Here is a 72089-nt window from a genome sequence, read left to right as displayed (position 1 = left end):
GAAGAGTCTATAGGATGTGGTCTCTTGGTTCAGTATAGTCGGTTTAATGTAGTCAGAGCAGGAACAGATCGGCAGAAACACAGTCGCCCTCTCAAATTAAAATCACACTAATATATTCTTGGGTTCATCATCTTTGGTTTACATATATAATCTTATATTTAAGCTGCGTAGATAATCGAATGTACTATGGTTTAGGTGAAGCCATGAAGGCATTCTTATGCCTCATTTTACCTTGTTTTTAATATATGTGTGTGTGTGTGTGTATACATTCTTTTGTCTCGTTTTACCTTTTTTTTTTAAATTACATATATGACCTCGAATGGTAATATAATCATTATCACTTTAACATACAATAACTTAAGCGTGTACGATATTTTACTTTACAAAAGATGACAAAAATACGAATTCAATAGAAATGTCATGGTCTCATTTTTCTCAATTTTTATTTTATTTGGAGTGATTTTGTATCTGGAATTTACAATAAATAGAAAAAAATAGAAGTCAAATCTTTGTGGACATAACAAAGAAATAAATTTTGCATATATATAGTTAACAAATCGAAAGATAATATATCAGTGTAATATTTCGATATGAGATGACGTGTATCAGTAGTAACATATCGTCACAAAATATATTGCCAAATGAAAAACAATGACTATTCAAGACTATGAAGTGAATATCTTGTGCTAAACAGTCAATGCAAACTTATATTTTCGGACCGAAGCGTTGTTCAGATGAACCATATTCCAGGATATAAACATGTTGTTCAATCAGTAATAGTCAATCGGTAAGCATGTTATTCGTTAGATAAACCTCGCTTCGTTAGTTTACTTTTTTGTCTCAGTTTCAATCTCAAGCTGAGATAATTTCCTATAAATATAATTTGAGTGATTTCAAATTGGTTAAGATATATAATAGGTGTATGATTTTTTATTTTTTTTTTAAACTAGGTGTATGAATTTTTAAAAATCATTTTTGTGCAAAACTTGTATAGGATAGTTTCTATCAACACTTTAAAAATTCATAACAATTAAAACAAACGCCCAAAAACCATCAAACTTTCCCTAAATGTCTAAAAATAGTTCCAAATCATTCGGAAGTCAAAAAATTCCTAAAACAAGTCGGCGAGTGGCTGAGGTTCTACCGCCGTGCGTGGCATGAAAATTTACAGTGGATATTTCTCAAACCGATCTACGACTTTTGTTCAGAAGATATTTGGAAATTTTTATCCGATTAATAGTAGATATCGAAAAACTATAATAGTGATCAAGCTCGATTCCGACGACCTAAATTGTATTTCCAGTGAATTTAAGGACGGTCGATGTGCACCATTGTAACCTAGAAAATATTTTAAATACTTTTTATTTCAAAACCGAAGTGAAAACCATTCAAGAAATAGAAGTAATATAGGCTGCAAATAGCTGCCTTAGACATACTTCCTAGAAAATTTTCAGAAATAATTTTTCATGGTTTTGAATTTTCCGAGAAGATTTCGCTTGTGATATTATTATATGAAGATTTTTGGGTAAGAAAGGAGTCTTCTATAAATTTTTCGAAATTTTTGGTGATAATTTGATATTTTTCTCTTATTTTTCTTCTATTTTGCCCATTTCATCTCTCTTGTTTCTTCCCCAAATTTTCTCTTCAAGCTCAAGATTTTGTACACTTTGATATGATAAAAATGTCTTTTATTGAGGTCATGGGGCGAGTCATTTATGTGATGACACTTGTTTGTTCAAAGCCTCAAACCCGACCCTACCTAAGTTCATTTATTAACACATGTCAAGCTCATTTAGTCTTGAATCTCATGTTGGTCACTTCCACATACCACACATTTTCCATGCTTTCTCCAACATCTTTTCTCACCATGATTGGGTTACCGCAATATCCTCAGTTCTTACAATAGTTGACGTTTGGGTTTTGTTGAAACTTTTTGCTTGAGGATTTATCATGTTGTTACAGTTGAGCCTCTTTTTCATTACTTCTTTCTGACTTTTGGCTTTGTAAGGATTATTTTGTCGACAGATATAACAAATAATAAAAATATCAGAATAAAATTAAAAATAGTGAATTTGTGTTTTGTCAGAATTAGGTGTTGTGCCAGATGTTACAATATCTCGGACAACATCTACATGCAGCGGAAAAATAACGTTTATAACACAAATTGACTTGAAATAAATAGATGGATGAGATTAAATTTGCACAAGTATAAATACTTGTGCGGTGCCTTATGTCAAAAATTAATCACTAGAAAACGTAACCGTTTACAAAAAAACTATTACTAGTGATTTCCACATAAATCAATTTCCTCAACAAGTTGAGAAAACAAATGCTTTCTAAAACAAATAACCAGAATAAATACTAAAACAAGAAAGCAAAAACGTGTTGCCAAAACAGTAGATCCAAGAGAAGCAATCTTCGGCCAACTTCTTCCCAGATGTTGTCTGAAGATGTTCTCAACATTCACGGCAACACTAGATCACCTCCCTTCAATCAGCGTCGGCTTCGCAAGTTTTATTGCTCTGAAAATCTCGACCTTAAGCATATATGTATGTTCAATATCTTGCCACGCTTTCTCATATGCTTGACCTCTTGTTTATAGATGAAGAATCCTATCTCCATAAGGAAACCTAGTATCATAAGGAAAGCGAGAGTTTTATTATAAGTAAACTCTATTTAAACATTGATATCATATCTCTTTAAATCATTCCAATAAATATCATATCTAGGCTATTTTTGAATGAGTAGTTGCAAGATAAACAAAGATGCAAAATCAACACATAGACAGAACCATTAGTAAAACAAAACTCTTAACCAAAAAACTTAATTCCCCTCATCTCCTTCATCCTTGGTCCCGGAAGGCCCAGCTGCGGTCTCGGTTTCAGTTTGATCATCATCTCCATTGATCATCATCTCCATCTAGCCGATGCTTCATAGTATGCAATATTCGCCGTGGCTTGTTCAACAGTTTGCATAGCATGAACAACAACAGCCCTGGCTTGTTCAATCTTTGCCTCAGCATGAGCAATGTGAGCATGTGCGTCTGGGACAGAGATCATGATATAGTCAGTGGATTGGGATGGAGCAGGAGGACTTGGCGATGGCGCCGCAACAGGTGGTGTTTTGGGAGATGCACACCACGGAAGATCAATTCAGCAATTTCCCTTGAAGAGTGCAGGAGCAATCTTGAATGGTTCACCAAGGTCAGATAAGCGTTCGCGGACATTTCTAACAAAACCTTGGGAGACAAAAAGACCATAGATCAGACTGGGAAATGGGAGTTTCAACGATCGCAGACCACCCTCAGCATATTGAAGTACTGTGTTGAACACCAGTTGTCCAAAATCAAACACTCCATCTTGCCCGATGGAATAAAACACTAGAGTTTGATGCCTGGTGACGGTGGTGGTGTTTGTAGAAGGAGTCCAATTTCGGATGGCCATCTTGTGAAGAACGGAATAAAATGAAGTCAGATTTGCAGCTGAAAGCTTCTGTGGATGGAGCAGAAAGTGAGTAATAACACATCCAGTGAGGGTTGAAGTAGCCAGATCAATGTCAGAGGCAAGACCATCAATGTCCAAAGGTGGGGTCTGGTAGAATTGATTTATGACAGTAGGGGTGAACTCATAGATCCTGTTTCTTACAAATACTTTCCCATACTTGGCAGAGCATTCATCACCAACGCTCAGGGACAAGTTTGCATAGAATTCTAACACAGGCAGTCGGGAAAACGGTGTTACCGTTGATACAGTGGGAAGAAGATGGTTGTGCTTCAGAAAGGCGAGCAGATTTTGTCTTTTGAAGACAGCCTCATCAATATTCTTTTCCTCCAAAAATAAACGGTGCACATACATATTCCACTGATCAGAGGCTTGTGCAATGTAGAATTTGTGTGAAAAATCAGCAGTGAGATCATACCCAGAACCATCTGTGTTGTCCACACTGTTGGCAATATCTTCCGCAACATCTTCATCAGCAGAGAATTTTGCAGAGACATCAGGGGCAGTTGAGGCAGCCTCATCAGGTGAATCATCAGTATGGTGAGAGGGGCCACCACATTCAGTACTAGTAGGGCGGCTTGCCGAGGCGTCTTTGATCTCGTCATTACTGGAAACAGGTGGAGGTGTGCGAGGCCTGAGCCGAGCATATTTCTTGTTTTTCTTCAGTGAGGCCATAAATTGAGCCAGGGAGACCTCATCTTCATCTGCTTTAGGTGCAACATGTGTTTCCTGTGGAGTAATGGGTACATTAGCAGAAGAAGAACCTGTGGTCTTACCAATAGTAGCAGTAACTACAGGGACAGGCCGTTTGCGAGGAACCAGCTCAAAATCAGCATCGTCGGAGTCATCTCCCGAGGTGCTATTCGGATCAATCAGTGACGGTCGAGTGGAGGGCTGGCCCTTGTAACGGAAATTCTCCCCAGGTGTCAGATCAGGATTATATCCTGCTTGTCTTTTGGATTGTCTTCTAGGAAGAGAGGGTGGATCAAAAACCCTGATGATTGGTGGATTATCGATATCCAGTGCATTTCCAAGCTCACCGGGGGCAATTACTTCCAGAGGCTCGGGCATTAGCACAACAGGGATAATTTGCAAATTCTGAACAGGGAGTGTTGTTGCAGATGTTGCGGGAGGCGAGGGAACATCCTCTGTATGGCCCATTTCGCTTCGGATATCATGGGAATCAAAACCCTTTCCTGCCATTTCAGAGAGTGAATTCCGTGAATTTTAGAGAGAGAAGCTCGATTTAGAAAAAAATAAACGGATAAAAGTATCATAGAACAGATAATGCGGTGAACAGTGTTAGGGTTTCGAAGGAGTTTAAATGAAATACCGATGATCGGAATTGTGAGATAAATGAGTATAAATTAAACAGTAATAAAGCACAATCCTCACAACGGTAAAAAACTTGTAACCATCCTAATCTAACGGTTAGAAAAATAAACGCTGAAATTGAACCGTTAACCCATCCAGATAAGTACTGGGATGATATGTGTACGATATATTTTCAAAATTTCCAGAAATAACTCCACATCAAATTTAGTGCCACTCGACATCAACGATCACATGAATTCGAAATACTGCACAAATTGGATTGATATAGAATTTTTCTTTGTTTACATACGAATATCCATATGACCCGACAAAATTCACCCTGTAATGTTTATGCATGACTTATGGATGCCTAATAACAGAGTGTAACATAAATAAAAGCATGTGAGTAAATATGAGATATGAGTACGAATGAAGTGTTGTTACACGTGTTGGCAACATCTTCTGACAACACACACAATTCCAAAAACAATTTTCAATTTTTCTTCACACACAAAGATTCAAAAATTTTCTAAACATAGGAGTGGTAGCTCCCACACTAGAAGAACAGTCTTCATTGGACTCCCGTAGGTAGCTTTTTCCATTTTCTCCTATTTCTGTGTTAATATTTAGAAGGGGTAGCTCCCACACTTAAAGTCCAGCCTTCAATAGGCTACTTTAGGTAGTTTTTTCCATCTTTTCTTCTAAACACAGACCCATTAATGATTTTATTTCAATGTCTCGGTTAACTTGTCACCTTGTTTAAAGTCAAGTGACCATACTTCGAATCTTTTGTGACCAGGTTTACATGAATATGTGTGAAGTTTCATAGAATATAGCAGGGAATTGTAAGTGCATCAGAAAATTATGCTACACAGTTTCAACACATCAAATCACAGCATGAATGCAATGCAGAATATCTAAGTACTAGAAGTGTGTATTCAAATGAGATGTTGTCCGATATGTTGTAACATCTGAGACAACATCCAAGAATGATTAGACAGAACACATGCTAAGAGATTTCCGAAGGTTGGAAAATCTCTCAAAATCTAATGCTTTGGTGAATATGTTGGCCAGTTGGTTATTTGTATCAACAAACTCCATTCGGATCAATCATTTCTCTACAAGATCTCGAATAAAATGATGTCTTATGTCAATGTGCTTTGTTCGAGAGTGTTGTACTGGGTATTTTGAAATGTTAATTGCACTAGAGTTATCACAGTACACGACTAAGGATTCACTTTTAAGCCCATAATCTATTACCATTTGGTTCATCTACAAAAGTTGGGTGCATGTATTTCCAGCTGCCACATATTCTGATTCAGCAGTGGAAAGAGAAACACAATTCTGTTTTCGACAATGCCAAGAAATCAGATTATTCCCAAGGTAAAAACACCCCCCAGAAGTGCTTTTTCTATCATCTAAATCCTCAGCCCAATCAGCATCAGAAAATCCTACTAAATTTGAGTTGGTGTCATGAGTATACCATAATCCTATGTCGATTGTTCCGGCTATGTATCGTAGGATACGTTTTACGGCTTTTAAGTGAGAGATCTTAGGATTTGACTGGTATATAGCACACAAGCAAACACTAAACATTAAGTCTGGGCGACTAGCGGTCAAGTAGAGAAGACTTCCTATAATGCTGCGGTATAGGATGTTGTCAACATCTTCGGCCGCAATATCTTTAGATAATTTTTCATTTGAGCCCATATGTGTCTTCATGTGTTTGGTATTTTCATTAGCAAATTTCTTTATCAAGTTTTTAGCATACTTACTTTGACACAAAAAGATGTCATCATGCATTTGTTTGATTTGCAAACCAAGAAAGAAACTTAGTTCACCAACCATGCTCATTTCGAATGTGGTTGACATGCACTCAACAAAATTATCAGCATGTTTTTGAGATGAGGAGCCAAAGATTATATCATCAACATAAACTTGACAAATGAGAATTTCACCTTTGGATTTCTGAATAAAAAGAGCATTGTCTACCTCACCTCGTTTGAAGCCAATTTCAAGAAGATATTCTGTTAATCTGTCATACCATGCACGTGGTGCTTGCTTCAAACTGTAGAGAGCCTTTTTTCAGTTTGTACACATGATGTAAATTATGCGGATCTTCAAATCCTTTAGGCTGTCTAACATGTACTTCCTCACTCAAGAAACCATTCAAAAATGCACTTTTGACATCCATTTGAAACAATTTGATTTTCATAAAGCATGCAATAGCTAGCAAAAGTCGGATTGACTCAATACGGGCAATAGGTGCAAAGGTCTCATCAAAATCAACCCCTTCAACCTGTGTGTACTCTTGAGCAACCAATCTTGCTTTGTTTCGAATGATGTTCCCTGACTCATCGGTTTTATTTTTAAAAATCCATCTAGTTCCAATTATGTTGATGTGGTCAGGGGGTGGAACAAGATCCCATACATCATTTCGAACGAATTCATCAAGCTCATCATGCATAGCGTTGACCCAAAACTCATCTTTTAAGGTTTCTTCAACATTTTTAGGTTCACACAAAGACACAAAACATGAGAATCTAACCTATGAGTAAGCCGAGCTCATGCATATAAGTCCAGCCATTTTTCGGTAATCGACTTTCTCTTTCTTTCGAGTTTGGACATCACCACGCATTCCTCCAATGATTTGAGATGATGGATGGTTCTTTTGGATTTTGCTTGGAATACACGGTCCATCATCTGCTGCCTCATTATCGCTGTGAGCATCTTCTTGTGGGTCGGTGACTTCAATATAACATGTTGTTCCAGATGTTGTAACATTTGGTACAACATCTGTATTTTACAGTGAGATTTGAGTTTCCAGAAGATCTTCACAGTCATCTTCAGCAGTTTTCTTCTTGAGATCTCCGAGGCTTTCCACTTCCATAGGACCCATAAGGTCCATGTGGAGTAACTCCAGACAGCGTGTTGTCCCAGATGTTGACAACACTGGATGCTACATGCGAGTCTGTTTACCTTTTTGACAATCTCCGCACACATATGGTACACCAGAAGAGAGATTAGGCATACATCTAACTGCATCGTACTTACTCAGATTCTTTAGGGTTTTGAAGTTTGCATGACCGAGTTTTTGATGCCAAAGATCAAGTTCAGTGATTTGTACATGTTTGCAAGAAAGTTCTTCGCCTATTTGATAGCAATTCTCTGAGGACCTTGTACCTGTCATAATGCACATGTTGGCTTCATCAAAAACTTCACAGTTATGTTTATCAAACTTAACAAGTAGATTATCATCACACAATTGGCTTATGCTTATAAGATTGGAATTTAATCATTCAACATGAAGCACATTGTGGAGCTTTGGTAGTCCTTCAACATTCAATGTACCATTTCCCACAATTTTTTCTTTAGCTCCCCCTCCATAGGCCACTCTACCACATTTTTGTTCAACATAATCGATGAAATATTCTCGTGATCCCGTCATGTGGCGTGAGCTCCCACTATCAAAGTACCAATGACCTGCAGTGTTAGTTTTGAAAGAAGTATAGACAACATTACAGTGAGTTTTTACCTTTGGTACCCAAATTTGTTTTACTGTAGGTCGATGGTGAGAGGTGTTGCGGGAAATGTTGGACAACATTTGGGGCAACATCCGACTTGACTTTTGATTCATGCGATCATCCCTGAGTTTAAAGCAGTAGGGCCTGATATGACCAGGCTTAAAGCAGTAATGACAAACATACCTGCGTTTTCGTTTCTTAGAAATTGGTGCAGCAGGTTGTCTTTTTGATGAAATGCTTTTGATCGGTGAATTGGATTGCGGTTGTGGAGATGTATCAGCTTTTCCCTTCACAAAAACAGTAGACTTGGAAGATTCACCTGTTTCGAACACACTGTCTTTGAACCCTAAGTCTTTCTTGTCATCTCTTCCCATCAAAAGTATGGATTCAAGCTTGGATGTGCTTGAATTAAACTTGGACAAAGTTTCAGTTGCCTTTTGAAGTTCTTCTTTGGTTTTACAAAGTTCCAAATCTTTTTTGCTCAAAGTTACTTCAAGTTTGGCAACCACGGCTTTTAAATCATTGTTCTCCTTCATAAGACTTGAGTTCAACTTGTTTCTTTTGGTCCATTCTTCATACAACTCTTCATAAAGTTTTTGCACACTTTCAAGAGTGATTTCTTCATCATCAGCTTCCACATCATCTTCACTCAAGTTTCCAGAGGCTGTAGATTTTAAACAAACTGAATTTTTGCATATGTTGCGGCCAGGTGTGGCAACACCTAGGGCAACACCTAAAGGATTCACCTGCAGCCAGCAATTTTCTGTGAACATTGCAGTCAAGGAGGTTTAACTTTCTTCATCAGTAGATTTCTCCTCAGCGTCGGATTCTTCATCGCTTAGAGACACATTGTAGTCTTTGTTTTTTCGTAATCGGTTAGCACATTCATTGGCATAGTGTCCAAAGCCCTTGCACTCTCTACACTGCACTGAATCAAACTTTTTTGAATTGTATTGTCCCTTGCCTTCATTCCTTGGCTGAAACTGTTGCTTGGCAGGGTACTTTTGTGACTTTTCAGATGCAGGCAGGCTAGTGGGTTTAGACAGTTGTGCATCCTTCTTTTTATCTCGGATTCTTTTCAATTAATCACCGAATTTCTTAGTGATAAAGGAGATAGAATCCTCGCAGAGATCAGAATTATTGACTTCTTGAGATATTTGAAGGAGTTCATTGTTGAAGTCATTTGTAGCTTGTAGTGCAATTGTCTTCCCTTTATCCTTCTTCTGCATGTCCAGGTTCATCTCAAACGTGCGCAATGAGCTGATAAGGTCTTCCAATGACATATTAGAAGTGTCATTAGCCTCATCTATTGCGCAAATTTTTATGTTGAACCTTTCGGGGAGAGAACGGAAGACTTTGCTAACCAGACGCTCATTTGAAGTAGCTTCTCCAACACTGAATGCCTCAATAGCAATCTCTCGTAGGCGACGATCGTACTCGAGTATGTTCTCAGATTCTTCCATCCTCATCATCTCGAATTTGGAAGTAAGCATCCTTAATCTGGTTCGTCGCACACTCTCAGACCCTTCACAGTGACATTGGAGGATATCCCATGCATTTTTAGCCGAAGTGCAGTTTGTGATTAAACTGAACATGTTCATGTCAACCGATGTGAATATAGCATTCAAAGCCTTTGAGTTGTGGTTTGAATTTTGCACTTCATCAGCAGTCCAGTCAGTTTCAGGCTTTGGCCGTTTGTCACCCTCTTGATCTATCATGACTGGTGGAGTCCATCCATTGATGACACGCTGCCATGTCTGTTCATCTAGTGATTTTATGTAGCATCTTATTTTGACCTTCCATAGGCTGTAATTCGTACCGTCTAGGAATGGTGGTCGAAGTGCTGCGCTTGCAAATGTATTGTCCATTTGATTAGTTTCTGTCAAACAAAACAAAACCCAGAATCACCACTTAGTATATCAAGAGCAGGCTCTGATACCACTTGTAAAGATTATTTTTTTCGACAGATATAACAAATAATAAAAATATCAGAATAAAATTAAAAATAGTGAATTTGTGTTTTGTCAGAATTAGGTGTTGTGCCAGATGTTCAACATCTCGGACAACATCTACATGCAACGGAAAAATAACGTTTATAACACAAATTGACTTGAAATAAATAGATGGACGACATTAAATTTGCACAAGTATAAATACTTGTGCGGTGCCTTATGGTAAAAATTAATCACTAAAAAACGTAACCGTTTACAAAAAAACTATCACTAGTGATTTCCACAAATATCAATTTCCTCAACAAGTTGAGAAAACAAATTCTTTCTAAAACAAATAACCAGAATAAATGTTAAAACAAGAAAGCAAAAACGTGTTGCCAAAACAGTAGATCCAAGAGAAGCAATCTTTGGCCAACTTCTTCCCAGATGTTGTCTGAAGATGTTCTCAACATTCACGGCAACACTAGATCACCTCCCTTCAATCAGAGTCGGCTTCACAAGTTTTATTGCTCTGAAAATCTCGACCTTAACCATATGTGTATGTTCAATATCTTCCCACGCTTTCTCATATGCTTGACCTCTTGTTTATAGATGTAGAATCATATCTCCATAAGGAAACCTAGTATCATAAGGAAAGTGAGAGTTTTATTATAAGTAAACTCTATTTAAACATTGATATCATATCTCTTTAAATCATTCCAATAAATATCATATCTAGGCTATTTTTGAATGATTATATCATTATCTAAGAAAGGCAAAATCACATAAGCTATTATACTCAAATAAATCAATATGAAAAAGATATTGTTAGGGAAATAATTTAACATGCAAGGACTTATATCAATTAAATTCCGAAATAATATTTCCCTTCAGGCTTCAATAAAATCTGAGATCCCGTAGTGTTTTTTTTTCTTCTTTTTTTTTTCGTGTAGCACTTTGACGACCTTCTCCTCTACTATCAATGCTTGATTGACAACAGAATTATAGTCCGAGTCTTTGGAAGATAAAGTTGGCCAACGAATGCAAGGTTGAGGCCTTGGAAAAATTTCTTCGTCTTTCTTGCGTCATTTTCCAGGTAACGAGGAGCTCAGTGAATCAAACGGTGAAATCCTGCTTCGTATTGTGTCACGGTTAAAGAACCTTGAAGTAATTCCATAAATTCATGTTCTCATATGTGGAGTATTATCTGGGTGACGTTTTTTGCCTCAAAATCCCTCAGAAATTTAGCCAATATTTTTAGATTGTCGTATTTATTCCACTGGTAATCAACAACTCTCCATCAGTTATGTGTTGCCCTCTCGAACCATGGTTCGCTGTCGCGGTCGCGGAGATCGGAACGGATGCTACCGTTCCAGTTACAATGAAATTTCGTGGAACGGACGCGGAACGGTATTTTAAAAAATATTATAAATATATAAAAATTAAAAATTTTGGAAAAAATTTAGATATATGAAAATTAAAATAAATATTATTTAAATAGATTATTTGATGTAAATAAGAAATTAAAATATTTTTAAAATTTAATTAACAATTTATTGAATACAATTTATATCGTCATTATATTTAAAATATTTCCAATCATATCAAAAATTAAATATACTATTTTTGTTCTTGTTGCAGCTGTAAAAATCCTTTCCGTTCCGTGTGTCCCGTTCTGTTCCGCCGTTAGTCCCCATTTTCGGTATATGAAACGCCGATACAAGCCATCAACTTACACACCCCGGAACCTCGTCAAGGTTGCTTGCGTTCCGGTTCCGGAACGCCCGTTCCGGCCGTTCCGTTCTCGTTTCGTCCAACCATGACTTCAATCATCTTCTTCTCCATCAACAAAAACAAAATTCATGTCCATGTGAAAGTTGAAAATTCGGATTTCACGTTCCGCAAGGCCGTTCCGTTCCGTTCTGCATCGCCGTTAAATCTCCGCTAAAAAGCCGAAGAACAGCGCTACAAAACACTCACCGATTTGCCTCTAGAACTTTGGAACGGCGGTCACCGTTCCAGTTCCGGAACGGCCGTTCCAGCCGCGTCGCGGCCTTTCCGGCGAACCATGACTCGAACTGATATACTGCAAAGCTCACTTTTTGTTCCTCCGAATAGCTGAAACAGAGAAAATCTTTTCAATTTGATTACTCATTCTTTGGATTATTGTGTGTCAGGGGTGTTGTAAAACTTGGGTGGGTGGGAACCTAAAGAATCTTCCAAGAGTTCTATCGTCTGTTTCTTCAAATCTTCGAAGAACTCGATTATCTCCGACAAAGTTTCTCGCTAGTGGTTGCTGACAGAAATGCATGAACTGCTGAAATACGTCCAAATATTTCTTTGATTATGCTTTTGACGTGTAATACATTATTCCTTTGCTTGGTTTCTGCTTGCCTCCCGAGCGATGGTCTTCTTCACGATTGGAATGGTTGATTCGAGATTGACGATGTTTCATATCAGTTCCTACCTCGTGAACTATTTATTGAGTATGTCATACTAAGAAATAAAATTTTAAATCGTTTTTCTTTTATTTTACAACGAAAGTTTGTAAGAGATATAAATCAATATCAATTTAAAAAGAATTTCGTACAATACTATTATTATTATTATTATTATTATTATTATTATTATTATTATTATCATCATCAAAATTTACTGATCACGTAATCCTTAGTTTTTGGGTTAAACAAAGGATGACATTTTATCTTATTTTATTAATCATTATCCAAAAAGTCCGCATATAACGATACATACTAGAGACTTTCACTATATATCATAGTAATAAAAATCCCAAAAATAAAAAATCTTATGGATTTGATTTTATCACCCAAAATTATCAAAATAAACCTGAGGCGCTCTGATACTATCTGTGAGCTCCAAATTGTAATATAATCAGTATCACTTTAATTTAAGATAACATAAGCTCGTACAATCCTTCACTTTAGAAAAGATAAAGAATACGAATTCAACAGAAAGCCGACATTTTCTTTCTCTCAATTTTCATCTTATTTGGGTCCTGCAATCTTGTTTTAAAATCTACAATAAATAAAAAAAAATAGAGATTAAGCCTTTGGGGATTTGATGAGGAAATAAATTAGGTTTATATATAGTTAAAAAATCAAACAATAATATATCAACTGCGGTATTTCAATATAAGATGACATATATCGGTAGTAACATATAGTCACAAAACATATTCTCAAATGAAATGCAGTTATTGTTTAAAATTCTAAAGTGAATATTGTGAGCTAAAAAGATAGGTTCCCACCAATATTCAGTGTAGCATTTTTCCTACGTACTCAAGTAGGATCTATACAATCGATCATTTACGAGTCAAGGTGAACTCACATTTTCAGACTGAAGTCACGTTATTCAAATCGAAAATCATCAATAAGTAGGAGAAATTTAGACATAGAACAGATTTTCTGAAAAAATTTCACACAAGATGATTTCTAGATAAGAAATGAGTCTTGTATAAATTTTTCGGAATTGTTAGTGATAATGTTATTTTTTCGAATTTTTCTTCTATTTTGTCCCCTTTTTCTCCACTAGTTTCTTCCTCAATTTTTTCTCTCTCCAAACTCATGAAACTTATTTGCTTAAAACCTAAAACTTGACACCTATGTTCATTTATTAACAGATTTCAAGCATATTTTAGCATAATTCAACAAGTGTTGGCTTAATTTGATGACACCTATTTATTTCTAAAATTAATTAGTAATAGAAATTAATAATATAATATTTTATCATCTTTTATTTATTATTTTTGTTAAAAAAATTAACCTAAATATGTATTTTGTTTGTATTTCCATACCTTTTTATTGAAATACTATTATTTCAAATAAAATTTTCTTAAATTTCCTTATTTTTATGTAAGTTATATTATTTTAGAAGTCTATTTTATACATACATATATATATACATATGTATATATATACATACACACACATACATACATATATATATATATATATATATATATATATATACATATACATATGTATAACACACACACACATACATATATATATATATATATATATATATATATATATATACATACATATACATATGTATATATATACATATATACACGCACATGATTTTTCATGATTTTTCATGAAAACTCGAAAATGAACAAAATACAAAAGAATGTCACCTACAAATGCCTTACTCCCTTCACCAACGACCTTTCCTCCCAATCAAATATGCAAAACGGAAGAACTACACAGCACACTGCTACAAACACAACACAAGTCAACTAAACTGCTGAATCTTTTCTTATCTTCCTAACAGTAGGAAATGGTGATGGATTGATGTCTTGAGCCACCTTCGGCGAAAAGCAATCATCACCTTTCTTCATGGAAAGCATGTTTGGGGTCTTCCTAAGCATGTTTTCCAGAGGAGTAAATGGTATATGACTTGGGCGTCGAGTTGGTGGTTCCAACGGACGCAAGCAAGCTAGATGTCCTAGTGACTGGTTGTTGCAAATAGGAAGCTTGTTCGTCTGTGTTGTAGCTTCCTCCTCCTTAGGAACCGGAGCTCCAGAAGGATCCTATGTACGTACATACATGTATAAAAATTATGTAAAATAAAATGCTAACAAATCTAGAGATGAAGATGTATGTAGCAAGTAAAATCCTGCATATTGCATAGTTAGTTAGTGGAGACTTACCCCAAGAACAAGAAAAGTAAAAGCTTGTTGTCTGCCTAGATGGCTTTCAATCAGCTTTCTTAAGTCAGCGAGAGTGGAATCTGTGGAAACCTTTAATGTAGTGACAAACTTCCTAGGGTTCTCCTTTAAAGCTTCCCATTTCACATATACTTCAATACCACCATTGTTTTCATTTAACGAATTGTGATTCTCTTTCGAATCCTTTGCGCTTTCTGTAGATAACATAACTAAATTTGGCTCAAGTTTATTTGACACAGAAAACTTTTCGTCATCCAGCTTTGTCGTGGCAGAATCATATGCATTTAACTCTGATAGACTGGCAATGGAATCAATGTCGTCAACCCCTTCTTCTCTGCAAGGCATAAGAGTGCTATTATGTTGAGAAAGCTCTCTATTATTTCCACAGAGGGTGAAGATATTCTGAATCCTTAATTTACGAGAAGTGGATGCATCATATGAATTTTCAGGCTCATTGTGCACTCCAGATCCTCCAAGTGCTATGGAATCATTGAAATAGTTAACCTTCTCAAGACTTTGAGTCGAAACTACTGGTGTGACTATCATCTTTTTCTCCTCAATGACCTCCTTCTGCACTTCTTCATCGAGGATATTTTCTTTATTTTTCTCCTCAGTCTCATCCTCTTCTTCCTCGTATACAGTAGTTAAAGTTGCTTTTTTGGCAAAACTCTGTATCCCATCACCGGAATTATTTGCATAAGAGTAGCCTGAAACTGTCCCTACTCCATGACTGTCTGCCTTATGCACCACTTTAGTTTCAAAATCCATGGACTGGGACAAATCCATGGACTTAACCATGTCCAGATCTTCGGAACAGACCTCCATTAGCCTTTTCATAAAACTGTTATCCTCTATCTCCACCGATTCACTCCCAGCCCTTGACTGGCGAAGTTCAGATTCAATATCCTCCAAGCGCCGTTTAAGCATTTCAACCTCTTGTTGCTGTTGGAACATCCTTTGCTCCATCTTTCTCCTTTCCATTTCAACAAATTCATTGGCCATTTTCTGACAGTCTTGAATCTTTCTATCTAATTCAGTTCTCAGCAGTTGGGTCCGCTCGTTTACTTTGCAGTTAATCACTTCTTCACTTGTCACGTCTACTTTTCCTTCTACTGCAGCAAGTTTTGCCCTTAGTGCAGAAACCTCTTCTTCTTTCCTCAGAAGCTGATTCTTCGCAACATCACATTCTCTTTCCCTGACTTTGTTCTCAATCTGTAACTTAGAGACAAACTGATCCAGAGCAGCGATTCTTGAATTCAAAATGACAGCAGATGAAGAATCATCAGCACCCTTGTCCTGAGAGAGCACATTAGGAACTCGAACTATACACTTAGCTTTCGCCCCATATTCTAAGGTAGCAATTGTTTTATGCAACTCCTTAGCATCCGGGCTAGCACATAATATCATTAATATCTTTGAATTGTTGTCCTCAAACGAATCCTATCCAAAAATATCGAATGAACTTCAGAAACCAAGAAAGAAACCAAGCTTATTTACGGATGTATGAATAGGCAACATCATATATACCTGAAGAAGCATGGTTAACTTGCTATCTCTGAATGGCACATGAGAATCACCATTAGCAATGGACTCAACCACACGTTTCAGGGCTATATTACCCTGGTTAATTTTCGCTGTCTGCCATTATAGCAAAAGAGCAATGAATGAGTATTGGTGATTTCAACAAATAATGCATTGTATCTTTCTAGTAATTTCTACCTGCATTTTTGCTTCCAATCCAATTTGACCAGCTTGTTCTATATTTTCTGAACCTGCCATATCAACGAGCATAAGCCGTCCACCGACAGTGGGAACATCAAGAATTATCTGCACAAATCATACGAAAACAAAAAAAAAAACCACTTAAAAAAAGAAATATAAATAAGGTGATTATCAAAAAAGACTTTCTCAAGATTAGTACCATGCAATGGCTTCGAGAACTTCTTTCATTACACAATGTACTCTTTACTATTCTTCTCTTCTCCACTTTTTGGATCTCTTTAAGTATCTTTCCTGCCTCATTTCCTGATATAAAGGTTGCATTTTTCGCCTTCTTTCCCATCACTTCCAATCTCACCTAAAATTTCATTACCATCTGCTTAATAGTAGGATTCTTGATATAACCAATCATGAAAATAATTTCAGAATATTTTACCATAAATCAACCTACTCTTGCATAGTACCAACAAAAATGAAATATTATAAGTCCCAAAAGTGAAATAAAATGAACAAATAAAAACTTTTTACCTTAGAAGCAGAACCGCCTTTAGGCCATCCAAGACTAAACCCTCCTCCAGTATTTTGTGATGACAGAAGATCATAAATTTCCTCGTTATAAATCTCCAAAACAGTAACTTGCACAAATTTCCCAACCCCTAATTTCTCTCCATTTTCATCCTCTTCTTCACTCAAAATATCTTTCAACGACTTGTACACAATCCCAGGCTGCTTCGGACATCCAAACATGGTATGACTCTTGCCCGAACCAGTCGGCCCGTACATCATAATTGTGCACTTGTTCCCCAACTTCACTCCATCTATCCTGGACTCCACAAATTTTTTGTAAAACCCGTCAAGATCATCTTCTTCCGATAGTGAAACAGAAACTCCATCGAAACTGAAATCCCGGTAGCCGATTTCAGTTTTCACTCTCAAAGATTTTCCATCATTGTTGATTTGTAGCGCTGATGGAATAGTATTGGGCTTCACATCCGGGTGATCCCTGATCCTTCCGATAACCTCCACTGGGTGATCGGAGGCTGCGGGGTTCATGTCTTTGCCGAAGTTTAGGCGGTGCTTCGAGTGTGGCGTCTTCAGTTGTTGGTGGGGTGTGTTGGATTTTGAGGATGGTGTCGCTGACTTCGATGCTGGTGTAGGAGCCATCTAGAAAGGTGCAAGAAATCAAATCCCAGGAAATCTGCGACTATATTTCTTCCCAGTTATTGCAGAAATTTCAAGAATCTGGCTAAGATCAGCGTAATCTGTCTTTGGCTTTAGAAATTCTTTGCGGATACAAGATTTCAATCTTCCTTTTTCTTTATCAGCAGGATATGCGGTAATGAATTTGACAGGGGAAAATCTTCAGAGCATGAAACGCAATTGAGGATAGAGCTGTGGAGAAGGATCCGATTTTTTAATTGAATGAAGGGATTTTGCCTTTTGAGTTTGAAATTGGAAAGTAGCCGTTACAGATTTGTAACGTATACTTTTCGTCCGCCGTAGCTACTAGGTGGAGATGGGCTTCTCTTTTGGGCTTAAGGCCCAATAATTAGTAACCCATTTAGAACCTGACAATGAACTCACGTTACTTTGTTCATAGACACAAGACATTCATCGGTGAACAATCTTGCTTGGAATATAAGAATTTATAATTTACATTTTCAAAATTAAATCAAACAAATCAGTTATAAAAACAAATTAAATAGGGGTAAGATTAATAAAATAAATGAGAAAATAATATTAAATATATATTGGACTATATGTTTCATACGAGTAAAAAAATGCAGTTTTTTTATTTGGAACGAAATAACTAATATTTTTAATATTACATATTGTCAAAAATTTGTGTGAGACGGTCTCACGAGTCGTATTTTGTGAGACGAATCTCTTATTTGGGTCATCCATAAAGAAGTATTACTTTTTATGCTAAGAGTATTACTTTTTATTGTAAATATCGATAGGGTGGACCTGTCTCACAAATAAAGATTCGTGAGACCGTCTCACAAGATATATACTCTTACATATTATTGCATTTTATTTAGAACACACAATTATTTGAAGGCCTAACTGTTTAAGTTCCACTTCTTAAATCTAAATTTTTTTAATGAGCTCTCACTACCTTTTTGTGTAACTTTCTATATTAATCTACTAAAAGAACTTTTACACCCATTATTCCATTACATTATATTATAAACATGCATTAAATGTATGAATTCTTTTTATACATAGATGCAAATAAAAAAATAAAATTTCTTTTATCTAGATGATCTACAAAATGTATTTAGGTCTGATTTAATAGTTTTTTTTTAACCATGCAACAAACAAAAAGACTCTCCCCCAAAACCCCATCGGTTTTGTTCATGCAAGTCACATGTGCAGTGCTCTTATCTACTCAACACATTGAACCATGATGTATGTATGAGTTGTTATGATTAATCATTCAACGCACATGTCATATATTGAATGAAAGAAGACATTACCCATATGAGTAGCATATATCAAACAAAGAAAATCGATGCATTATTAAGTACTTTTCTTAACAAATTCTCCATGCAAGGAAACTTCCATTCAATGGTAGCGATTCTGCCTAAATTATTGGAAATTCTTCATTATCAAAATCAGATATATATATATTATTATTTAAGTACATAGATAAGAAATATTATTCATTAACATATATGATACAAAATATTCAAACATCAACGGAATAATCTAACATCCAGCAATGAAATATATCAGTTTCATTAAATTGCTAAATAAACCAAACTTAAATTTTGTTTGTTTGTTTATATATTTGGATAAGTAGGGATGACAATGGATAGGGTATGAATAGGATTTCATACATCCATCCTCATACTCACATATACACATCCACATACCCATCAAGTATTGAATTTCATCTTCATCCCCATACCCATCGGATTATCGGATACTCATACCCTACCCAAATACCCTATTATCATATACAATTGAATTTTTTCATATTTAAATTGTTTCAATGAATTTATGGATATTTAAAAAATTATTTAAATGAACAATAAGAAAAATTATTAATGATAAAAATTTGCAAAATAAACTTTATAGAAAAAATAATAAAATATTAAAAATAATTTATATTAGTTGAACAAAAGTACGCAATTCAGCAAAAATAAAGTATTTTTCAATTTTTAAAGTCAAACATGGAATAAACTTTTCAATGGAGAAGATGAGAAATTGAATGAAAAATAAAAGAGTGGTAAAACCTTGAAACGTAAAAGTGAAAGTGAAAGGGAAGAGAAAAGAAAATGTATCGATTTACTTGGATTTGAGAATATGAATCTTTAATATAAAAAAATATAATTACTATATATATACATATATACATATATATATTAATTAATTTAAACGGGTATTGGGGTCGGGTGTGGGTCGGATTATATCAAACTCGTCTCCATACCCGAACCCGAAAATCCTCATACCCAATTACTCAATTATTTAATCGGGTCTAAAAATCCCTCCATACCCTCTTCTATTCGGGTCGGATATCGGATCTTCCAACGGGTTCGGAGGAAATTGTCATCCCTATGGATGAGCAATTTTAATTTTTGAGTCCTTTTGTCAAATTAAATATTTTGATTATTGTTATTCATAATTAAGTTATCTAATCTAGCCAATATAAATAAAAAAAATATCGTTAACACAAACAAAAAAAAATTAAATATATAATAATACATGCATAACACTAACTACAATTGTATAATTAAACTTAAAATTCTTCAAAATTAATTATTTTCTCTCCAAGAGGGACTTCACTGTTATCATCTACAGAAAATTCATATAACACCGTCTCACGAGTCAATTTTGTGAGACCGATCTCCTACAAGTGAAAATTTATTATTTTTTATGTTAAAAATATTATTTTTTATTCCAAATATGGATCAAGTCCATCCACATCACAGATATAGGTCGTTATCATTTTAAGGACTATTTTATTAATCAATTTTACGAGATTGATGTCTGAACATCTCGTTACTGCCCTACGTCGTTAATCACACAAGTGTAGAAGTCAACGGTCACTGATATAGTAGTGTAAGCTGAAGGAAAATAAGCTAGTGGGTTGGTGGGAAATTAAATATATGTTTTCGTAAATGCATCGGAAGTTTTGGGAGATCCCTAATTTTCTATATAAAAATCTGAAAACCATTAATAAATCTGAAAAACCAAATTAGTAAGAAAGAAGAAAGCAAAAGTTACAGATTACACCATGTCTGAGTTAGTCAAAGAATCTTGGCAGAAGTATTTGATGCAGCTGCAAATGCACCCTCTCAGAACTAAGGTGGCCTATTTCTAATTTAAATCTCGTAAATATAACGATCCCTTTTGTTTATATTTCGTGTCATACTCTCCATGAGAGACCACGGATCTCGCTCTTCCCGAGTCGGAGGTTTTTTCGATGTTGGCAGAAGAAGGGTTTAGATTTTGTTTGATGATTTTTCGCGTGATGCTTTCAGGCGATCACGGCAGGAGTTTTGATGGGAAGTAGTAATTTGGTAGCGCAGAAAATTTCTGGGGTGCAAAAGATTCAGCTCAGAAAATTCCTTCTTTTCATGGTACTAAAAAATTTTCAATATTCTAAATAAATATATATATATATATATATATATATATATATATATATATATAAATTTGAAATGTTTTTTTTTTAAAAAATAATAAGATTTGAAATGTTGGAATTGGTGTAATATTGTTGCAGTTGTATGGATTTGCGTATTCTGGGCCATTTGGGCATTTTCTACACAAAGTGATGGATGCCATTTTCAGAGGAAAGAAGGCTGACAAACGTACTGTTGCCAAAAAGGTTAGAGCTTCTTTCGTTTTGTTTTCGGAGCAAGTTTCGTTTTGAGGATGGATTTCGATTAGGTATAGAATCGGAGATTTACTGATAACAGCTGTGTTTGGATGGATGAATTTCGATTAAATTGTTAGATAATGAAATCTATCGTAATCACTAATCAAAGTATTTAGACCGATAATTGGAGAGCGAACATGAGATATTCACCGGAATTTTGGGTACACCAAATATTGAATAAAAAATCCAAACACACCCGAAATATATTTATTGATGATCTCAACCGATATATAGTCGAATAATTCATTGAGATCCAATTATATAGGTTTTGTTGGAACAACTAACCACCTCTCCTTGGAACAACTTTTTTTTCATGATGTATTATGGCTTGGTAGTCGAAGGTATGTTACTCATTCTTCATTCATCATCATCATTATTATTATTTTCTCAAAATATTTTGTCGTGGAATATGCTATTATCGTCGTAAATTTTTTAATTTTTAAGGCAGTCCATGGTTATTGGTGAGGAAAAAAGTTCGAAATGACTATCCCAAGGTACAATTGACTGCATGGAAGGTATGTATAATATATAACTCACAGACGTTATAACTTATGTTTGTTATGAAAAAGTAAAAATTTATAGTAAAAAAATAAAAATATCAAACTCTCAAAATTATCAAACTACACACTTTATAATATTTTTCTCTCTACTCAATTGTAAATTTCTTCACAAATGGTGAGACTATTTATAGAATTTTTTTGGTAATAATCCAAAAAATAAATTACATCATTACCTTCATCATCACACCCAAATTTCTAATTTTTACAACTATTATTTTCAACATTCAAATATTCAATACACCTATTTTGAATATTAATTTTCAACACTCCCCATTGTGATGATGATCATAATGATTGTCTTCATTACGTGTTTTTATACCGTCTCTTTAAAACCTTACTAGGAAAAACCTATTGAGATAAAGACCATAGTAAGGGAAAAAGAGTGCAGTAACGTAACCTCCCCCTAATGTTCACACGAACAATTTTTCACAAATTTCGTATATTGCGCATCCCAATATTATATATGTGCTTTCTGAATATTGTCGTAGAAAATGCCTTTGTGAAGAGATCTGATGAGTTTTCACTTGATTGAATGTGACGAACATCAATATATTTATTCTTCTCAAGCTCATTGGTGAATGCGAAGAACTTAGGAGGAATATGTTTAGTTCTATCGCTTTTTATGTATCCTTCTTTCATTTGAGCAATACATGCAGTATTATCTTCATATAGTATCACAGGCTTCTCGTCGAATGATAATCCGCAAGAGATTTGGATATTTTGGGTCATTGATTTTAACAACACACTTTCACGGCTTGCTTCATGTAGTGCAATAATCTCGGCATGATTTGATGAAGTTGTTACTAGTGTTTGTTTCTGTGAACGCCAAGAAATTACAGTGCCTCCACGAGTAAATACATATCCAGTTTGGGAACGTGTCTTGTGTGGATCAGATAAGTATCTAGCATCGGCATAACCAATTAAACTTGAATTAGAATCTTTTGAATACAAAAGTCCTAAGTCCGTCGTTCCTTGTAGATAACAGAATATATGTTTAATTCCGTTCCAGTGTCTCTTTGTTGGATATATGCTAAATCGTGCCAATAAATTTATGGCACAAAATATATCAGGTCTTGTAAAATTTGTAAGATACATAAGGTCACCGATAGCACTTAGATATGGTACTTCTGGACCAAGAATATCTTCATCATCTTCACATATACAGAATAGATCCTTTTATATCTTTAATGATCTAACAACCATTGGAGTACTTAAATGATTTGATTTATCCGTATTAAAACGTTTAAGGATCTTTTCTGTATAATTTTTCTGTGAACAAATATTCCACATTCTTTTTGTTCAATTTATAAACCCAGACAATACTTGATTTTTCCAAGATCCTTCATTTCAAATTCTTCCTTCAAGTATGCCACAACTTCTTGAATTTCCTTATTCGTTCCAATGATATTTAAATCATCAACATATACAACAATAATTATGCATCCGGATGTTGTTTTCTTAATGAAAACACGAGGGCATATTAAATTATTTACATATCCATTTTTCATCAAGTGATCACTTAGCCGATTATATCACATTCGGGCAGATTGCTTTAACTCATATAATGATCTTTGTAATTTCATAGAATAACATTCTCTGGGTTTTGAACTTTCTGCTTCAGCCATCTTAAATCCTTCAGTTATTTTCATATATATTACTATCAAGTGATCCATATAAGTAAGCTGTAACAACATCCATAAGACGCATTTATAAATTTTCAGATACTGCCAAGCTAATCAAATACCGAAATATAATTGCATCCATCATGGAATAATACATTTCTTCATAGTCAATTCCAGACTTTTGAGAAAAACTTTGTACAACAAGTCGAGCTTTATATCTTACAATTTCATTTTTCTAATTTCGCTTTCAAATAAAAACTCATTTGTATTCAACAGGTTTTACACCTTCAGGTGTAAGGACTATAGGTCCAAAAATATTATGTTTATTTAGCGAATCCAATTCAACATGGATGTCATCTTTCCATTTTTTCCAATCCTGCCGATTTTTATATTCACCAAAAGATTTTGGTTCATGATCTTCATTATCATTTATGATGTTGATTGTCACATTATAAGAAAATATATCATCAATTCCTTCTATACCTTTTCGGTTCCATATTTTTTCAATATTAATATAATTAATAAAGATTTCACGATTCTCGTCAGTTTGTGGTTCTGACAGAACATTTTCATCTTCATGTGTTTCTTCAGAAACATTATTCTCTATTTTCTGATCATCATGTGTTTTTTCAGGAACATTATTCTCTATTTTGTGATCATCGTGTTTCTTTATGAATTTTCTTTTTCGAGTTTATTCTTGAAACCGACTGTCCTTCCACGCTTCAGGCGTTTTATGATATCATGAGTTTTTTCAATTTGTTTTTTGGAATTTCAATTCGAGCAGGAGCATTTACAGCATGTATATATGATTTAGTTACCCCTTTTGCATCTGTAAATGCATCTGGTATTGATTTGTTATTCTTTGCAAGTGCACAATTTGTTGTACATCTTTTTCATATTGTTTTGTTCTTTGATCCAGATGTAACAATGATGATACATACCATGTAATTTTCTTTTCAGTATGTTTCTTTTCTCCTCCTAACATTGGGAAGATTTCCTCATTAAAATGACAATCAGTAAAATGTGCTGTGACCACGTCGCCTGTCTGAGGTTCAAGATATCGAATGATTGATGGACTATCATAACTGATATAAATTCCAATCTTTCTTTGAGGTCTCATTTTCTTTCATTGAGGTGGTACAATAGGCACATACACCGTACATCCAAAAATTCTCACATGAGAAATGTCTGGTTCTTTACTATATGCAAGATGCAATGGGGAGTATTTATGATATGCATTTGGTCTGATGCGAATTAATGTAGCGACATGTAAAATTGCATGTCCCCATATAGAATATGTAGATTTGTTTTCATAATCATTGGTCTAGCAATCAGTTGCAGACGTTTAATCAATGATTCAGCAAATCCATTCTGTGTATGCACATGAGCAACATGATGGTCAACATTGATTTTCATAGACATACAATAATCATTGAAAGTCTGATAAGCGAATTCACCGGTATTATCAACTCTAATTTTCTTGATTGAATAATCGAGAAATTGATTCCTCAATTTTATTATTTGAGCAAGCAATCTTGCAATTTCAACATTTCGAGTTGACAATAAACATACATGTGACCATCTGCAAGAGGCATCAATCAATGCCATAAAGTATCTAAATGATCCACATGATGGATGAATTGGTCCACAAATATCACCCTGAATACATTCAAGAAACATTGGTGATTCAGTTTGGATTTTGGGTGGTGATGGTCTTATAATAAGTTTTCTAAGAGAACATGCTTTACATTAAAACTTATTTTTGCGAAAGATCTTCTGGTCTTTCAGCGGATGACCATGTGTATTTTCTATAATTTTTCGTATCATATTGAACCAAAATGTCCTAATCAATCATGCCAATTGGTTAATATTGAAGAATTATCAACTACCATGTTTCATTCAATGAGACTTATATGTGTATAATGCAATCCAGTAGAGAGCATGTGTAGTTTTTCAATCACATATTTCTTTCCTGATTTATATGTGGTAAGACACATATATTTCTCATTCCCTTTATTCATTGTTTGAGTATCATACCCATGTGAATATATATCATTAAAACTCAACAAATTTCTTTTCGATTGTGGTGAATACAAAACATCATTGACAAAAAAATAATTTGTACCATTAGGTAACAAAAATTGTGCTTTACCACATCCTTTAATCGAGTCTACATACCTGATATTGTATTCATCATTATTTTTGTTTGTTTTAATTCCAAGAAATATATTTTATCTCGGAAGATAGTGTGCGTTGTACCATTATCTGGTATGAAAACTTCAGCTTTATTCAAAGCATTTTCCATATTTGAAATTAAAAAAAATATACAATGAAATAAAATTACTGACAATACATTTATAAAAATAAAACACAATATAATACATATGTAAAAATATAACACACGATAAAACATTATCATATATCTATTCCACCAACAAATTGATCATTGTCTGAGAAATCAATCAGAAAATATCCAGCATCAAAATGAGTTGAATCACTCAAAGGTCCACTGTATTCAATGAAGTTGGTCTTATTTTCTTTCTTCTTTATTGATTCTTTATAAAGTTTACAAAGGTGCTCAGAGATCGACAAATACGAGACCAATGTCCTGGAATATCATATCTAAAACAAGAACTTTCAAATCTTTTTGAGTGATTCTCATTAACACTCATATTCTCATGACGCCTTTTCATTGGATGGTTTGGGACGCTCTTTTGAAAGGAGTTATAGAACTAACTATCTCGATTATTTTCAAAATCACGGCACATCCACGACCACTTCCACGTCCACGACCATGACCTCGATTTCGTCCTCAACCAAAATCTTGCGTATAAGTTATAACTTTTATTTTGGTTTCCAGATTTAAATTCATTTTTGCTTACGACATTTCCTTCAGGAAATTCCATTGAACCAGTGGGTCGTTCATGATGATTTCTCATTAACAGCTCGTTGTTTTTTTCCGTCACAAGGAGACAGACGATAAGTTCAGAATATCTCAAAAATTCACACACTCTATATTGTTGTTGTAGAGTTATATTCGATGCGTGAAAAGTGGAAAAAGTTTTTTCAAGCATTTCTAATTCAGTAATCTTGTGCCCACAAAATTTCAATTGTGAGATTATTCGATACATCGCCAAATTGTAATCACGGACTTTCTTAAAATCTTGGAATCTCAACATATTCCATTCATCCCGGGCGGCCAGAAGTATAGCTTCCCTTATATGTTCGAATCTTTCTTTTAATCCTTTTCACAAAGCCATGAGATCTTTTTCAAATAGATATTCACATTTTAATCCCTCGTCGAGATGTCGACGCAAAAATATCATGGCTTTTGCCTTTTCTTGTGATGTAGATATGTCATTTTCTTTTATGGTCTCATTTAGACCCAATGACTCAAGATGTATTTCTACATCGAGAGTTTATGACATATAATTTTTCCCCGTAATATCAAGAGCAATGAATTTGAGTTTTGCCAAGTTTGACATGGTGGTACTAAAAAAAAATAAGATGCATTTTATTAGTTAATGAATATTGCAATACAAAGTAATGGATAAACAACAAGTACAAGCATTCGTAAAAATAAAGAAAACACACGAGGATGATATTCTCCGATAAATACAAGATTCGTCAGTATTATAACCAAAATAATTAAAAATAACCTTGAGAAATCTATCTTCTTTTTTCTTCAAAAATTTGATGAAGAATAATTTTTAGAGAAGAAGAGAAAGTTGGAGTGATTGAATGTGTTTGTGAGATCATATTTATAGGACAAAAACTAGCTGTTTTGTTACCGTTTATGACCGTTGGTGTACAAAAAAATAAATATATGTATTTGTATAATTTTATGGTAATAATATGGTGTATATAATATTAGTCAGGTTTAAATAATTATGTATATCATATCACATTATTATAATGAGGTGTCATAAGGTATTTTGTTTAAAAACTTTATAGGCTTTTATACTCGTCGTATCCCTTACAGAGAGTATCCTTCTTAACATCTTCTCAGGATTTATGACAAGTTTTTTGAAAAATATATTTTATTCTTTCTGATCTTTATATAATAACATTATATTATATATTAAATATATACACAATAAATAAATAAAAAGTAAAATAAATATTATTACTTTTGTTACAATTTTCTTCTGTTTTGGAGATTTGAAAAATATGGAAGACTTTTAGAGCTTCGTGCTGATCACGTGTTATGAAAAGTAAAAATTTCGAACTCTCAAAATTATCAAACTACACGCTTTATAATATTTTTCTCTCAACTCAATTGTAAATTTCTTCACAAATGGTGAGATTATTTATAATCCAAAAAATAAATTACATCATTACCTTCATCATCACACACAAATTTCTAATTTTTACAACTCTTATTTTCAACATTCAAATATTCAATACACCTATTTTGAATATTAATTTTCAACAATGTTAATCATTTTCATGAAATGAGAATATAAATAAAGTAATAGTACGTTTAGCCTATGATGAATATGGATCTGGTGGTCTACTAAGACCCGATATCCGCCGTTAAAATAATTTTCAAATTCGATTTTATGATTTTATTGACCAATTATGTATATATATATATATATATATATATATATATATATATATATATATATATATATATATATATATATATATATATTGTGTTGAGAATTAATATTCAAAATACCTGTATTGAATATTTGAATGTTGAAAATAAGAGTTGTAAAAATTAGAAATTTGTGTGTGATGATGAAGGTAATGATGTAATTTATTTTTTAGATTATTACCAAAGAAATTATATAAATAGCTTCACCATTTGTGAAGAAATTTACAATTGAGTTGAGAGAAAAATATTATAAAGTGCGTGGTTTGATAATTTTGAGAGTTTGATATTTTTACTTTTTTACCATAAATTTTTACTTTTTCATAATACATTATCAGCACGAATATCTAAAAGTCCTCCATATTTTTCCAAGCTCCAAAACAGAAGAAAAATATAACAAAAATAAGAATATTTATTTTATTGTTTATTTATTTATTGTATATATATTTAATATAAAATATAATGTTACTATATAATAAAGATCAGAAATAATAAAAATAAATTTTTCAAAAAACTTGTTATAAATCTTGGGAGGATGTTAAGACGACATCCTACACTCGTGGCAAGGGATACGACAAGTATAAAGGCTGATGCGATCTGGGTAAAATGGATAAGTCGGGTCGGATGTTCTGTCGGATCAGCTATCAATATTATGTAGGAAATAAGAGCGGGCGTCTGGATCAAAAGCTTCTCTCCTCAGACAGCGGGAAAGATCTGCAACCAAGAATGTAATCACATGAATGGGCGCCGGACACCTGGAGAGGTGTCCGGCGTGACCACTCTGATGCTTAAGTCAGTAAAGGATTAAGCAAGAAACCAATGTAATCAGATGATGGTTGTGAAATTGGTGTGAGAGTGTAGGCAATAAATGAGCAATAAATGTGAGTATTCAGTATCTGGATAGAGAATAAATGTAAAGAAAGTACCTGGTATTTATAATGGGGGATGTAATGATGTCCTCGTTCTTTGTGCTACCTACTAATTATAGTAGGGTGACTGATTATACTCTACACTCTAGCATGTCAAATCTCCTATTAGTCACATACAGTCTACCTGATTTTTTCAACCAGTGTCATAGATAGGACGGCCGCCCACACCCTACCTTATTAGGGTACTCGAGTACGACGCTTATATCGAAGTGGCCCGGGTAAAAAATTTCCCAAGAATTTGCACGAAAACCCGGGCACCCAATAGCTCGATGAGAAAACGCCCAGGTGTTCAATGGCCCGGCTTGCTGATGAACCTTTTCCGTAGATTCTCCTTAGCGAGCTATACGTCCTATGTCTCGAGTCGTCTGGGATCCGGGCTTTCGCCCATTGTCTTGGGTCATCCATGATCCGAGAATAAATTCCCTCCCTGATCCGGGAATAATCCATGTCCCTGACCTGGGCAGTACTCATGGCCTGGATCACGGGGCATGTGGCATCATCAAAGCTTATAAGGTTTTTAAACAAAATACATTATGACACCTCATTATAATAATGTGTTATATGATATACATAATTATTTATACCTGACTAATATTATATACACCATATTATTACTATAAAATTATACAAATACATACATTTTTTTTGTACACCAACGGTCATAACAATAAGAAAACGGCTAGTTTTTGCCCTATAAATATGATTTCACAAACACATTCAATCACTCCAACTTTCTCTTCTTCTCTAAAAATTGTTCTTCATCAAATTTTCGAAGAAAAAAGAAGATGTATTTCTCAAGATTATTTTTAATTATTTTGGTTATAATACTCACGAATATTATATTTATCGGATAATATCCTCCTCGTGTTTTTTTTTATTTTACGAATGCTTGTGCTTGTTGTTTATTCATTACTTTGTATTGCAGTATTCATTAACTAATAAAATGCTCATAATTGTTTTTAGTACCACCATGTCAAACTTGGCAAAGCTCGAATTCATTGCTCTTGATATTACGGGGAAAAATTATATGTCATGAACTCTCGATGTAAAAATACATCTTGAGTCATTGGTTCTAAATGAGACCATAAAATAAAATGGCATATCCACATCACAAGAAAAGTGAAAAGCCATGATATTTTTGCGTCGACATCTCGACGAGGGATTAAAATGTGAATATCTAATTGAAAAATATCTCATGGCTTTGTGAAAAGGATTAAAAGAAAGATTCGAACATATAAGGGAAGCTATACTTCCGACCGCCCGGGATGAATGGAATACATTGAGATTCCAAGATTTTAAGAAAGTCAGTGATTACAACTTGGCGATGTATCGAATAATCTCATAATTGAAATTTTGTGAGCACGAGATAACTGAATTGAAAATGCTTAAAAAACATTTTTCACTTTTCACGCATCGAATATAACTCTACAATAACAATATAGAGTGCGTGGATTTTCGAGATACTCTGAAATTTTCGCCTGTTTCCTTGTGGCAGAAAAGAATAACGAGCTGTTAATGAGAAATCATCAGGCATGACCCACTGGTTCAACGAAATTTTCTGAAGGAAATGTCGTAAGCAAAAATGAATTTAAATCTGGAAACCAAAATCAAAGTTATACACAAGATTTTGGTCGAGGACAAAATTGAGGTCATGGTCGTGGACGCGGCCGTTGTTTTGAAAATAATCGAGATAGTTACTTCTATAACTCATTTCAAAAGAGCGTCCCAAACCATCCAATGAAAAGACGTCATGAGAATATGAGTGTTAATGAGAATCATTCAAAAAGATTTGAATGTTCTTGTTTAAAATGTGATATTCCAGGACATTGGTCCCGTATTTGTCGAGTCCCTGAGCACCTTTGTAAACTTTATAAAGAATCAATAAAGCGGAAAGAAAAGAAGATCTGCTTCACTGAATAAAGTGAACCTTTGAGTGATTCAACTCATTTTGATGCTGGTGATTTTCTGATTGATTTCTCGAACAATGATCAATTTGCTGGTGGAATAGATATGTAAAATATTTTATTTTTCCATGTACTCGTATGATAATGTTTTATCGTGTGTTATATTTTTACATACATATGTATTGCATTTTATTTTTATAAATGTATTGTCAGTAATTTTATTTCATTGCATATTTTTTTTAAGTTCAAATATAGAAAATACTATGAATAAAGCTGAAGTTTGCATACCCGATAGTGGTACAACGCACACTATCCTCCGAGATAAAATATATTTCTTGGGATTAAAACCAACAAAAACAATGGTGAATACAATATCAGGTCCTGTAGACTAGATTAAAGGTTGTGGTAAAACACAATTTTTGTTACCTAATGTTACAAATTTTTTGATCAATGCTTTGTATTCACCACAATCGAAAAGAAATTTGTTGAGTTTTAATGATAGATATTCCCATGGATATGATACTCATACAATGAATAAAGGAATGAGAAATATATGTGTCTTACCACATATAATTCAGGAAAGAAATATATGATTGAAAAACTACCAATGCTCCCTACTGGATTGCATTATGCACATATAAGTCTCATTGAATCAAACATGGTAGTTGATAATTCTTCAATATTAACCAATTGTTATGATAGATTAAGAAATCCTGGTTTAATAATGATACAAAGAATAATAGAAAATACACATGGTCATCTGCTGAAAAACCAGAAGATCTTTCAGAATAATAAGTTTTAATGTAAAGCATGTTCTCTTGGAAAACTTATTATAAGACCATCATCAACCAAAATCCAAACTGAATCACCAATGTTTCTTGAACGTATTCATGGTGATATTTGTGGACCAATTCATCCACAATGTGGACCATCTAGATACATTATAGTATTGATTGATGCATCCAGCAGATGGTCACATGAATGTTTATTATCAACTCGAAATGTTGCATTTGCAAGATTACTTGCTCAAATAATAAAATTGAGAAATCAATTTCCCGATTATACAATCAAGAAAATTCGACTTGATAATGCTGGTGAATTCACTTCCTAAACTTTCAATGATTATTGTAAGTCTATGTGAATCAATGTTGAGCATCTTGTTGCTCATGTGCATACACAAAATGGATTGGCAGAATCATTGATTAAACGTCTGCAACTAATTGTTAGACCAATGATTGTGAAAACAAATATGCCTATTTCTATATTGGGACATGCAATTTTACATGCCGTTGCATTAATTCGCATCAGACCAAGTGCATATCATAAATACTCCTCATTGCAGCTTGCATTTGGTAAAGAACCAGACATTTCTCATCTGAGAATTTTTGGATGTATGGTGTATGTGCCTATTGCACCACCTCAACGAAAGAAAATGCGACCTCAAAGAAATATTGGAATTTATATCGGTTATGATAGTTCATCAATAATTCGATATCTTGAACCTCAGATAGGCAACATATTCACAGCACATTTCGCTTATTGTCATTTTAATGAAGAAATCTTCCCAATTTAGGAGGTGAAAAGAAACATACTGAAAAAGAAATTACATGGTATGTATTATCATTGTTACATCTGGATCCAAAAACAAAACAATGTGAAAAAGATGTACAACAAATTGTGCACTTGAAAAAAATAACAAATAAATACCAGATGCATTTATAGATGCAAAAGGGATAATTAAATCATATATACATGCTCTAAATGATCCTTCTCGAATTGAAATTCCAAAGAAACAAATTGAAAAAACTCATGATGTCATAAAACGCCTGAAGCGTGGAAGGCCAGTCGGTTCCAAGGATAAACCCAGAGAATGTTATTCTGTGAAATTACAAAGATCGTTATATAAGTTAAAGCAATCCGCACGAATGTGGTATAATCGGTTAAGTGATCACTTGATGAAAAAGTGATATGTAAATAATTCAATATGCCCAAGTGTTTTCATTAAGAAAACAACATCCGGATGCGTAATTATTGCTGTATATGTTGATGATTTAAACATCATTGGAACAAATAAGGAAATTCAAGAAGTTGTGTCGTACTTGAAGGAAAAATTTGAAATGAAGGATCTTGGAAAAACCAAGTATTGTCTGGGTTTACAAATTGAACAAAAAGAATGTGGAGTATTTGATCACCAGAAAAATTATACAGAAAAGATCCTTCAACATTTTAATATGGATGAATCAAATTTTTTAAGTACTCCAATGGTTGTTAGATCATTAAACATAGAAAATGATCTATTCCGTCCATGTGAAGATGATGAAGACATTCTTGGTCCAGAAGTACCATATTTAAGTTCTATCGGTGCCCTTATGTATCTTACAAATTATACAAGGTCTAATATATCTTTTGCCGTAAATTTATTGGCAAAATTTAGCATATATCCAACAAAGAGACACTTGAACGGAATTAAACATATATTCCGTTATCTACGATGAAGGACAGACTTAGGACTTTTGTATTCAAAAGATGCTAATCCAAGTATAATTGATCATGTCGATGCTGGATACTTATCTAATCCACACAAGGCACGTTTCCAAACTGGATATGTATTTACTCGTGGAGGCACTGCAATTTCTTGGCGTTCACAGAAACAAAAATTCGTAACAACTTCATCAAATCATGGCGAGATTATTGCACTACATGAACCAAGCTGTGAATGTGTGTGGTTAAAATCAATGACTCAACATATCCAAATCTCATGCGGATTATCAATTGACGAGAAGCTTGTGATACAATATGAAGATAATGCTACATGTGTTGCTCAAATGAAAGAAGGATACATAAAAAACGACAGAACTAAACATATTCCGCATAAGTTCTTCGTATTCACCAAGGAGCTTGAGAAGAATAAATATATTGACGTTCATCATATTCAATCAAGTGAAAACTCATCAGATCTCTTCACAAAGACACTTCCTACGACAATATTGAGAAAACACATATATAATATTGGGATGCGCAATCTACGAAATTCGTAAAAAATTGTTCGTGTCAACATGAGGGGGAGTTTACGTGACTGCACTTTTTTCCCTTACTATGGTTTATATCCCAATAGGTTTTTCCTAGTAAGGTTTTTGACGAAACAGTATAAAAACACGTAATGAAGACAATCATTATGATCATCATCACAAGGGAGAGTGTTGAAATTAATATTCAAAATAGGTGTATTGAATATTTGAATGTTGAAAATAAGAGTTGTAAAAATTAGAAATTTGTGTGTGATGATGAAGGTAATGATGTAATTTATTTTTTGGATTATCAACAAAGAAATTCTATAAATAGACTCATCATTTGTGAAGAAATTTACAATTGAGTTGAGAGAAAAATATTATAAAGTGTGTAGTTTGATAATTTTGAGAGTTTGATATTTTTATTTTTTTTACCATAAATTTTTACTTTTTCACAACATATATATAACAAATGAATTTATTGTGTACAGTTTTGGCCATTAATGGGTTGGATCAACTATCAGTACGTGCCTCTACAATTTCGTGTTTTATTTCACAGCCTCGTTGCTTCATTCTGGTAAGTTACTTTCATTTCAATTCTTCCATAAAAATATTTTTTTCACCAATTATGTCTCCATATTTCCGTTTTAAGTTTAAATTTATTACATTTTGAGCTTGATTAGAAGCTCGAAAAATAAATTATTTTTAATTAACTTCGATCTTAGGTCGAATAATATTTTACAGACTCGTAAACTCTTAAATAATAATTTATCTACTATCAAAATTATGAATATATGGAAGCACAACTTAAATTCGATACATCCAAATACGAGTGAATTAAGGAACTGGACATTAAATTCTGTCGTCGCGGTCGTCGCTAATACATGAAAATTTTTTGTGGTGAACTAACAGGGCTATCTTTCTCAATTTAAAAGCAAGATCAATTGCTGCTAAGAAGCCTTGAGGTTTGATAGAATTTGATATCTATACAGTGTAAGAAGAATCGAGCCGGCTCGTGCGTGACGAGCCATTGAATTCGAGCTCGATTAAGGTTCAGTTCGAGCTTTTTTAGGATGTTAAATTCAATATTATTCAGCAAGTTACAATTACATTTTGTGTTTTCATGTGTTGGTTCAAAAGCTAGTGGTCAAACTCGATAACTTTTTTATTACTATTATTATTTGTTTATGTTTTGAATGTATGTATTGATGTTATGTCAAGTCTGATCTTACACAATTACATTATCCAGATTTTACAATATAATCCTCTAGAAATTACAAAACCCATTATTTTTAAAAATAAATAAAATTATAAATATGAAACAACGCATGCTTCAAAGTGTTATGATCGAGCATTTTTCACTTTGGCAAAATTTATATTTGAGATAACAGTACTTAAATATTTTAAATAGTACAGCGATCATAGCACCGTTGATTCGACAATTGTTGTTCAAGCAGGAGTAATTAATCTCTCTTCCCAACTTGCATGCAAATTGAATAAGTGACATTGGATTCGATGACAGTTGTGAGATCAAATTATTATCGTTTTAACAAAAGTTGTAACTAATAATAATGATGATATAACTCAAATATTTTAAATCGTGCTACAACCAAGACATCATTTCTGGATTGTTATTCCAATACAGATAATTGTTGCTCACAAACAACAAAATATTGTGTATGTGTATATATGTGTGAAATTGATTCTGAATCAAGAGTAGGTCTCTTGTGAGACGATCTCACGAATATTTATCTCTGAGACGGGTCAACCCTACCGATATTCACAATAAAAAGTAATATTTTTTCATGGATGACCCAAATAAGATATTTTTCTCACAAAATACGATCCGTGAGATCGTCTCATACAAGTTTTTGCCTTGAATCAAATAAACTTGTTAAATGAGTGACTTGAGCTCGCCCTAAAAATTCATCAGTATAAATTATAAATAAACCTTAGAAATTTAAACCTCAGGAAGAGTTCCATCTTGAATGACAAATGATGTCTCAAAACCAATAATAAATGTCGATCAAGTGGAGCTTTAAAGACAACTTTCAAACTGAGAAGGGGAGCAACAAAAGAGCATTCAAGGACCACTAGAACTTCTAATTAACTGTATACTCGTAAGGGGCAACATCTTGTTCACAAAAAAGTTCTTCGAGCAATTCATTATCCTATAATATACAACCCAGAAATCTGACGTGAAACAACAAGCTATCAGAGACCAAAGAGATTTTTCAGAAATTCTGTAATATGGCTCACAATGGAAGATGTCGATAGTGATCTTCCTTAAATGCTCAAAGTAGAAACAGACAGAATTCGAGAAGGGTTTTTGTCCAAGAATTGACCAATAACATCTTGCAGTAACAAGTCCAAGTGGTGAGAGACCACACAAAAAACATTTTCTTAAGGGATCTCAAAAATAAAAGATTTTCCTTGGGGACCGCCGGTCCAAGAACATGATCACTCACTACAAGATGTTTTCGGCAAAAACTGTCAAGCTATAACACAAAAAGCTATACACAAGTATGAAATCTGAATTTCAAATGCGAAAGAGGCTTCTATAAATACAAAGACAAAAAGAAATTAAGAGCATCGACAATTCTATTTAATTTTTTACAGAATTAAATTTGTTATACTTGAGTTTTTGTGTATTTTGTTTCAAGCTACAATAAGTAGTTAAACAAGTTCTCTCTTTCTCTACATGAGATTTTTAATATAAAAATATTTAGTATGTCTGAATAAAAGGCATTTTGTCCATCTCTTCTTTAAAGTATATACAAAAATTAAATATGTTACTCTGAGTTTTGAAGTAGGAAACGAACAAAGTTGTGCTAGTTGCCGTTGAAGCAATCTACAACAGGAACAATTAGTTGCGACTGCGTGATTAAACAGAATTATGAGTAACAAACTCGACAGATACAACTCGACGTGGTTTTCATCAAAAAGTAAAAGTTTTAGTTTAAAATACCGAAGCATTATGAACTAGGGAAAAATTATTTGAAAAAAGTAAAGGGTAAAACGAGAATTCGGACTAAAATGGGTCAAATGTCAAAACGAAAGGGGACTCTTCCGGCCTCTAGAATTAAAGAAGACTGAATTACAAATTACCTAAGGAATCAAATTGAGTATTACCCGCATAATGTTATTGGAAGTCACATTTGAACTCAATAAACAAGGAAAATGGGAAGTGCATAAAAGACCACATGCAATGTTGTAAACTGCAAGCGCAAATCGAAATGATTAATACCAAATGTTACAATTTTGAATAATTTTAATTGAAGCTTAAATGTAAAAAAATATTTAATTCTTGGTAACAGTTTAATTTAGCTTATTGAAATTATTTAATTATCGAAATTATTGTTTCTATTTCCCTATTTTGACCAAATCGTAGTTCTTTACCTGCGCTATGTGCTTAATCTCTCTTTTAGGACACTCATTGTATCACAAGCTTTTCTTGATTAAGAGGAAAAACATAACAATAGAAGTCATTTCAGAGGAGAAAGAAGCTACACAATATATAAATGATTCAAACCTCATAAAAACTCCTAATAATCGACGATCTCCATTTCCGACCCTGCCCACGACACAACATTCCTGCCGTCCGGCTGACTACAAGGTCAGTCACCGCCTCCAGGAAAATATGCATCACCGTCGACGTTACTTTTTCCTAAGATCAATCCCTGCCTTCTTAGCAACTGCATCGAGTCCATTCTTCTCTATGGTTTTTATAGCTTTGGTTGACAATCGGAATTTCACATAGCGTTTCCCTGCCTCCCACCAGATTCTCTTGTATTGTAGATTGACAAATTGCAGCTTCTTCGTCTTGTGATTCGAATGAGAAACTATGTTCGCCCTGTTTGATTTCTTCCCCGTGAACGGACATATTCTTCCTGAAAGTTGAAAAAAAAAAGCAATAACAGCTACATAAATGCAATCTCAAAACATGTCATTAATATATTAGAATATTATATTAAGTTTATCACGTGAATATTAGACACGAAAAATATACACCCGTGAGAGATGGTACAAGGATAGGGGGGTGGTGAATCAGACACACCACTGTCCCATAAGATGATATGTATTGTGTTTCAAATCACAGAAAGGTGTGAGAACATGATTTTGCTTAATTTCTGATGTATCAGAAATATATCTCGTTCTTGGATCTACCAGGTGATAAGAACGGCTCTGAGTTTCGATCATAAACAACATTTCCCCCCATTTTACAGCATCCTTTGTGGAGATCCGTACGCCTAAACATGGCCAGAAATGTGAGGAAAGCGGCACTGGTGAACTGTTGTGGTTGAGACAAACTCCAATACACTCCTTAATTCGTTTCCAAATAACTTAATGCAACTATTCTTCGGTTCTTTACTGTCATGCTATAATTTGCTTGTCATCTTCAAGGAGCAAATTTGCACTCATTCTGATATCCGACCACACCCGTTAACACCAAAATACTTGAAAGGAGAAACACACTCACTTGTACAATTTCTCAAAGCCCATCAAATAATCATAAATCATCATGATTTATTCCTTGTGCAGTTCAAGTAAAAAATACATCAAACCAGTTTTATCAAATTTTCACCAATAAACTTAATGCGGCAGCAACAAGCAATTGTAAAGTATTCTCGCTGTTAAATTCAATATCAATAATATTTAAAGAAAATACAATGCAACCTATGTTGCATGGATACAGGTACGAGTATCGTATCGAATACAATATAGATACGACGACACATCAAATTTGAAAATATAAGATACCGCTAGAATACGACAGTCATTAAAATATATATAAATATTATTTATATAAATTTAGTATTGAAAAGTAAAATTATATTAATAGATGTCATATTTCATCAATCACAATATCTTAAGTCCAAAATATAAAACACTAAATCCATCTTAAGCAAGTAAAAAGAAATCAAACATCCATATCGGTTTCATCACCAACAATGCCTTCATCAGTAAATAAGATTGATTCCAATTCAGATCCATCAAGAGACAAATTGGCAATTTGAAGGATAGCAACACCCTCTGAGTCCATGGAATCGAATGCATCCACTCCAACGTCCCACATCTTACTTTCTCCTTCACTATAATGTGGACTCCTCCTAGATAAAGACGAATATTTTACTGAACATACACCAATTATTCCGCTCTTTGTGGTGTTATTTTGTTTCTCTTCAATGAGTGTAGAAATTGTTGGTGCTCCAATTTCTCTCACAACAAGAAGAAGAAGACTCCCCAAGTAGCTTTAAAGCTAAACTTTAAAGAGTTGGTGTAGAAGTATCATGGATAACACACCACTTAGTTGGAGACATCAAATCTCGATCACACATTGTATCATTATCAGAAAAATCATCAATAGAGACTCCTCATTGGCACTTCTTCGTTTTGATGAACATGAGTAATGTCTTTCAATGCATTTTTTCTTTTCCTTTGAAACTTCAATTTCCCTACGAGGAGTAATACGATTGGAAGATTCTTGAAGCCACTCATTGCTATAATATCTATATAAAAAGATTGATAATTAAATATGAACTGATATAGTTTTATGGTGCATCGATGGAATAAAAGCCATACAAGGTTGATCTGTGTCGGATTTCCTTAGCATCTCATAAATTGGACTTGTTAAAGAAAGTATACAATCAATGTTTGATCATCTGATATCTTGTACTTTACTGTTCTAGCCTTCACTGCATCATACTCCTTGTACAGATCACATATTTCACTAATCACCATGTTTACCAGACATTTCTTGATTTGCCCGAACCTTTTAAGCATAATGATCGTGGAAGTAAATCCAGTCTCCTCAAGTGATAGCATCTTCAAGTTCGAGTTATGGTTGAACATCGATAATCTCATATTGTGTTTCATTATAAAATTCTTGATCATCAAAACATTATTTGATACTTCTGCTATCCACTTGAACTCTTCAAAGGTTTCTTTGTTTGTACGGAGTCAATCAGAGCACAAGTATTCTTCAAAGCAAGATTCAAAGCGTGCACAACATAAGGTGTCCAAAATATGGTGTGTACTTTGACTCAACAAGTAACCCAGCGGCTTTGCAAACAGGAGCATTATCCGTGACCACTTGGTGAACATTCTGATGTCTCACTTCGTTTATGACATCAATTAGCAACTTAGAGATGAAATTTTTATCATTGTACTCACCTTCACAATTTATTGTCTTTAGAAGCATAGGACCACTTTCAGACACGACCATGATATTAATAAGCGGTCTTCTTTGTAAATAACAGTTTTTATATTTATAAACTTAAAGATGAAACCTTTAAAATAGCCATGAAATAGGATGGGTATAACGTTGTATGAGTGTACTGCATCATCTATACATATGTATGCTGATAGAATGCAAAAGCTCTATTGATAAAGGAGGCGGCTTACAATTTTATTTCAGACAATTGTTATGTAGGCAGCGGCAGCGGCGGATAAAGGTTTCATCTCTAAGTTACTTATTGATGCCATAAACGAAGTGGGACATCAGAATATTGTCCAAGTGGTCACGGATAATACTCTCGTTTGCAAAGCCGTTGGGGCTACTTGTTGAGTCAAAGTACCCACACATATTTTGAACATCTTGTGTTGTGCATACTTTGAATCTTGCTTTGAACAATATTTGTGCTCCGATTGACTCCGTACAAAACAAAGAAGCCTTTGAAGAGTTCAAGTGGATAGCAGAAGTATCAAATAATGCTCCGGTGATAAAGAATTTTATAATGAAACACAATATGAAATTATCGATGTTCAACCATAACTCGAACTTGAAGATGCTATCACTTGAGGAGACTCGATTTACTTCCATGATCATTATGCTTAAAAGGTTAAGGCAAATCAAGAAATGTCTTGAAAACATGGTGATTAGTGAAAGATGAGATCTGTACAAGGAGGATGATGCAGTGAAGGTTAGAACAGTAAAGTACAAGATATCAGATGATCAAACATTGATTATATACTTTATTTCACAAGTCCAATTTATGAGATGCTAAGGAAAGCCGAGACAGATCAACCTTTGTCTTCATTTAGTATATGAGTGGTGGGATGAAATGATAGAGAAGATTAGGTTTGCTATCTCGAAAGGGCCTCACAGTGGACTGGAGATTCAAAGTTATATGGTGCAGCGATGGAATAAAAGCAACACACTTCTAAATTGTTTGGCGCATTCTTCGAATCCGAGGTGAAACTCAAAAACAATTTAGCTAAGTTTTAGCAAATTATACATATCAGTTTATATTTAATTATCAATCTTTTTATATAGATATTATAGCAATGAGTGGCTCCAATAATCTCCTAATCGTCTTCCTCCTCATAGGGACATCGAAGTTTCAAGGGAAAGGAAAAAGTGCATTGAAAGATATTACTCCTGTTCATCAGAACGAAGAAGTGTCCATGAGGAGTTTTTTCAGCAGCCGTTGATGATTTTTCTGATAATGATGTCATGCATGATCGAGGTTTGATATCTCCAATTAAGTGGTGGGTTATCCATGGTGCTTCCACACCAACTCTTCAAAGTTTAGCTTTAAAGCTATTTGGGGAGTCTTCTCCTTTTTGTTGTGAGAGAAATTGGAGCACCTACAATTTCATAAACTCATTGAAGATAAACAAAATAACACCACAAAGAACGGAAGATTTGGTGTATGTTCACTACAATCTTCGTCTTTTATCTAGGAGGAGTCCACATTATAGTGAAGGAGAAAGTAAGATCTGGGACGTTGGAGCGGATGCATTCGATTCCATGGACACGAGGGGTGTTGTTATCCTTGAAATTGCCAATTTGTCTCTTTATGAATCTGAGTTGGAGTCAATCTTATTTACTGATGAAGTCATTGTTTGTAGTAAGACCGATATGGATGTTTGATTTCGTTTTACTTGCTTAAGATGGATTTAGTGTTTTATATTTTGTACTTGTGTATTGTGATTGATGAAATATGACAGATAATTTTTACTTTTCAATACTAAATTTATATAATACATATATATATATAATACATATATATATATATATATATATATATATATATATATATTAATGATGGTTGTATCATAGCCTTATCGTATCTTATATTTTCAAAATCTGACGTGTCGTCGTATCCGTATCGTATTCGATATTATACCCGTATTCATGTAACATAGTTTTCCAATTAGTCCTTAGAAATTTCAACTTTTTCAATTAACCCCTAAAACTTTTAAATATTTGCAATTTTGCCCAAAAGTATCCACGCTGTATCCATGCCATGTCCTCACCGTGTCAAAAATGTAAGTGTGTCGTATCTGTATCCGTGTCGTATCCGATACTTCAAAAACAAAAAAAATTGAATGTCCGTGCTACATAGAATGCAACAAAACACAAGATGTATATGGTCAGGCCATCGAGGACTACATCCATGACACAAGGCCGACATGCTAAAACTCATGCTAAAATCTTTAGTTTAGAGTACAATCAACAACTCTTGTTTGGATGAAAATATAATCATATCTATCAGGTCAGAAATATTTATCAACAAATGAAACATATGCAATATATCATCATCTTAATATCTGAATAACATCAAATCCGATTTTAAAATGCACTTTTGAATTCTAATCTGCTTGAATTCAGCTTTCCAACAAAAAATCGGATGGAATACAAATGACATAATCATACGCAGTTCTGACCATTTAACGACAATAATGATTGAATAGAAACTAATTTCAATACCGAAATTTTAAAGTACCACTTCAAAATGTCTTACCCCCACTCATACAATGTGGTAGAAATGACAATAATAGCCATTCTGTTGAGATTTGATTCCCTCCACAAAAAGATATAACTGGGGGAACCATTGCAACTTAATTTTTCTAAACCTTAAAACTCAAGCGACAAATATCCCCCCTCGCCTAGCACAATTATTTTTGTTGAAAGAAGGATCGATACACCAACGCGGGCTCACAAGGAAATGGCTCATGTTCAACTCAAGTCTTGACAGCACAGCTGCATAACTAACTATTAAGACTACTTATTTGGCTAAGTAGGAGAGTGTAGCAGTTGGTGGGTTAATTAATATCGGGTCATGTATATAAGGCTTGTGTTGTATATTCTTTAGAGTAGCTTCTTTCTCATATTATTTGAGTGAGAAAGAAAACTCGTGGCTGTACATTTTCATCTTGGTGGGATAATAAGAATCACTTGCTCCTGGTTTCGAAAGTGGATGTAGGCATCTTGCTGAACCACTATAAAATATTTGTTCTTGAATAGCTTTCAATAATCAATTTCTGGTGTGTCAATTGTGTCTGAGTTCCATAGAATTCCTATTGATTCTTGATCGAAAAGAACTGCGTTTATAGCATAACAATTATAGCCAACCTACAGCCACTCTCCTAGTTACAATTATTGCTCCCAAACAAAAAGTCAGAAAGAACACCAATGTTTAGATTTGAGAATCATGCCTAACTTGAGAGGCAAAACTAAAATGACAGAATATCGAGTTAATGGTACCAAGGGGTAGACCCATTGCGCGATCACTCATATTTTCTTAAAAAATTCAAACTCGACCCTCCAACTCCAATTCATCACCCCAAAACCCCTCACACCAACCCCATAAATCCCATCTCCGCCCCTCGTACCAAGTCAAATTAAGTGCATAACATTCTCATACCGATACACACAAAGAAAACCCACAAACACAGAAATAAGGGAAGAAATTTACGTGCAATAGGCATAAGAGAAGGCTTGGGTAGAACACCAACGGGAATAGGAGCGGGGAGTTGAAAATGGGTTGCTGAAATCTTGGTACCACTCAGCTGGGATGCAGTGAAATTAAGACCTGAAGTGGTTCTCGAAACATACATCGAAAGACTGTTGAAACTGTGGGACTTCGCTGCTGGAAAACCCATCATCAGTGGTCCGATTGCAGCTGTGATTGTTGCCATTACAGCAATGTTTTTCGTTTTCTGTTACCAGAGAAATTTCAGAAAGATCAGTGAGAGGCTAGCGGAAGGGAATCGTGGGGATAATGATTAAGCAAATTTTATTCAAGACCCTTCATCTTTAACTGTTTCTCACTAATACCCCAAAAAATTATTCACACACATATTATATATACTAGTAGATGTACGAGTCATGTACTTTTATAATATTTTTTATAATTAATTTAATTTATATTTAAATGAAAATCAAAATATAATCATAAAAAATAGTGAGGTGTAATTTTGATAGAAACAATTTTGGTGAATTTATCCATGATGGGACAAAAACAGATATACGTATTTTGGTATATATATATAAATAAATTACCGCTTATTTTATAATTTTCAGGAGTTATTTTTTTAAAAAAATCCTTACTATATAATAATATTATTTGTAATTAATTAAAATGTTTATTGAGTAATTTTATTTTGGTTGTGTTAATATGTAGTTATTTTGCAAATTTCCATAGTTAAAGAGTAATTGTTATATGTAAGGTAAATAAAAAATGGAGAGTGATATTTACACACCAAAAATATTAATTACACTACATTTGACGTTTTTATTCCATTATTATTCAACAAAAATACCCTTACATATAAATTTCTTTATATACAAAATTTTGATTGATCCTTCCAAAAGTCCAAACATATACTTTTCCATATTAACTGTAATTATTAGACTTATTATATTTAAAATTTTAATATGGTAATAGTACATGTAATTAAATATTATAAGTGTAAAATTTTAATTTGCTTATATTTATATCTCGAGCTCTATCGAAAGTGTATATAATTTAATGAAATTAGTCATCAAGTATTAATTAATAGACTTACTATATTAAATTTTTAATATTGTAATAAGTTTAGTTATTTCATATCTTGATTTTCAGTGTGCAAAAATATTTTTTATTTTGTTTCAATCCGTTAATTTTTTAAAAAATAAGAAGAATAAATTAGATAAAGTTCTAGAAGAAAGTACTTTTTATTCCCGTATTGATAAGATATTTTATTTTAAAAAGAAAATCAGAATATTTTGATTTAATGATAATATTAACTTGATGCTATTTATTTCAAATAAATTCAACTGATTTAATTGGCAATCAACTCAAGCAATATATACACAACTATGTAAATTATTTAATATATATATATATATATATATATACTGAATCCAATATCACAAAATCGTAACATATTTAATAAAAAAATAAAATATCATGATTCTAAATAATATAGTATTAAATTTTTTGAATATAATATAATACCATTGAGAAATAATAATAGTAGTTCGTAATTATAATTTATAATATCTATTATCTAGTGACATAACATCTTTAAGATTTGTTAAAATAAAACCTTTCATATTATGTAAATTTGATAATATTCGAAGATGATATATGATTTAAAAAAAATTACTAATTTGAAAATTAGTTATCACTATTTTATGCATTTATTATATATGAAATTCGTATTTTATAGTTTACATGAGATGTAATGTTTTGTCAATAGATGAAATAAAATAGGGAAGATGGTAAAATTTAAAATGATAGATTATCTTCACAAAATTAGGAAAGAACATGCAAGGATAATAAGATCAATCTATATAACAAATATGCCACCTAATCTTAACCAAAAAGGCGAAAACTTGTGTGAGACGATCTCACGGATCGTATATGTGAGACGGATCTCTTATTTGGGTCACCTATGCAAAAGTATTACTTTTTATGCTAAGAGTATTACTTTTTATGTTAAGAGTATTACTTTTTATTGTGGATATGAGTAAGATTGATCCGTCTCACAGATTATGATCCGTGAGACGGTATCATATAAGACCTACTCAACCAAAAGATTGGGACAAGAAGAAAAATGTCGCCCAAAAACCAACACCATAAAAATTAAAATGCACGGACATTAAGAAGGGCCAAAAACATTTAGTTGTTGGAGCAGCAAAACTGTTCGATTAGAAAATTTATACGTACAATTTCGTTACCCAGTGATCTGTCCTAGTCCAGGTCATTTCTTTGATGAATTTAAATGACATGCAAAACATTTACATGTACATCGATAGAATCTGTAAAACAGGAAAATGAAGAAAAACTAGGGGCTTCCTGAACTGACACAAACCAAATGTAGAGAAGCTTCACTCTGATCCAAAAACTAGACACAAACTAAAGATGCAAACCACATTGAAGGGTTTGGCTCTCTGCACAGTCAAAATTCGTGATGCCCACTTTCGAAATAATGCTCTTTTACCTGCCAAACCTCCTTTGGTACAGATCATGATCAACATAGGACACTGCTACGACATGACCATCAAATAATCGGCCATGTAAACAATGTGCGGCAGTACAAGCAGCTTCTGCTCTTTTATATTCAACGAGAACAGAGCCAGGCTCGAACAAGTCCTCAAGATCACATAAAATATCCTTGTTACAGCCATTCTGAGGAGCATTGGCGTCTTTCCTTGCATTACTGTCCAATTCAACAAGATTCACGATTTTTGCATCATCTTCTTCGGAAATCAGCTCATCCTTCACGAATGGCTTTTCCGTGTTTGTCATTGGAATAGTATTGGCACTTTTATCACTATGATCAAACTCAACTTCAGAATCATTTTGTTTGTTGGTCGATTGTACATTGCAACCACCAAAGTTTTCTTGGCAAGGTGGGTCTTTGACAGAAGCATTTCCGTCTGCTGAAGATGGTTCACAAGTTTCATTTTTTACAGATTTTTCAGCAACGATTTCTTCATAAAACCCATCACCAATGACTGTGAACCTATTGATATCCTCAGGTTCAACTGATTCATCAACCCCTTTGCTATCTTCCATAGTTCGATTATTATTCTCAAATTCACTTGGAATTTCTCGAGGTTCTAATCTATCTTCTTCCAACTCATAAGTACTTCCATTTAACTGTTCCGTAGTGTAGTTCATACTGTCAAACTTTAAGCCGCATCCATCAGTTGAAGCATTTTCTTTTTGTACCTCATACGCTTCCATCATGCCAGAAGAATTCGTGGGCTTGACAACATTAATAGATATTACCGCACCAAACCTAATTGATGAAAAGATAAGAAAATTATTTAAGTACAGACCAGCAAGAAATCATAAAGAGATATATCTATTTATGGAAACCTTGAACACTCTAGCTTTATATCTTCCATAATTTCTTCCAGTCCGGTATCAGACAAAGACAAGAGCCCTTCAGGATCCAACTGCAAATTGCCAAGATAGGTTGATTAATCTAAAAAGACCTTATTTCAAATTACAGCAGAATAAGACAGAAATGAAATAAAAAACACATTTATGCGACAAAGCACTCACCACATTTTGCAACTTTAGAACAGATGTGGGCTTCGCAAGAAGGGGAATTGCAAGTTCAGGGATCCCATAAAATGGAAGTTTTCCAACATTTTCCTAAAATGAACTATCTGGTTAGGCAATCGAAAGAACTCCCTCCCTTCATGCAACATAAAAAAATGATTAGCTCAAAGAGTAAACAGATAAAAAGATATCTTACCAACAAAGCTGCATCTGGAGTAGCAACTACAGCAGTCACAACTCGTCCACCCAACCTTATACCATTGAGAGCAGCACAGGCCTTCGAGGTAACTGAATGGTCAACATACTGAGGTGATAAATGGTTAGTGTCTGATGGAGTTAATTAAAGTTAGCGTCAATGCTTTAGAAAGCAAACAATTAGGAAACATACTTCAAGAAATGCACATGTTTCCTCACTATCATCAATAAATTCAAAGTGGTATGCCTTCAGAGGTCCAAAGACTCTAGCAATCTCCAAAAGCTGATGAGCGAGTTCAAAAGTCAATCGAATGGTCATATATCAAAATATGAAAAGATAAAAAAACACCTCATGTAAAGAACATAGTTTCGTGTTAACTCACCATTTCAGAAGAGACAACTTTCGAAATTCCACCAATAAAGATCTGAAAACTCGAGCAAGATTTTGTCAGAACGTAAATGGAGAAAGTTACTATCCGCAGGTAAAGCAGATAGGAAACCAGTTAGTTAACCATGTCACAGTTTCTTATCAAAAGTTTCTTTCTCTTCTCATCAAGGGGATATAGCGTGGAATTAGATTTTAGAAATTAATAGTTTGTTTTTGTTTTCCTGAAACCATTTCTATGAAACAAAATAAAAATTAATGTAGTTCATTTTCATTCTCTCCAAAACATATCAACTATTTTTCAACCTCTCCACATAATTATTACTTTTGATTCAGCTTTTTTACCACTTCCCAAAAATATCCTTTTCCATATTATATCCTTTTTTATATTATATTATATCCTAATTCCAAACGTATATTTTTAACTATCAATTTTTTGTAAAAAAATATATTATGACATGCAATCACCACCAAACAAATTGACTGAGGTCTTATTCTACATTATACAAGTTATATGGCATTCTCTCGTTTTTATAAGGTGTCGAGCAGTAGTGTCGGTTATGATTTAACCTCTGCAGTTGGCCTACTTCATGCAGTCAGGATCCCATCCCCCCCCCCCCCCCCAAGCCATTTAGCATTAATGTAATAAAGTTATGCATCTTTATAATAGGTCCTCAGAAGCTTATTGACAATGCAAGTACTACAACAGGCCCTTCTCAGAAACTACTTATCACGACACTATGAGATCTTGAATGCAATTGCCAAGACTCTTCTTTCCCAGTAAATTATTATTCATGCGAGACCAGGTTCCTTCATCTAACATTGATCACCACTTTTAAAAGCTGACACAGGAACAAAGCAAATCTTTATCCCCTCTTGCAGAATGCAGCTAGGTGACAAACAAGATGGGGATATCATCTAACTGAATTCTACCTTGAAGTTATACAGATGGAAGGATAGCTAATTAAGCCTAAGCCTAGAGTATATTAAATACACTTCAATTGAAAATTGGCTCATGTAATTGAAGTGGAGGGTATATCATACCAGTACAAAAGCATAAGCACACACTAAATTGAGTAACGAATTATGATGCTTCAATCACGCACCTTGTGGGGTGAATCTACTACAACATTCCTAACTGAATCGACAGCAACCAATGATTTGGCAGGACCAGTCTGCATGAAAATAGCAACTGTCTGAAAACCTGCTACATGAATAATAACCACAATATACCACCTCAGAAAACTGAAAATAATGCAGAGAACAAAATCAATGGAACATAGCAATTAGCAAGTAAAATACAATATAACACTAGAAAATTAAGACACAATTTTGATGGTAAGCAAGAAAGAAAAATGGTTTGATAGTTATAAGAGTGATCAGCATTTGTTTATAATGGTTAAACTCATAAATTTCACCTCAACATTTACCAAAAATGGAATCTAATTCGAAATAATAGGCTAAAAGGCTCCAAACTCCAAATTTCAAGGATATACCGGTATTCGGTAAAATTACCCCCCTGTAGCACCTCAAACACTCAGAAAAGAGCAATTATATATGCCTTCTTCGATTTACAAAATTCAGCAAAAGTATAAAATCTTGTTTTTGACTGATGAATCATAAATTCATACACGGTGTTCTAAATGACGGTCGAGACGACCGCCTAGGCGACGGCCCTTGACTGCACCGCCTACGCTTGAGGCGGGTGTTTTAGGCGGCCAAAGCTATACGGCGTTGGGGAGGGGGGTCGAGGCGGTGAGCAGGCGGGCGAGGCGGGCGAGGCAGGCAGTCAAGATTTTTAAGTTGTAGTCAACAATTTCAAAAACCTAGTCAAAGCCAACTAAGTTTAAATCTCAAAACCCTAGCACACCCAACTTTTTTTTTAACTTTTGGTTTTCACTCTCAAGTCTCAATCACTAAGCCCACCCACACACTGTCTGTCGCCCGCCGCCCGCATATTTAGATATAGTAGATGATGCATATGTAGATGATTTGGAAGATTAGTTATGTCATATGTAGATGTAGTAGATGGTGCATATCTAGATGATTTGGAAGATTAGTTATGTTTATTCTAGTACTTGTTATAATGATGGATAATAGATTGAATCTTTGAAATTTAAACTTAGTTATTTGGTAAAAATAATTATATTACTTTGTTAGTATAATATCATTAATATGAGATGAATCTTTATTAATTATCTTGTTACTTTGCATTTATATATTTATTTGCACATTATATAGATAATATTATATTGTATGAAACTTTTTGTGCTTAAAAATTATTTAATTATACATCTTACATAAAAAAAATGATGGCTATTTTTGATTATATTGCATGATTATATATGATTAACTATAAAAAAAATTATTTAAAAAAATTCAACCGCCTAAGCACCACCTGGGCAGCCGAGGCGGTAGGTAGTCACCGACCGCCCCGCCCCGCCCCGCCCCCTGCCATTTACAACCTTGTTCATACATCACAAAATTATTTTCCAATAAAGGATCTCGTACATGGATTAAAAGCTCAGAAAACTAGTCAAGTTTCCGAGTACCTGAAAATAGGTAAAATAAAAAGGCGAATGTGAAGCATTGACCCACACACAGTCAGTCTAGTTCTATCCCACCAAGATCTTGATAGTAATTATGGCATGATTCTCAACAAGCTTGAAATCACCAGAAATTATAGTTAGTCATCTACTTTAGACCTCGTGCAGACTGCACAGAAAGTCTATAGGCTATAAAAGAAAAACCGAAAATGACAAAGTTAGCCACAGAATAATATTAATACCTAAATAGAATTAATAAACAGCTACCAAAATTCCAATTGCAAGTTTCATGACAGCTATATCAAGCTAATAATACAAAAAAGAAAATCAATAAATCTAATTTTCAGTAATATTAACAATTTTTTCCAGAGTCCTCCGCGGTGAAATATCTGCAGCAACTAAAGATTATTGGCGCGAATTAACCCGAGGAATTGTTACAAACTTTATGAAAAGTCAAAAGCAGCTAAAAACCCAGCCAGCCAGAGGCCCAGAAAAAAGCTACCTTTGGAATGCAAATGGAATTAACTATAATGCACCAAAGTCATGAATATCTATCGTCTCATAAAAATTTCACATCCACCAGTTCTCGAACCTATAAAATGAATCAATATCATGAATGTTCACCACCTTTTTGTCAAAATAAAAATCAAATAAGAGGATGTCTGATCCATCCTAACGGAATAAATGATAATTGAAAAATAAAGAGTTTATGTCGATGGTTCGACCTCGAGAGAAGAGTAAACTTAAACTACATCTTTTCCTTTGACAGTTTTTTCTTTTAGGACAATTTCCTTTCACATTTTTTTATGGTGATAGTCAATGTCTTTCCCCAATTTAGTAAAAAAAAATTTCCACAAATGGTTCACCCTAAGTAGACCGGCATTCAAGAATACAAAGATAAAATTCAATAACACAGTCAAACATGTACACGCTATCAGAAACACTGGAACAAAAACCCAGTAGCAGGTAACAAGAATGACACTAAGATTGTGCCTGGTTGAATGACTTTCAAGTGAACTTTAATTGTACAGTAAGCATGATAGAAGCTTCATAGAAAAGGGGAAACAAAGACTTCTTAGTGTAACACCATAAACGAAAGATGCAAAACTCAATTAATTTCACATTCTAACAAATTTATCTTGTTTTAGAAAACAAGGGATGAAACTTTAAATTGTGAATGCATAACAAAATATTCCATTCCACAAAACATAAGATTTCACTTCGCAACAATAAAAAGAAAGTCTTAAGAAAGTATAGCATGTAAATACTCGTACTGTTACTTCAGTGTAGTCCCGGGGGCGCCTGAGTCTAAGATTGCATCCAAAAAAAGATTTTCCACCAAAAGATAGAGCAACAGAAGCATCCTCTGGGGTCAAAAATTCCAAAAGGGCTTGGCTTTTCTCCTTGTGTATCTGCAGTGATCAGAAAATACTAAATCATTCTCTAAAACATGCATAAGAATGCGAGTGAAGTAAAACAAGGAAGGGTTGAACATACTATACAGCTGATACAGGGCTGAGTTCCTTGAACATAGCTAAAACCAGATGACAGAAATAAATTGTTAAAACATTCCATTAGATCTTTCTCAGTGGCTGAAGCTGGCAAATTTTCTATGTAAAGCCTCCTCATAGGTCGTGTCGCTTGAGTTAGCTGAATAGAGTCAACAGCATGCATCTGTGACGATAAGGTCAGATGAGAAATACCAATGGGTTTTACTATTGCTGGGATCACCGGAATACCACGGGGAAACTCATTTATGTTCAATGTTGAATTCTGATCTGAAGCATGCAAGGAAAAAGTTGAACTGGCAACAATGCTACCTTTTCCATCAGGTGGTAAATCCCACCCAGCAAACTTCTTTTCTGGAGAACGGCGAGATGGGGAAGGAGTTTTGGCAGCAGCATTGGTTTTTCTCTTTCTAGGCGAGTAACCACCTAGACCACTAGAAGAAACTGTATGTCTTTTGTGACTACTAGATCCATTTCCGGATATCCTCTTATTGACAACAACAGAATGATCTCTTTCTGGCCTGTCCTTCGGAAAATGTGAGGGTGATTCTCCACGGTGCTTCTTATATTTAGACGAGTGTTTATGTTCCTTTGGAGAATGTGAAGGAGACCTTTTACCTCTGTGCTTGTCACGTTCTCTGCTCTGAGATTGATTCCTCCTTACCTTGGATTTTTCATGATGGGCATCCATTAATTCTACTCCTTTTGTTTCTGAATTGTGTTTTTTACCAGCAGTCCTACCTCTAGTTTTATCTTCTTCATCATGACGTTTGTGTTTGGTTTCTTTTTCAGATTTGTCTCTTCTTCCATCAGTATGGATTATATCTCTACCATTTCTTTTCTTAGACTCCTTCTCAGGGTCACGGGTCGTAAACTTATCAGTTTTCCTGTTTCTGTAAACCTGTCCGTCCACATTATCAAGTGCTTTTCTATTTAATTTGGATTTCTCTGAACTTCTTTCAGAAGGTAACTCCTTTCTAACAAAGTTGACTCGATGATAAGATCCATCATCATTATCATAGGTTGATATGCCATCCTTTTTTCTGTTTTGGTGAGTATGTGCTTCACTTTTTCCTTCTGAGGTTCTATTGCTGCTTATTATACTCTTTAACTTGATTTTAGTATCTCGAACTACTATATCTTTATCCTCAACTAGTTTTTCATCCCTGTTTGAAGCAACAGAATCCCCTTTTTTACAAGAACTTAGCTTCAGAGAATCATCTGATGTATACTTTGTATCTGTAGTGATAAAATCCTCAGCTAGTTGCCCACGGGATTCTGGCGAATAAAGAAATTTTTCAATGTAGTCCTTTGATGATTCAAGATGTGTCGAGACATCCGCAACTTGCTTAGCTGCATCTTCCCTGGTTTTCCTTCTAAGCATAATATCATCATAACTGATAGGTCTTGTCCGCGCTGAGGTTCCCTCCATGCAATCATCTTGGGACACTTTATTATTTCTAAGCTTCTCTTTGTGTTGGCGAGATAATGTCATGATGCTGTGTTTTAGCTTCCTAGATTCCAAATTTTACGTCTGAAGAGTTCCAACATATCGCAATTGAAACTTCTGAAAAATTATCCACAGCCAAAAAAAGATCAAGATATCTTTATATTAGACCCACAAGAGAGAGGAAGTACTTTTTTCCCAAGAAAGAGAATGTCAACAAATGAACTACAGTTCAAATGTAAGTGTTTCATATCCATGTTAGCAGGTCTTTTATCCAAGTATGCTGCAAAACACAAGTCTAAAGGATAAAACTATTCAAAATACCAGATAAAACAGTAGCTTCAATTACTATACTCAGGCGCAACGAATAATTTCGATCACATTAGCACACAAGTGATGCCTATGTACACGAGACCTCAAAATATCAAAAGTCCCATCTTAGAATTACCCATCAGTGATGCAAAGAAATTGTTAAACATTCTTGAAAGAAATTATTAAGTATACAGTAATCACTACCAAAGCATTAGTTCATGCATGAAGCATTTTATAATTTCATATAAACATGGGTAGCAAGTCATCTTGTTCCATTCCAACCTATCATCTAAGAAGTCAGACACTTTTGCAACAAGCAACAAGTCTAGTGGGCAAAAAAGTCCCCCAAAACTATGAATCAAAACAATGTTTTCAATGTGGTATTCAGTTCAGTTCACGACTTCATTTTGATTACCATAGTCTGAACTCTGAAATCTGCAGCATATTGATAAAAAAACTTATCCTCTCAAGCATGAATCCATGCTAAATTGTAGAAAATATAACAATGAACTGGAGTCTATTTGACTTTCAAAACTACACCAAGGTGGGTGTTTCTTTCATCTCTTTATTTACTTTCCATTGATTAGTGAAGTAAACAGTGTTTCGCCACGAAATTAACTCTTTCTCCTAGACACAAAGAATCAATGATCTATAAGAAAATTCTCGAGAAATATTAGCCTTAGAAGTTAGAACTATTCACAAAAAATAAAACACTCCCAGAATAGTAAAGAAACTACGAGCTATACTCGTATATTAACATTTCAATTTACAGACCCAGAATTTCGATGACATGATGACAGTATACAAGACCACGGGCTTCATATTTTCTATTAGGAAAATTAGATACCAAATATGGAATATATATTTTCATTAATGCTCCACCCTCCTCTATCTTGCTCCTGCTCAACCGCTTACTTTACAAAATGCTTCATAGTACCAGAATCATAACAACGTGTCTGAAATCAACTTAACAACGTGTCTGAAATCAACTCACACTGCCCACTTAAAAACAAATTAAAGCAAACACACATGTCAATGACCCATCTTCCTCAGCTATATAAACGACAATCCATTTCTTGACTCAGAATAATCGAAACTAGATACTCACAATAGCATAAAAACAAAACAAAACAAAACAAAAAAAGCATGTTCAACTAATATGGTTATCGGAAGACAAAAAGGAAAGTGGAGAAAGAGGGAAACGAGGTATGAATTGGTTTGAGAAAATGGAAGATTGAGAAAACTAACCCCAGCAGCAATGCACGATATTCCTTAGCAATCCTCCGTTACGGTCTACGGGTGATTGATTGAAATGTGGAACCTGCTCATCGGGGGCAAATGGGGGTTAGGGTTTTCAAAAAATAATTTAATAGGAAAAAAAATGTCGAGGACAACACGTTTTTAGCATAAGAAAAGGTAAAATTAGAATCTGCAGTAACGTGTTTTTGTTTTTGGCTTCAGAAATTAATTACCTCGATATTTGCCAATGAATTGCGAGACTTCATGGGTTCAGTTGCACTGTAAGATTCGGCAAAAGTTACATTAAACTTATTTAATCAATCGAACTAAAAATAATATAAATTTGGTTTAGTTTATTCGAAAGTTCGGTTTATTTAATCGTTGTTTACTATAAAATTTTGATTAAATTGAATAAAACGTATATATAACTTCATTGATTTTTTAAATCTGTTATTGGATTTATTGGTCATACGATTGAAATATCACAAAGTGTGAAATTTTATTAGGTCACATAAATGGAAGTAAAAATAGTTTGTTTTTTAATCAATAAAATTCAACTGTTATATTAAAAATTTTAATTAAAACTTTATTTTTATTTGTTTTCTAAAAATTCAATTAATTTGGTTACCGGCGAATTAACCGATTTTTATTTCAGTTTGACAAAAAAATGTCGGTTCGATTTGTCCAACACAAATTTTGATTAATTTTGTTTTCTTCAATTCAGTTCGATCGATAACAAAACAACCAAATACTCGTCATTATACTTGAGATGACAATATTATAATTATAAAAGATATGTGTTAGGATCCGTTAGGATGAGTAAGGTGTTTAGAAGAGGGGGCTGAATACTAAACACATCAGTTTATAAAAATTCTTTTTATAAATATTAATCAGTTTTATGAGGAACTGATCCAAGAATTTTGTGTGTCGATATAAATCGGTCAAATCAAACAAGTACAGAATAAGACTGAAATATAGATTGAATACTTTAAATTGATAGAATTGATAAGTGAAATGAACACGGGAATTTTTTTTTATATTCGGAGACTTCAAATGCTCTTACGTCACCATTTCTATCACGAGGATATGATTTCACTAAAAGACTTTGATATATTATAACAGATTGTAATAATCCACTTCAGTTGGTCTTACACACTATGTTAGGATCGGTTGGGTGTGATAAAGTATTTAGAAGGGAGAGTTGAATAAACACTTGACAATTTTTACAACTTTTCAAAGGATGAATCGGTTTAGTGATAAACTGAATTCACGAATCTTGTTGTCAATGTCAATCAGTTAACTAATGAAAAGTGCAGAAATAAACTGAATGACAGATAGAATAAAACCGAGAATAAAGAACACAAGATTTGTAGATGTTCGGAGACTTCAAATACTCCTACGTCACCCCTTCTATATCGGGATATGATGTTTACTAAAAGGCTTTGATCTATACAACAATTTGTACAAATCCACTTCAGTTTGGATTTGAAACTGCCAAAACTGAAACTATTAGTATCGATACAATTTTATCGGTACTCAACTGATATAATTTCTAAGCACAACTGATCTATAAAAGATCGAATATTACAACAATGAATGTTTGTTCTTAAGCTCAAATACAGCCTGAAATCTATGGATATGTATGATAAACGTGAGCTTTTTAGAGCTTTAACTCGAAGGTTAACTTAGAATAAATATGCGATGAGTTCTTGCTAACTTGGCAACTTCGTAACTGACTGTGTAACTCAAGAATGAATGTGCGCGCTTCTAACTGTTTTCTCAGCTGATCTTCTCGGCTATCTATAGGCTTTTTTCTCCAACGGTAACAATGAATGCGTTTGAATCTTTATATCCGTTTGACTCGTCAACATTCTTCTGAAAATTGTACACTACAGCTTTTTTGAAATGCGGCGTTCCTGCTATAAGTTGCAGACTACTTTTGTACAAACTGTCAGTTGTTGGCTTCGCTCATAATTGATGACGTGTCAAGCTGATTTATCATTTGACTCTTCATAGCCGATGGGATTAACTGATTGATGTGTAATTGATCAGTCTTAACTGATCGTCCAGCTGACTACACAGCTTCGTTAGCTTTGAATAGTTCAGATGCCTTTAATAATTTGCACATTAATCTTCAGTTAGGGAAACTATCACTTACACATCTTTAGTTCAGTTATCTTCAATTTTATTGATCACATCTTCAATCTTTTCACGCTCAATTTGTCAAACTCCGAAATTATAATTTCAACATATTGCCAAACTGAAACTCTTAGTATAACACTTCTTTCACATATTGTAAAATTGAAATATGCTCTAATTCGTAGTTTGAATGCTACTGATAAATACAATGAGTGTAAAGCTTGAATATGTGATCGGAAATCTTGAGAATAAGATCGTATAGTGTATCACGGTTGATTGGTCTAATTTCTTCATATATTCGCTTGTTTTTGTTCACCACTCACTTTCAACTGATTCGATCAGCTATATATAGTATTTGATCTCAACGGTCACATTGAATTCATTTAATGTTCATTTAATGACAAATATCCGTTGAATCGGCGTGTAGTAGCTTTATCTGACAAGTTGTACAAGGTTTTCAGACTGTTCTTTTCTGATACAGTTGTTCTACTTTGGTACGACCTGTCAGATTGTTCTGCTGATATTTTAACTGATGTCGAGGTCTACTGATTAGAAATCAGCTGATCAGTTCAGCTGAGAATTATCAGTCACGAAAACTTCAGTTGATAGGGTTTTCAGTTTAGTTCAAAACAAAATCTTCAGTTGCGTCTGTTCAATCAACTGGATCCTTCAGTTCCTTTAAGATTAGTTTGTCAAACTCCGAAACTTATGATACTCCAATAATTTCCCCCTTTCGGTGTTTGACAAAACTTAGATTTCCTGAACTGATGAAAGAAAAACTGATTGTAGATAAAAGAATATATAGATTCGTACATATTCAGCAATGACAATTTTTATTGATTTAAAGAGGTAAGTACAAATTTTTACAAACATTCTAGTAAAAATTAAGCATCTAGACTAATCAACTGATTTAGGACACAGAGAAATTATTTCTTTGATTTCTTCTCAATTGGTCCTTTATCAATTGACTTATCTGGTTTAGTTCTCTTATTGCTGCTTGCTCCTGCTGCCTCTATCTTCTATTCTTCCCTTTTTTTGTCAACACCCTCCATTCTTGTGAAGATGAGGAATGTTGAACTCACTTGAGCAGACACTTCAGCTAGATGTTTTTGCATTGTTCATTCTTCTTAGATAGACTAGTATGAACAAAATCAATGTAATTGCTGAGTTGGTCTTGTGAGGAAAACAGAATAGGGATTGTAACCAATTCTCTTTTGATCTTTTCAACTGAATAAAAAAGAATAGTCCCATCCTTGGTCAGTTTCTTTAAGTCCTTCATTGTATGTTCTTTCAAGGAGTCCATACTTAAAGAATGCAGCAGCTGAGTAGATTTTATCTGACTGATACTTGAACCAAGATTGTTCAGTTCTAAAACTATGGTCTCCAACTTTATATCAGCGTCGAGTGGTCTTTCAGGGGAGAATTCTACAATAGGGACCTTTTCTTTCCCCTTTTCCCTTTGAGAGTATTCCACAACCGCAAGCAGTTCTAACAAGATCTTGGTCAGTGTCAGCGACAAATTCTTCTATTGTCGCTTCTTGAGCTAACTGACTGGGAGGGTGATCCTGTTTATCAGTGGAAGGGCTAGATGCCTTGGCAGTATTTTGAGCAGCAAATAACTGAATGGTGGCTTCAATCATAAAGAAAGTCTCACGAAGCAGCTGATCGATAGATGGCAGAGTAGTTGCAGCTATTGGTTTCTGGATTGAGAGAGAGATGTGTTCAGTTGGTAACTGAACAGTGTCAGTTTTTGTTTCTGCTAATGTTGTTGATATCATAACTTGATCTGCAATAGGTTCAAAAACGTCATCAGCAGCAGAGTCATCTGAAACTTCATTTGAATATCATCGGCGACTGATTGCAGCATGTCATATACATTGCCAGTTTCAAAATTCTTTCAGAAATCATAGACAATTGCACTGTTGGTTCTGAAATCGGGAGTATAATCAATACAGTAGATGAGGAAGGTTGGTCATTGATGGAGAGTGGAGGAGGGATGTCAGAAATTGGTTCAACTGATTTAATTTCAACTGATTCTACTTTAGCTGGAGCCATCGGTTGCTCCTCTGCAATTGTACTTGGAAAATCCTTCTCAACCGATGGTGAACTACTGGTCCTTACTGGAACATGCAATTGTTGTTTCATCTCCCAATTGTTTACTCTCATCTGAAGGGAGACAAGATCAGTGTTCAGTAGTTGAAAAACTACTCTGTCTTCATAAGCAGTAGGACTAGCTGGATCAAAGGTGGATCTCAATTGAGCTGTCACCACAGCCAGCCTTTGGATTCTCATTAGATCAAAGAGGTATGACCGTCTCTCCATGGCATGGGCGACTGTAGTGGATTTAACAGCCTTCATGATAGCTGATTCTAAGGAGATGAATTTCTTCAAAACCTTCTTCTTCCTTAGATTCTTGGCAAGGGTGACTGTTCGAAAGTTCATCCATTCGTTGAAGAGCTCCAGCTTCTGTTCAGCATGCTCATTGATATCCTGCATGAGAAGATCAATTTGTTTCTGAATGGCATTGTTGGGTCTTGGTTCCTCAATCAACTTGCCTTGCCCTTAGGATTAGTTAGAGCATGAGGCAAGTCCAGTGCCGAGTTAGTTGTGTCCACAGATTCTATGATGATTACACCTTTTGAGCGTGCTGGAGGTAGAGTTGTGGGGTGAACAACTGTTGAGAGAGGAGCTGTGACTACTGTCAGTTTCAAATTTTATCCAAAATAAATTATGATAGTGGAGGGATGAATGACTGCAGTCTTCTGCTTTGGTGGGGCAACTGGCTGAACCGACTGAGAGGAACAACTAGAAGCGGTTGTTGAGATTCGGAAGGCAACAGTCTGAGCTCAGGAATAGATCCAGGAGTATTACTTGGTTTGTTCTTCTGCGACCTAGGTTTCTTCATCAAAACAGGAGACGGGGTCTTCTCCGAATCACTGGTAGAAAGAACCAATTTTCTCTTAGACTTGGGGGCAGCAGCTGGTTTTGTCTTGTCAGTTTACTTAACCTTTGCTGCTGATTTGGCAACCCCAGTCTTCTTCAGATGCACTTTGGGGGCTGCAAAAATCTTAAATTTGATGAGTGAAGAGGAGGGTACTGGAAGATCCCTGAGTCCTCAACGAGCCTGTTGAATGGAAGTGCAAAGCCTTTGGACTGCTTTGAAGTTCGAATAATGTTCTTCGGGATTGAGAGGAGGATTGATGACTAGTTCATCTTTATCCCTTTGACAATAGCAGTCATAGCTTGAAAATTTTCAAGAGTTAGGGAAGCAAAGGATCCTGCCTTTGCTAGAAGGCCCTTGGCAACTATATCAGCCAGTTGATGGTATTATGGCTTCAGTTATTTCCTGGGGTCAGACACTTTGATCTCATCCCCAGTTGCAGAAAGAGTATTGTGCATTTCCTCAATTGCAGCAGCTGAAACCTCTGAGAAGCTTGAGAGGCCTCCAGTTGGCAGCTGAAACAAGTTTCTGAGAAATCTTCACCTACAATCAGAACGTGGTCATTCACCTTTATTTGAATCTTCCCTTCATCGGTAACCGAGCTTGATTCGTATATTGGAGGTGATTTCAGTAGAGTAAATTTCTTGAGTTGCTAGCCCTAGAAACGTGTGAAGCCCAGATGCTTCGATCTTCTCAAATACGCTGCGAACTGATTCCTCAGAATGAGCAAAGATTGATTTGAATCGACTGCAACTGTCTTGGAGAGATAAGCAGGAGTCTGCGATGCCATTTGATGGAATTTGCTGGAAAACGATAAGGGTGCAAGTGATTTGCTCTGAAAATACGAAAGTTTGAACTTTGGAAATGGCGAGATACTTTCTGAGAGGCGGTTTCTATCTATATCTGCGACCTTTCAAATTTTCGACACTTGGCAGTTCGTGAGATGTTTTGATCAAATAAGTAGAATTTTTAATCCGTTGGACATTTAACTCTTAATAACTGGTTAATAATTTAGATGAAAATTGAGAAACTTTTGAAATTTTAAATTTAAATGGGTAAATTGTATTTGGTCATGTATTTAATTAAGGAATTTTAATACGAATTAAAATTTGTCAACATATGTCATAAGATCAGTTCGAAATTGATTCAGTTCAATTTATGCGTAACAAAATATTTTCTTATCACTTGACATGCTTAAATTCGATATTCCCCCTAAATTGAACATACTACAAAGTTAAGTAATCTTATCCTTGGAAAATGAGCAGTCGGCAGATGACAGAGGCCTCTTCGCATTCTTCTATCAATCCAATAGTCATCATAATGAGTGCGACCCTTCGTATGGTTTGAGTCAATAAATATTACCAAAAATTTTAAAGATGAAATCACTTGAGACTTTTTAAATGAGAAAAAAATTTTAGAAAGTAAAAGATGGATAGAGCAAGCAGTTCTTCCGAGCCAAATCTCGCCGAAGAGTTTCAAAGGGATATAGTGGCTAGCCGCAAACAGCAGTATGGAGACATTGTCTTGGAGAAGACGCTGTTAACCTGGTCCAAGCTCTATGAGCCACAGTTCTACAGGGAGATATGTCTCCCTTGTAAAGGACCTGTTGCCACAAGGAGACTTGTGGCACGAGAGATAAAATACTAGCGCCATCTAGGCGTCCCTCATGCTGCAGACATCTTCAGAGATGAAGGTGTCTACCTCCTGATTCTCTCAAGAAGAATATCATATCGGAATATATCTCAACCGAACAACAAGAAGCAGATATCTTCACCAAATCTATATCGGACGCTAAGTTTTCTTATTGGAATGATAAACGTTATTAGGAAGCAAGTGATTAACAAAACCTGGAGGTTGTTCTACATACACATCTTCTTGCAACTGACAATTCAGAAATGCACTTTTAACGTCCATCTGGTACACTGAAGTTTTTGTAGGATGCGTAGGCTAGGAATATCCTGATTGCTTCCAGTCTAGCAAATGGAGCATAGGTCTCGTCTTAATCGATTCCTTCCTCTTGCTTGTATCCTTGTACAACCAATCTTGCTCTATTGCACACAACTGAATCGTCTTCATATAGTTTATTCTGGTATACCTACTTGGTACCTATAATAGATTTCGAAGAGGGTCTTGGAACAAATGTCCAGCTGATTAAGCTATTTGAACTGATTAAGCTATTATGGTATACCCAATTGCTTTTTGCGTGAACTGATTAAGCTCTTCTTGCATAGCAATGATCCAACTGAGATCAACTAGAGATTTTTAAGTTTTTCTTGGGTTCCAGTTGTGATATGAAGCATAATGAATAAACAAATTCAAAATTTGATTTCTGGTTTTCACCGGATCAGATAGGTTAACTAATATTAAATCATGATGATGATTTATGCTCCATTTGTAAGTTAGATCTGCTTGACTTATCTGCAATTTTGGTTCAGTTTGTAACTGACCAATTTCTTCTGCTTCAGTTAGAATTCTATCAGTTTGTGGCTGAATATTTTCTGTCTGATCATCAAATTGATTGTCAGGAACTGTATCTTATCCAACTTGTGGTTCCAACACTTCTGGTTCTGGTGTTTGAAGGAAGTTTTTGACAATGTGATTTTCATATTCATTGTAATCATCCAAATTTATATCTATAAGGCCATTTATCAGTTCAACTGGATCAGTTGGATTATTAGTTAGCACAATTTCATCAAATAAAACATGTATAGATTCTTCAATATTTAGAGTGCGTTTATTGAAAATTATATATGCTTTGCTAACAGATGAATATCCTAAGAATAATCATTCATTCGATTTAACATCGAATGCCTTTAAGTGATTTTTACCATTGTTATAAATAAAGCACTTACACCCGAAGATTTTAAAATAAGAAACCACACTTCTCTTACCATGCCAGATCTCATATGGCATGTCAAATGCTTTTTGTTAATCATTAATTTGTTTTGAGTATAACACGCAATGTTAACTGCTTTTGCCCAAAATATTTGAGAGATACCAGAATCAGCTAACAATGTTCTCACTGCCTCCTTACGAGTTCGATTTCTTCGTTTAGCTACACCATTTTGTTGTGGTGTTCTTGCAGAAAAGAACTCATGCTTGATTCCTAAGTTTTCAAGATATTGAGATAAGGTCTGATTGACAAATTCAGTTCCATGATCGGATCTTATTCTGTCAATCCCGACTGATTTTTCATTTAAAAGTCTCTTAAAGAGTTTGATCAGTTGTGAAGCAGTTTGATCTTTTGATTTTACAAAAATGACCCAAGTAAATCTTTAGAAATCATCAAAAAAATCACGAGAGTGCATTTCATTCCCCATAAGCTCATGACTGGTATTGGACCGAATAAGTCCATATGCATCACTTCTAAGCATCGAGTTGAAGATTTACTACCTTTGTTTTTAAGAGAGGATCTAGCTTGCTTTCCATACTGACAAGCTGAACAAATTTTATCTTTTGAAAAATCACTTTCGGGCAAGCCAGTTACCAGCTCATGTTTGCTCAGTTGTGCAATTATTTTGAAGTTTAGATGGTTTAATCTCTTGTGTCATAGCCAGTTGTGAGATTGATTAGAAGCTACTAAGCAAACTTATCGGGGGATTGCTCAAACTCACTTTGTATGTGTTTCAACATCTGTTTCCTGTAATGATTAAATCACCAGTTGCATTTCTAACTGAATATACATGCTTATTGAATTCTACTACGTAATCATTATCGCATAATTGACTTATGCTGATTAAATTGTATTTTAAATTGTCAACAACTAATACATGATTGATGATTATTTCACCATAGATAAGCTTACTCTTACCCGCAGTTTTACCTTGAGAGGCCTCACCAAAGCTGATCTTAGGTCCATAATATTTTATCAGTTGGGATATCAGTTCAGCATTTCCAGCCATATGTCTTGAAAATCCACTGTCCAAGTACCAAACTGAATATTTAATCATTTTACCTGTATATGCTGATAAGCCCAAATCTTATAGAGATTTTATTGATTTTATTTTATAAGATTTGTGCTTATTCGTAATTATTATCCCTAATTATGTGCTTGTCTGAATTAATTTTATAATATTTATATATTTGAATAAAAGAGGAAAAAGCCTAATTTGGGAGATAAGATGATGTGACAAAACTTCAAAGGAAATAAAATACCAAAAGAAAGGAAATAAAATATTTTTATATTTTATTATCTTGAGAATATTGAAGTTTTGGAAGAAAATCTGTGCAGATCTTGATAAATAAAATCTCTACAATCTTATCTACAAGTTTTGAAACTGACATGGGCTTCAATGAGTTGGAGGATTAGGCACGTGAAGAAATATAAAAAGGCAAAACTTGAGCAGTAAGAAAGGAGGCGCACAAAAGAGAAAAACCAGCGCCAAAAAAGTAAGAGGAGGAGAAAGAAAGAGAAGAAGGAAGAGAAAGAGAGAGAAAAAAAGAGAAGCGTACAAAAAAGGTGGCAGAGGAGAGAGAACGGAAGTGAACAGAAGACTACAGTGAATACATCAACTGAGAGGAAGATAGAGGCAGAAGGCAGAACACAGAGGAATTCCTCAACACACGCCATAAATCACTGAGAATTTTTTCCATTCCTTCTTTATTTTGTTTTCTTCTATGAACTTAAATCCGAATTTTCACATTTGTTTTGAATTCATGAATAATTTTCTTTAGGCTAAGACCATGATAGGGTCAAAACAATACTTTGTTTGATATTTGTTTTCTTTTCAATATATTATTTTTCTTAATTTTAATTATTGATTGATGTTGGTTTAATATTTCTTGTTAATAGTCTGATTAACTATTTACATGTCTGTTGATTAATCACGAATCAGAAGGTGATTGGTTAAATATAGCAACAAAGACGTCATCAACACATGGTTAAACTGACTAAAAATAGTATTCGGTTTCAGTGTGCGGTTTAGGTGAAAACTGAAATTCCACGAAGATTTAATGCATTTAGGTCTAATTAAATTCAATTAGAAATAATTGGACTGTTAGATTTAAATAGGTTTATTAACTCGAGGAATCGTTTAATAAATAAAATTGGGTATTTCACCGTGATTGTCAAGAATTAAATAATTAATTGGATTTTAACACGTGTCAACATAGTAGAGTTCGGTATCGTTGTGTATCTTAGTTATTTATTTTAATTTGAATCTCTCCTTGATATCTGAATCCGTCGTTTTAATTGATATTATTTTATTTAATATTTTAGATTAATAATCCACATATCATCTTTTTATTTATTTTGTCTAGCTTAAGTTAAGTGATAAAAATTATAGTAATTAAATATTAGTTTCTGTGGGATCGATACTTGGACTCATCATCCATTTACTGTAACTTGACCTAGTCCGCTTGCTAGATTTATTCTCAATCGAAATCGTCAATAAAGCTTTTTTCGCCGTTGTCGGGGACTAATTTATTTAATATTAGAATAAATTGTTTGCTTGAGACTAGACTATCTTTTAATTTTTTTTCAAAAAATTTCTTCTATTTTTTTCTAATTTATTTGATTTATTTTTATTTTTATTGCTAGGTACTTCGAGATGAATCATCGGGGAGTGTTCACGAATTTTGCCAACAATACTCGGAACCATTCTACCCTGCTTGGGGGAGATTCAATGATTTGGCAAACAAATATCGGTATCATGATTTGTCAAACTACACTCTTACTCGAATTTTCTATATTTGTTTGGATGAGGCAACAACAAGTTGGGTAAATTATGGAGCTTTGGCAACTGTTTGTCACTTGTTTAATAAAGATCACAATAATGCAATGCACTTGTTAAATGATATGGCAGATTTCGACTACCACTGGCATTGTGATCCTTCACTGCAGGGTTGGAGTCACCAATATCCTCCACAATTTTGCCCCAATTTTGTAAACCAATCATTTGAGCAACAAGAAGAGCGTAGTGCACATTTAGATGAAATCATGGCCCAGTGGGAGAAGATGGTCAACTCTTTGTGTTTCATCGATGAACAGATTGAGCTTCTAATGCAACCAGTGTCTGAAATCCGCCAAGAGGACGAAGCGATTTTTGTCGATCAATTAATGACCAATCAGGTATGGGTGGATGATGACTACTCAAACAATAAAGGTTTGGAGAGTGATTCAAATCATATAGAAATTTCATTTGAATCTGATCTTCCAAAAGTATTAGAGATGAAAGAAAGAGAATTCTATGAGAAATCCCTATGCGAAAATGAGGCAGAAGAGAAGCTGGAGGAAGAAGAATTCTTCGAGGAATCTCTATGCGAAGATGAGGCGGAAGAGAAGTTTGAGGATGTAGAGGAACAGAAGGTGAAGGATTTGAACTTATATATGGTCTTAACCTATATTATACCATGGGATCCTTTATTTCCATCAACGCAAACTAAAGAATATTACATCCTCTATGAGCTTTATCATGGATTAGATTGTTCTTCCCCTAATAATCAATTTATGTTGAGCGTTGTTGGAGCGACGAGCTTACAATGTCAATATCATGCCAAGTTTGAGGGCACGTATAATCAAGACCCATATGTAATATTGTATGATATTTACTATGGGCGGAAGTTCGCTATTTGAAGGCTGCTTCTCAATTGTCTAGCTGTAGACAATCAATTTAGCGCTTGCTGGAAGGCAACCCAGTGATTTATTTTATTTTATTTTATTTTATTTTTTTAATTTTTACTTTTTCATTTTGTTGGTTTAATTCTCTGTGATTTTGGTGTGTGTAGGGAATACTGGAATGAAGTAAGATGATTTAGATTCTGGAAAAGCTAAAATGTTGAAATAAAATATTTCCAGCAATGAGGAATTCTACCATTCCCATGTAGCTCTCCATGGAATTTAAAGCAACACTATCAGGGAAGTGTTCTTTTACTATTCTGCATCCAACTTTTATATTTTTTTTGAATGGCATGATACTGAGGACAGTGTAAATATGAAGTGTGGGGGGAATTTGTGTTTGGTTTCATGTCACAAAACTTAGCATGTGCTTAAATATTTAATCCTCATGCATGAAAATTTTCCTGCTTATTCTTTGATAAATTGCACTTGTGATTACATGACATACTAATTGATTTTATAGATTTTTGATCAGTCAAGAGATTGAATCACACCCAGAACTGATTGAGATGAGCTGTAATTGTAGCCGAATGATTTGAGCACAAACTAGTTTGTATCATATTTTGAGGCATCATCTATGCACTTTAGGTCATACTTATATGAATTAATTGTGAATTGGCAAGAGGTGAGCTCATAAAAAATTGAAATAAACAAACAAGAAGAAGAAAAGAAACAATCTAGAACTTGTCTAAGTATCTTTTAAGGAGAAAATACGGAGGAGAATGACTTAGGGATGATTTAGGCGATCTTTGGACCGTTTGAGCCTTTCGAGCCTACCTAATGCATCATTCATATCCTTAGTATCCCCGTTTGAGCCTAAAAAAAATCGAATGGAGTGTGTCAAAGACATACAAATTAGCATCCATTCGTATTCCTTCAAAATCCCATATCAACTACCCAATTTTAGCTCATACACTATTCCTCTACCTTAATTTTGAGAGAAATAAACCCCTTTAGAGCTTTAAAATTTTCAATAGTTCCCATATGTTGATAATTGATAAGAAAAATTGGAGGAGTTTGAAAAAAATCATGAATAAAGGGAAGGGGATTGATGAAAAATATATGTAATAAAAAAGGAAAAGATGAAGGAATGTTGTATGATGTGGTGATTGAAAAAACTAAAACGAAATGTCGTTGATGATTGAAAAAATATGAAAGAAGAGAAAAAAGATGGGGGAAGATGGATGAAAGTAGAAGGAAGATGAAAAAGTTAGATGGAAGATGATGAAATTCAATGAAGGGGAGGAAAATAAGAGATGAAGGAGTGCGCTGCATGATTAAATTGTTTATTTTCTCTCATTTTGAATTCCATAACTTTATTGTAGCCGTGAGTCGTGGCCTAATGTTATAAGCTTGAAAAGACCTATTGACTGGGTCATATTTCTCTAACATTTAGTGGAGAAAGGTATGAAAGACAAGCTTATGGATAATTTCTTAAAAAAAATATAAAAAAACAGAAAATATGAGCAATCGTTGAACTAAAACACCTTTGAGGAATATGAGTTTTGATTTCCACACTATACACGTCTCATTATTTTGATATTTTCTAGTGAATGTTTGAGTTTTAAAGTTGCAACGAAAGTGAATTTTATGATTTTTGACGTGTGATCTTTTGATTGAGTGTGACGTAATTTAGAAAGTTGAAAGGTGTTGACTGTGTCAATTTTATGGTGAATCATTGAATATTACTCGGTTATATTTTTATTCTTTTATTTGTTCGAGGACGAATAAAAGCTAAGTGTGGGGGGATTGATAAGCCCAAATCTAATAGAGATTTAATGGATTTTATTTTATAAGATTTGTGCTTATCCGTAATTATTATCCCTAATTATGTGCTTGTCTGAATTAATTTTATAATATTTGTAGATTTGAATAAAAGAGGAAAAAAATATAATTTGGGAGATAAGATGATGTGACAAAATTTCAAAGGAAACAAAATACCAAAAGAAAGGAAATAAAATATTTTTATATTGTATTATCTTGAGAATGTTGAAGTTTTGGAAGAAAATCTATGCAGATCTTGATAAATAAAATCTATACAATCTTATCTACAAGTTTTGAAACTGACATGGGCTTCAATGAGTTGGAGGATTAGGCCCGTGAAGAAATATAAAAAGGCAAGACGCGAGCAGTAAGAAAGGAGGCGCACAAAAGAGAAAAACCAGCGCAGAAGAAGTGAGAGGAGGAGAAAGGAAGAGAAGAAGGAAGAGAAAGAGAGAGAGAAAAGAAAGAGAAACATACAGAAAAGGAGGCAGTTTAACCATGTGTTGACGTTTTTGTTGCTATATTTAACCAATCATCTTCCGATTCGTGATTAATCAACAGACATGTAAATCTTTGATCAGGCTATTAACAAGAAATATTAAACCAACATCAACCAATAATTAAAATTAAGAAAAATAATATATTGAAAAGAAAACAAATATCAAACAAAGTATTGTTTTGGCCCTATCATGGTCTTAGCCTAAAGAAAATTATTCCATGAATTCAAAACAAAAGTGAAAATTCAGATTTAAGTTCATAAAAGAAAACAAAATAAAGAAGGAATGGAAAGAATTCTCAGTGATTTATGGCGTGTGTTGAGGAATTCCTCCGTGTTCAGCCTTCTGCCTCTATCTTCCTCTCCGTTGATGCATTCACTGTAGTCTTCTGTTCACGTCCGTTCTCTCTCCTTTGCCTCCTTTTCTGTACGCTTCTCTTTTCTTTTCTCTCTCTTTCTCTTCCTTCTTCTCTTCCTTTCTCCTCTCACTTCTTCTACGCTGGTTTTTCTCTTTTGTGCGCCTCCTTTCTTAATGCTCACCTCTTGCCTTTTTATATTTCTTCACGGGCGTAATCCTCCAACTCATTGAAGCCCATGTAAGTTTCAAAACTTGTAGATAAGATTGTAGAGATTTTATTTATCAAGATCTGTACAGATTTTTTTCAAAAACTTCAATATTCTAAAGATAATAAAATATAAAATATTTTATTTCCTTTCTTTTGGTATGTTGTTTCCTTTGAAGTTTTGTCACATTATCTTATCTCCTAAATTAGGCTTTTTTCCTCTTTTATTCAAATATAGAAATATTATAAAATTAATTCAGATAAGCACATAATTAGGGATAATAATTACAGATAAGCACAAGTCTTGTAAAATAAAATCCATAAAATCTCTATAAGATTTGAGCTTATCATATGCAATCACAAATAATAAATAAATTGGTACCCAAATCTATTTAGGTCAAGAACTGATTAGTTCTTTAGGAACACAGATTTGGATCTGTAGAACTGATCTACCAGTTTATGTGTTCCAAATAACCTTTTTTTGATTTTTTTCTGGTATGTGAATGCGGTGAGGTCGTTACAACTAGGGGTGGGCACATGTCGGGTTTTTCGGATATCGGGTAGTTTGGATCGAGTACCCGATTTTTTCGGGTTGCATTTTTATTACCCGAAACCCGATCCGATTTTGGACACTACCCATCTTTTCGGGTACCTGATAAGGTCGGGTTTGGGTAGGGGTCGGGTTCGGGTTCGGGGTTTTTTTTGTTACAAAGTAACATTTTATCATTTTGTGCCTACCAAATAATATATGACGAGAAAATAGGCTTATCAAAATAATATTGTCTCGTGAATGTCTACAAAAGTTAAACACAAAAAATATTTAACTCAAAACTGAGAATGAGTATCATAATTAACAAATCTTTAAATCGAGCATAAACTATTGAAATCTAACTTTGATCTTCACCAAAAAAATCAGAATCAACCTCTTGTTTGACTTTCAAAATATCATCAGGAATGTTTCATCACCTACATAAAGATGTAAATTTATTAACAAAAAAATAAACATCATAAAACAAAAATAAAGTGTACCTATAATTCATGTTTTTCAACAATGCCGGAAACAAATCCATAATATAAATAATAATAAGATTTACATGCATAAACTTCCAACCTTGAATTGATTATATTTTTTTCACCTTTACCGTTGAATTAGTTATGATAATCAAACATCAATAATAGATATATCAACACCCAATTTTGTCAAATCTGCAAAATAAACAAAGAAAATAAAATATTAGTACTTCAAAATGTTGAGATATATCTAAAATAAATAAAATAAAATTAAAATATCTTTGTCATTCATTTCAACATCACACAAATCTTCCTCCATATTAATTGGTTTTAAATCACATCGAAACCAGTCTTGAGCACAAATGAGAGATTGAACTATCTTGGGCGATAAAGAACTCCTAAAATGCATCAAGTACACGCCCTCCGGTGCTAAATGCAGCTTCTGAAGCAACGATGAAAATTGATTTTCAATATATCTCGAGCCATTTGAGAAAGAATGGGAAACCTGGGACTATTATCTTTTCACCATTGCAATATATTAAAGTTCTTTTTTTCCTCCTCAACATCTTCAACCAAATATTTCTCCAACTCAGACTTTACTACTTCACCTTTTCCTCCACTCTTATACATCTTGAACTCTTGCTTCAACGACAATCTAATAGCCATTCAGACTCATCGTCTGCCTCACACAATCATTTCTTAGACATATCTTGCCAGCCAAGGGTGGAACTATTTGATGAAGAGCATAAAGTTTTAGAAGTGTCTGGAAGTTTATTGGAATGCCTTAGTTTATAATCACCAAACAACTCGTAAAGGCCAAGTCTCACTTGTTCTTTCATGGTATCATTTTTCCCAACACTGCCATACATTCTGTCAAAATAAAATTCAACAAACTCCAACTTATGTCACGAATCAAGGATCACAGCATAATATAAAATCATATTTATTTTCTTAGTTGATCCCCGATACTTATCATACTTTTCTTTCATTCTTTTTGCCATCAAACTTACTTCAAAGTCATCACTCTCCAACCATTGCTTAAGAAGCATGTCAGCCTCACTAATTTCATGAAACATAATGTTCGATGTAACATACAAAGAACCAGAAATACGCGAAGTGAGTTTATAAAAAAATTTCAAAAATTTCAGCAAAAGCTTGGATCTTTCCCAATCATGCTCATTTGGAACCTCATCATATGGCTTTTTTGAATATCAATTCGGAAAGCCAGATCGACTTCATCATACACATCAAATGCTCTTTTAAGACATATTTTCGACTCTAACATTAAGTATGTTGAGTTCCATCTGTTGGGTACATAAAGAGTCAACAACTTATTTGTTTCTATTTTTTCAAGCTGAACATACTCTTGAAATCTTTTGTACTTGGCTGGAGAACTCCGTATGTACCTAACAGCTCCCCTAACATGCGAAATAGCTACATGCTCAT

At 34.1% G+C, this 72089-nt stretch overlaps 6 protein-coding genes across 8 annotated transcripts in view; 2 read left to right on the top strand and 4 right to left on the bottom strand.

Moving 5' to 3' along the window:
- LOC140832996 (uncharacterized) overlaps positions 1-159 on the top strand; it is a 4323-nt gene extending 4164 nt beyond the window's left edge. The window contains exon 6 of the mRNA XM_073197352.1: positions 1-159. This exon is cut by the window's left edge and continues 303 nt beyond it. The gene's annotated coding sequence lies outside the window, so the exon portion shown is untranslated.
- A 9261-nt stretch (positions 160-9420) lies between these two features.
- Positions 9421-10206, bottom strand: LOC140831367 (uncharacterized). The gene has a single exon (XM_073195117.1). It carries the CDS (start codon positions 10204-10206, stop codon positions 9421-9423), a length of 786 nt encoding a protein of 261 aa, XP_073051218.1.
- Positions 10207-14383: 4177 nt separating this feature from the next.
- On the bottom strand, positions 14384-18106 carry LOC140832995 (kinesin-like protein KIN-10A). Its single transcript, XM_073197351.1, has 6 exons — positions 17210-18106; positions 16884-17039; positions 16682-16789; positions 16490-16600; positions 14945-16402; positions 14384-14824 (listed from the first exon to the last, which is right to left on the bottom strand). Exons 1-6 carry the CDS (start codon positions 17843-17845, stop codon positions 14531-14533), a joined length of 2763 nt encoding a protein of 920 aa, XP_073053452.1. The 5' UTR covers positions 17846-18106; the 3' UTR covers positions 14384-14530.
- Positions 18107-20770: 2664 nt separating this feature from the next.
- On the top strand, positions 20771-35363 carry LOC140831749 (peroxisomal membrane protein PMP22). Of its 2 annotated transcripts, none has more exons than XM_073195494.1 (7): positions 20771-20996; positions 21172-21270; positions 21414-21518; positions 21835-21910; positions 22014-22084; positions 34684-34769; positions 35105-35363. In XM_073195494.1, the coding sequence occupies exons 1-7, from the start codon at positions 20925-20927 to the stop codon at positions 35154-35156; spliced, it is 561 nt and encodes a 186-aa protein (XP_073051595.1). In that variant the 5' UTR covers positions 20771-20924; the 3' UTR covers positions 35157-35363. The 2 variants fall into 2 exon arrangements, with proteins under 2 accessions (XP_073051595.1, XP_073051594.1); XM_073195493.1 differs by having other exon boundaries at positions 20775-20996; positions 21835-21914; positions 22018-22084.
- Positions 35364-37628: 2265 nt separating this feature from the next.
- Positions 37629-44198, bottom strand: LOC140832994 (large ribosomal subunit protein bL28c). The gene is made up of 2 exons (XM_073197350.1): positions 43897-44198; positions 37629-38082 (listed from the first exon to the last, which is right to left on the bottom strand). The coding sequence occupies exons 1-2, from the start codon at positions 44117-44119 to the stop codon at positions 37850-37852; spliced, it is 456 nt and encodes a 151-aa protein (XP_073053451.1). The 5' UTR covers positions 44120-44198; the 3' UTR covers positions 37629-37849.
- A 1886-nt stretch (positions 44199-46084) lies between these two features.
- On the bottom strand, positions 46085-55262 carry LOC140832993 (uncharacterized). 2 transcript variants are annotated; one of them, XM_073197348.1, is made up of 10 exons: positions 55123-55262; positions 52105-53682; positions 51876-52019; positions 49168-49236; positions 48060-48101; positions 47870-47959; positions 47678-47785; positions 47482-47574; positions 47293-47372; positions 46085-47212 (listed from the first exon to the last, which is right to left on the bottom strand). In XM_073197348.1, exons 2-10 carry the CDS (start codon positions 53608-53610, stop codon positions 46405-46407), a joined length of 2940 nt encoding a protein of 979 aa, XP_073053449.1. In that variant the 5' UTR covers positions 53611-53682; positions 55123-55262; the 3' UTR covers positions 46085-46404. The 2 variants fall into 2 exon arrangements, with proteins under 2 accessions (XP_073053449.1, XP_073053450.1); XM_073197349.1 differs by having other exon boundaries at positions 51882-52019.
- Between the last annotated feature and the right edge of the window lie 16827 nt (positions 55263-72089).

This window comes from Primulina eburnea, chromosome 5, assembly GCF_022965805.1.
Source record: "Primulina eburnea isolate SZY01 chromosome 5, ASM2296580v1, whole genome shotgun sequence".
NCBI lineage: Eukaryota > Viridiplantae > Streptophyta > Magnoliopsida > Lamiales > Gesneriaceae > Primulina > Primulina eburnea.
Note: the sequence above shows the minus strand (reverse complement) of the source record. Positions and strands in the feature narration are given on the sequence as shown.

Coding starts and splice junctions, on each gene's coding strand:
- LOC140831749 (XM_073195494.1), top strand. CDS start 20,925: ATGTCTGAGTTAGTCAAAGAATCTTGGCAGAAGTATTTGATGCAGCTG. Junction 22,085..34,683: donor TACAATTGACTGCATGGAAG/GTATGTATAATA, acceptor TATTGTGTACAG/TTTTGGCCATTAATGGGTTG. Junction 34,770..35,104: donor AGCCTCGTTGCTTCATTCTG/GTAAGTTACTTT, acceptor GTGAACTAACAG/GGCTATCTTTCTCAATTTAA.
- LOC140832995 (XM_073197351.1), bottom strand. CDS start 17,845: ATGGCTCCTACACCAGCATCGAAGTCAGCGACACCATCCTCAAAATCC. Junction 17,040..17,209: donor AAGGCGGTTCTGCTTCTAAG/GTAAAAAGTTTT, acceptor ATGAAATTTTAG/GTGAGATTGGAAGTGATGGG. Junction 14,825..14,944: donor TTACTTTTCTTGTTCTTGGG/GTAAGTCTCCAC, acceptor GTACGTACATAG/GATCCTTCTGGAGCTCCGGT.
- LOC140832994 (XM_073197350.1), bottom strand. CDS start 44,119: ATGGCAACAATCACAGCTGCAATCGGACCACTGATGATGGGTTTTCCA. Junction 38,083..43,896: donor TTCTCTTATGCCTATTGCAC/GTAAATTTCTTC, acceptor TTCAACTTTCAG/GAAGAATATGTCCGTTCACG.
- LOC140832993 (XM_073197348.1), bottom strand. CDS start 53,610: ATGACATTATCTCGCCAACACAAAGAGAAGCTTAGAAATAATAAAGTG. Junction 49,237..51,875: donor ACACTGAAGTAACAGTACGA/GTATTTACATGC, acceptor ATTTTCATGCAG/ACTGGTCCTGCCAAATCATT. Junction 47,373..47,481: donor TTCTAAAGTTGCAAAATGTG/GTGAGTGCTTTG, acceptor GGCAATTTGCAG/TTGGATCCTGAAGGGCTCTT.
- LOC140831367 (XM_073195117.1), bottom strand. CDS start 10,206: ATGGACAATACATTTGCAAGCGCAGCACTTCGACCACCATTCCTAGAC.